This window comes from Pyxicephalus adspersus, chromosome 9, assembly GCF_032062135.1.
Source record: "Pyxicephalus adspersus chromosome 9, UCB_Pads_2.0, whole genome shotgun sequence".
In the NCBI taxonomy this organism is placed as follows: Eukaryota; Metazoa; Chordata; class Amphibia; order Anura; family Pyxicephalidae; genus Pyxicephalus; species Pyxicephalus adspersus.
The window spans coordinates 12,037,885-12,109,973 of record NC_092866.1 but is presented as its reverse complement, the minus strand read 5'-3'; the positions used below and the strand labels follow the sequence as shown (position 1 = coordinate 12,109,973).

The following is a 72,089-nucleotide window of genomic DNA, read 5'->3' as shown; positions in this document are numbered from 1 at the left end:
ATATATAAACACACATATATATATATATAGTCCCTCTGTATATATATCTAAAAGGGGAGACAACGGAGAGGGACAGTTCCTCCAAATTAGGACCAGTTGGGAAGGTTGGAGAACCACTTCATATATAAAAAAATAACACCCCTTAGTGAAAAAATTAAACTTCTAGAAGCAAACTCCTGGGTCCCCCTCTGCCCTCAATGGTTTCTTCTGCAGACCTTTACCTCTATACTAAACATAATAGTGATGTGCAGGTGAGTGGGAGAAACCAACCATTTGGGGGGGGGGGGGATAACCAAGGAAATTCCCCAAGCACAAATAATGATTTATTGATTACTATTCACACTGATTCACGTTGATTACTATTGAAAGCAAAATGATCTATTGAAACATGAAAGTGTCAAGAGTTTTCCAAGCTGCAAATCTGAATGGATTTCACATGACTGACCCTAATCATTGAAGCCTGCGGATCAGTATGACACATAAGTAACTAGAATGATCAGAAGCAGATATTAAGAGCTTTGATAGCTTCACTTTATTATTATATTTTTATTTTAATTATAAATACTCCTGTATCAGTATTGCCTATATGTCAACCTGTGCTATGAAGCTATACATAAACTCTGACAGCCACTGCATGGACTGCTAGAAGTTCTAAGACAGCTGAACACAACAGGATGCAAATACACAAGAAATAAGCTTTACACTATACCAAGCAGCTCCGCCAGGCTCCTCTTCAAACTGCCCGGGGTAGAGCCAGACCCAGCCGACATCGCTGCCTCATACAGAGCAGAAGACCTACAGACTGTCAACCCATTCCCGCCACATTCAGGAAACAGAGAGCGCGCTTCACAGCTATTGGTGGATCCGCAGCGTGGCCTCGCGTCTATTGGTGGAAATCTGCCACCAATCGTCAGACTCTAGAGCTCAGAGACTTCTTTGGGTCTGAGGCAGCGGCCATTTTGTTGTAGTCACACAGCAACTTTGAGCTTTGTGGTGTTCATTCATTATAAAGTCACATTTTAATTTTCTATTATTAGTGTATAATAATAATGCAAAATAATAATTATATATGTGTAATTTGAATTTATTTTAAATTATTTGCACATTGGTGACAATGATTGATAGGTTGTGTTTATCGATCTGCATTCAAAATTATATTTGCAATAATAATAAATAATAGTAATAATAATATTATTATTAAATTGTATTTTTTTTTACAGTACTATTTATGCTTTAATATTCTAGGTATGGAGGTTTTCATGGTTATGTTGGGGCTTGGACACTCCCCTTGCATTATCCAGTGTCAATCCAATCTGAAGACTGAGGACGCCTTATGATGAAAGAGAAGTACTGCGAAAGACAGCTCTAAAGTGAAAGTGAATAATGCAGCCTGTGCTACTATTTCACCTCCAATTAAAAAACAAAACAAAAAAGAATTATTAAAATGTAGGTGCCATCTACTAAAAGATGTCCTATCTCCTTATTATGGTAGGAAGGGGACGGGGGACACAAGAGGGGGCCTTGGCAGAGAGGTGCTAGGATGGCATTAGCTAGCTGAGACCTTCTGTAAATGAGCCCCTAGGAGAAGAGCGCAGCATGGGATGTAGAGGAAGGTGGGGAGGGTGCAAAGGTACGAGGGCAAAGGTATTTGTAAATTTGGGAAGAGTCTGAGGAAGGAAACTGGAGGGGGAACCAGAGAGAGAAGGAAAGGAGGGGAGAGGGAGGCAAAGGTAAAAAAGGAGAACAGGGGGAAAGGGGAGACCTTCGGGGGGAGGGGGTGAAGGACGAGAAAGAAGAAGAAGGCTGACCTCTTGGCAGAACGGTCCTAGGCTGGCATTAGGGAGCTGAAACTCTTTGCATAGGTCTCCCAAAAAAAACAACAGTGGTGCGGGGGCCCTGGCAGAGAGGTGCTAGGCTAGCATTAGCATGCCAAGACGCTTTTTAAAAGGGCTCCTAGGGGAAGACAGCATTGTGGGGCAAAGAGGGATGGGGTAAGAAACTGCACAGTAGGACTTTATTTTCAGACAGGTGTACTGTGCATGCGCAAAATCAGAAGCCCCCACCTGTGCAGTAGAGTAGTAGAGTTTATGTAAAAAAAATCAGGAATCTGCTTAACATCTATGTTGTAGCACCCATTTTTCCCATTTCTAACAGCCCAGGTCCCACTGGGCAGGAGCAAAATTAAAAGCCCTCACCTGCGCAGTAGGAAATGGGCTGTCAGACATCAGTTCCTACTGTGTTCCCCGGTCCTAGGGGAAATCAGGTCCCTGGACCCTGTTGCAACTGCACGTCCTGCATCTCAGCACTCGGAGACTGCAGGCATGCTATAGGAGATGGTCAGAGACTGCGGACATGCTATAGGAGATGGTCAGAGACTGCAGACATGGTATAGGTGATAGTCAGAGACTGCAGACATGTCATAGGTGATAGTCAGAGATTGCGGACATGCTATTGGAGATGTTCAGAGACTGTGAACATGCTATATGAGATGGACAGAGACTGCAGACATGCTATAGGAGATGGTCAGAGACTGCAGGCATGCTATAGGTGATAGTCAGAGACAGCAGACATGCTATAGGAGATTGTCAGTGACTGGGGACATTCTATTGGAGATGGTCAAAGACTGCGAACATTCTATTGGAAATGGTCAGAGACTGCAGACATGTTATAGGAGATGTTCAGAGAATGAGGACAATCTATAGAACAACGGTCGCCAACTTTTCGGACCTCACAGACCACTAAATTCATCATTTTAAATCCACTATCCATTAATATGATTTTTTTAAAAAAGATAAATACATTAGTAAAATAATGATCTTCCTAATGGTGCTGACAGGGACTGTGGAGGCTCTGATTCATTGATCAGCTCACAGTTAGGTGAAGTATTACTATTGTTACTATTATCATTAGTTGTATTATCTTTGGTATTACTAAAGAAATATTTGTTTGCTTTTTCTCACTCATTATGGGTTTATTTCATTCCAATCTAAGACCAAAACAAGAAATGATAGTTATCAAAGTCAAACTATTTGATGCCATTAAATATAACAAGTAAAGAAAATACACAGGTAAGGTCATACTTACCTAAAAGAGCATCTGAGAAATAAATAAAATAAAACAATCGGATGATAATCGGTATTGGTGGAGCGGGGTGACTGTTGTAATGGTGGAAACAATACTGAAGTGTACGGCTCGGCAATGGTCGCCTCATACAACTTAACACTACACTGACGTCACGCTGCGCCTCTTTTGTTTTTCCGTCTTTAATACAGTTTGTGAATTTAGTGCAATATAAAGGCAAAAATTATTAGAAATTATTTTTGTTTAATTATTAATAAAACATAAAAATTGCAAATAATGTCCAAATTTTTCTGTGGACCTATAAATTTTCTCACAGACCACCAGTGGTCCACGGACCACTCGTTGGCGACCGCTGCTATAGAACATGGTCAGAGACTGCAGCCATGCTACAGGGAATGGTTGGAGACTGTGGACATGCTAAAGGAACTTGTTATCTGACTTGTTATCTGTTGCAGTGCCTGTTTAGCAAAAATCAGAAAGCAGAGGAGTAAAACAGCACAAGGAGCCAATCAATTGCATTCTGGAGTATGCTGATAGGATAAGAGAGAGCAGAGTGACATATAGATGAGTTTGTCAGTGTGCTGCTTGTCTTTGAATGTCCAATTTTAGGCTGAAAAGGAATATGAGCTGTAATGAAAGTGTATCAGCAACAGAAAAAAATAATTTACTGCTTTTTCCTGCCACAGCCTTGGGGATCAGTAAGGCCCATGAGGCTGCTATAAATGTTGACAGTCAAATGCCACTGAAAGCATTCAAAGTATTTATTACTGACAGCAGGTCAGGGATGAGGTAGCTGTTATTTTTTTTCTGACGTCTCCTACTAATTGTTTTGTGTATAAATAAATGTATTGGGTGGGGGTGACCCCACCCCTGGAGGCCAGAGCAGAACAACTTGCTGAAGCTCATTCCTTAGGGGTCATGCTGATGCTAAGAATATACAGTGCAAAATCCAGGTATACAAATACAGAGCTGTAGATTTTCTTTTTAAATCATTCCCCCCCCCCCCCTTTTTTTCTTACAGGAGATCAGAAGAATGCAGATGTAGCAAAGTTTGGACAAATACAAAAGTCATATGCTTTTTAAAGTCAACTGCTCAGGTAGACATTGGGTACATTGTAGCTTACCATTCCTTAGATGCTGCATAGGTTTCCATTTACAAGGGTGCTTTCGCTTTATTCTTACCTGGTGATCCTGCCAGTAGCATACTTCCTATCTTAGGGTGACAACACTGTCATTGTTATAGGGGAGCAGTATTGTCCTAAAAGAAGAAAATAAGATAATAATATATATATATATATATATATATATATATATATATATATATAATAAAAATAATTTTTGCTCCAAAAAATGCACCAGGGCTTATTTTCAGGCGATGTCTTATTTTTTCATAAACAACAAACAACATTTTTTCTTGAACAAAAAAATCAACATTTATTCAAATATAGTCATGTCATCACATTCTGGAACATCATCATAACTCTCAAAACCCCGAATTTCATCTTGACTTTCTTGTGACTCCATTTCCTTTAGAACCATAGGCCCCAATTTCTCATGTGTAGCAATAGAGCCTTCCCTAAATGGGGACCTCTAGTCCATGTATTTATATATATTGTGGTCTATTTTTGGGGTAGGGCTTATATTTCAAGCATCCTAAAAAAACAGAAAAATCGGTCTTATTTTCTGGGAAACAGGGTACCTCTGTCCAATTTGGAATGGGGGGGGGGGGGGGGGGGTATCTGTGAGGCGTGGCAGAGCTGTAAATTTAAGAACTAGATGGAGAGGTATAGGATCCATTACTGCCTATACTGTATATACCACCCCTTTGTGTTAGGTCCCTTTAAAGATGGGGGGGGGGCTAGATTTGGAACCTGAAAATTCAAGATTCTGATTCTCTCTGGGAGGAATGGCGCCAGCCCCAGGCAGGGAATGGTTTCAGATGTCTGACCATGGTGATGAGATACTAGGTTTGGATTAATCCTGGGGACACAGATTACTATGGCCTGATTTATTAAAGCTCTCCAAGACTGGAGAGGATACACTTTAAACAGTAAAGCTGGGTGATCTAGCAAACCTCCAATGGATCTGGTCCAGGATTCAAAACTAAGACTTTTAAAAAATCCAATTCATATTCATTTATTTGTGCCACAGAGACCACAGAGAACAGAGACCCTGAGAAAATTACAGCCACTCCTGTGGGGGTGATTATATATATATATATATATATATATTTATATATATATATCATGTTTTATTCCATCATATATAAATGTTTTCTATCAAAAAAGCCATCTATTTCTATGCAAAAGCACACCATAAATCACCGTTCATATCATTATACACTAAGTATTCTTGTGATTTATGAATTGTGAGATGTCCCTTGTGTATTATTTCATAACAGCCTTCGATTTTTACAAATAAAATAAAAAAAAATCAACGAAATATACAAAACAACCAATAAAATCATACAGACCCTGTTACCCCGCTCCGTCTTATGTTTCTTCCACCTATCTATATCTGGAGTGTTTATGAGGATGACTTCATCTAAGTGCTGTTTACGTCCAGGAACCAAGCACACAGGTACAGCGATTGTTCTGTATCCCCGGACTCACCATCACAGGGTTACATCATACATAACAAACATCGCCCTGTTGTTATGATCTCATCTACATGTCAAGATAAAACAATGTGACCCTCAGATTACAACATGATCTGAGCTATTGTACAGTACGTGTGCAGGGATATTGGGGCCACGACACATGTAATATTCTGAGATCATTGATAGGTACTTCCTCATTTACCAGTCAGGATTTCTGCTTCCTCTCATTGTCATATTGCAGATTAATGTGTACCTGTCACTGCAAGATATAAATCGTTGTATATTTACTGTCTCGTAAACGTTTTCAGAGGAATGTCATAGATTTTTGGTGGTGGTGGTGGTGGTGGAGGGCTTACTGCCATATTTGAATAATGTACTTGTTTTTTATGGTACGCACCTACAGGGCTTCCAGTGATGACAGGTTCAGGAGTGGTATAGGAGCAGAGGTTGCAGAGGTCTCAGTTGAGATGATCTTCCACTGATGATCTTCCTCTTAAGCATTGTCCCAACTCTACTCTTGGCATGCCAACAAAGTAATTAGCAGCTGGGGAAAAGTTTTTTGACAAAAGAAACTTTGCAAAAACCTCTTGGAAATCCCACCCAGGTTATATACTTGTCTTTTATCTTTGCCAGGTGATGTTCAAGAGCCCACTTCTTCTACCCCAGAGATGGGGTGGATGGCTCTCAGTGCTGCAGAGAAGAGTATTCCGTTCACATCATCAAGGCCATTCTCTGTAGCAGTGCACCCAAAGCCTGAGTTGACGGAAGTATGTCCATGATGGCTTTGGATTATTCCGGTGTCATTTCATCTTTTTAGGCATCAAATGGCACACTTTTATGTATGTTGACCAGCAATGTTGACCCTTTGCACTCCAATTGCTAAATGACAGATTCCCTGTGCTGTAGTAACAGCAATGCATTAGCCAAGTTTAGGCAAAAGTTTAATCTTAAACTTTAATACATTTTCACCATGTCAGTGCTTGGTCCATGTCGTTTTTCTGACTGTACTTTGTCTAGGCCCTAAAAAAAAAGTCTAAAATGTCTTAAAAAAGTCCTCTTTCCCCTACAATGTGAACTGAACAATAAATATGACAACAGTGAGCAGAATGTATCATACTATGAATTTGTCATATTGCCAGATCGCTCCTATCATTGTTACAAAGACTTCCTGATGCTATTGTAGAGGTCATCTTCACTGCTATCAGACTGCTGCACTCAGCCTGCGGTTAAACTCTATATCTGAGCGCTGAAGCAGAATAATATTTCTAGTGAAGCTGAATGCCATCATGTTAATGTGGACTTTTCAGTAAAATCTGCAGGAATTTAAACAAAAACTGCTCATTTTATCAATAAAAAAGCAATCATTCAATTTCAGTCACTTTACCTAGGCTGCATTGGTAGGACAATCTGCTGCAGGGAGGATGAAACATTTTCTTAGTCTCCTTTCTCCCAGTGATCTGATTGCAATGTTGTAAGGGTCAGTGTTTGACTACTGCCAATTACATCAGTTTGAGAAACAGAGCACAAAGTCATTCACAGGTTTTTTGTACCTGTAGTTGACCCCTTGTAACTTTCTAGACTTGTCTGGGAATGAAAAACTGCTTTGAAGTGAACAATAGCTATTGACATGGGTTCTAACATTGTAGTAAGTCATAGTAAGAGTTTGCAGCAGGGACTGATTGGTGTCATGTATCTGTGAACCCAGCCATGGACTGCATATGCACCAGGATTCACATTATTTTATAATAGAAGTAGTGTATATATAACATTCACTGGTAGAGAATCTTCCAGGTCCAAGTGTTTCAATAGCAATGATTGATTCTCCACCAGAGAATGTTGCTGAATGTCAGATTCATTGCTTTATATAAAGACCATTTAGATCAGTGTTTCTCAACCAATTTTTCCAGGGATTACCTGATCAATACGCAATTAGTGCCTTTCAGGACAGTTACCACTGACACCAATGATCTATTTGGGTATCTCTAAGAGGGACATTCTTTCCACTGGCCATAAATCTAAGAGAATCTTCCCACTGTCCACCACTTATAATGTACTGTGAGCTATGGATATTGTATTATTGTCAAGGGTTCTCGAGAAATTGAAAATTTTTAAGGGTGCCGCCTTGTTAAAAAATTTGAGAAAGGCTGCTTTAATGTTTACTTCTCTAATGCACAGCAGAGGGTGTCCTTGCCGTTGTTTGGGTTTGTGGAGCACCGATCCATCGAAGCAGAGGAAACCCAAGAGAGTAGGAATGGGGTAATTGTATCTCTTATTTCATCATCCCCTAGGCAAAATGAGCACTTAACCCTTGAGGGGGCCCACTAAATGAATGAAAATTTGTTTTTCCTAAAATTCAGCTTTAGTCTTCTATTATTGATAACTGTAAAACTTGGGATTTCCCATAACCTTCTGTCTTAGTAACCCCGAGACAAACAGAGACAGCAATCAAAGCCTTCCAATAGAAAAATGGTCTCCAGTGATACCAATACTTCCCTAACCTCAAAGAAAAACAAACATATATATATATATATATATATATAATATATATAATATATAAAAATATATAAAACAACCTTTATGTATGTGTATGTGTGTGTAAATTATAAACTCACATATACATTAATAACATCTGTGCTTGGAATGTTGTAGGTTTTTGAAGCTTTCATATTTTTTTTTGAAACAAGCACATTGACCATTTTTATGGCACTTTATAAACCTTTGTACTGATACTAATGCCTATGACGTCACATTCTTAACGGCAATGAACCTGAATCCAGGAAAACATGCTTTCCACATAATTATATGTATGGAAGTTAAATTTCATATTTAAGAGAACATGTTCTGATACAAATAAGGGAGGCACCCTCTTATTTAGTTTTAGTAATTACAATGTCTTCCAGTGCCCCACCCAGCAGTTATTCCTAAATACATCAGCATGGCAGCCCATAGTCGGTACCTTTACCAAGTCAGGAATATAGGCAGAAAGATTTAAAACCCAACTTTTGATTACCCACAATGTTTTGTTTAGTTTGCCATAGGGCCAGAACCTTTCATCTATACCCCAGTTCAGGAGATTGCCCTTTTCTCGCTGTAAGGACATAAAGCCAAAAAAATTGGGGAATGTAACCCCAATTTAAAGTTAGGCAATTCTTCTTTTATAATGCCAGCACACTCCCTTTTATAGTGTCCAAATTTCTGAGAAAGGGGGCATCCTTTGACACAATATATATGAGCAGATGACACATTCTTGCCGCGCCTCCAGTTATATAGACCATGAAGAATTTATATTAAATTATTGGTTACAGTAAATTAAACTAGCTGAACAAAATTGGATTGAACACACAATTGCATGTTTTTTTATTGAAGCATAAATCCAAAGGGGTTCTTCAGACAACCATTGGAAACAGCGGTTCCAGGGTGACTCCCAGTTCTAGGCATTTTGCAAGCAACATTTTACAGCAGGCAGTACTAAACAGCTGGCACCCCAATAATTTCCTATGGGTGGCTGCTGATATATCACAAGAGAAGTAACTGTGTGAGTGAATGGTAACTGCACCGCAACCTCACTGTCTCACTGCCTAAAAGGTATTTATTTTGTGAAAGCACTAACTCAGTTGCTGAAATGTAAAGTAAGTTTGCTTACTTTTAAAGGCTTGGGGATCACCTAGTAGCTGAATTTGTTACTTATTTATGACCTTTTGGTTGTACTTTCAATAAAAGAAGGGTAAACTGAGGAGGAAAAATAACTTTGATTCCAAACAAGGGACGGAAACAGTTGGGAGCCATGTTCATTGCTTTACGGAGCAGATTGCACCATTCAAATCCTCCATAAAGATCCTTACAAGATGTGGCCACCCTGATGTAGGTTTACCATTCAGGTCAAATGATAATAAAGATTTTGAAAGCCTGGAAATAATTGTGGGTGTTACTCAATGATTATCAGGAAGGTATTGAATGTGGCACTGCACTGTAAAACCTCCGGTGTTGATTAGTGCATTACAAAGGATTTCATTAGAAGTTTGTAGGCAAAATATAAATTCGTCAGTGCTTTTTTCTCTGCACTTGTAAGCAGATCATAATCCAAGTCATTGGGGCCCAGCTTTGTTCAGCCTTTCAACACACCAGGGCAAGAAGAGAAAGGGCACTGGGGGAGCCTGTTTGCCCACTTTCCTGATCTCCCTTTGTTCAGGGTCCTATGGGACCAGAAACGAGGACTCATTTTACATGAAATTAGATCTGGCTAGAGAACAGGGTCTCAGTCAATGCTTGTTGGCCCGTATGTTACTGTTCTTGGAGGACAGAGTTTCATTGTGCCAGCATGGGAACTTGAGGGTCACGTAGTTTTCTATATCTTTGTTTCCCGGGAGTAAAGGACTCACTGCTGGAAGCATGAAAAGAAAAAGATTTGCATTAATGAGAAAGCTGTTTTTTTAGTATACTTTTTACTGAACCAAAAACATCAAAGGAGAGAGCTATTTTGCACACTAATAAACCTATAACATTTATACACATGGGTGTCTAACTTACAAAAGCAACAACAAAGTGATTTGGAGATCAGGTTATATCATTTTGGTACTGTGCTGCACATGGCTCTCCTTGCTGGATAGAAAGCTGTACTTGAGAATATATTTATTTAGTCTGAACAATTTGTTTGCGTATTTATTTAATCTGAACATTGTGTTTCCTTCACCTGCTGCATTATTACCAGATCTTATACCAGTCATTATATTAGTCATCAGGGGTTAGTTCTGATGTCTGCAAGCATAGTCCTGCTCCTCTACAAAGATAGCTGCTTCCGTACAAAGACTCAGTGCAGAACAAGGCCTGATCATTCAGGAATAAGGAAAGGATCAGCTGCAAGAATACTGGTGACCCGTCTTTTGCTCTGCTTGTCTTTTTGGCACAGTTTCCACAATTTAAATCCCTCAAAATGTTTTCTTTTTAGATCTGTCATGATCCAATTAAAATCCTAATGGCATATCCCTACTATTTAGGCAATGCAGCCTCCCAGACTTTTGGGAATGTCAGATGCCCGAGTTCCCTGGTAAGTGCCATGATCCAGTCCTCTGATCCCTAAAAAGCACAGACCATGGCGGAGTACACAGGGATTTGAAGTGCTAAAGAATGTCAAATGCTAAAGTTTTCAATGGAAACAGAAACATTTGAATGAAATAATGACATCAGACATTGGCAGCCATAGACATAAGTATATCACCTCTTCTTCTACAGGGACCTGCGAAAGATGCCAACCAAGTTGCTTTAAGCCAGAGGGTGGGAAAAGGGATGTGCAAATTATGCAGTTGCATGAGGCTTCCTTCTTCAGCCAACAGGGGCCCTTACAATGGCCCCTAGTCAGTTCTGCACAGGGACCCACTACTGGCTATGTCCACCATTGCTTTAAGCACAATATAGCTTTGAAGCTGCAAAATGACTATAGTTTTCCTTTTACTGATCCTGCATATATTAAATCATTGAACAAGAGCTACTTGGCTATTACAACTGAGAGCACAGGATGGGATTGCTCATGTATATTTAATGACGAATCTCAGAATCACTCAGCCAAGTGTGAGTTAGGAGTTTGTTAGCTTGTATCTGCATACAGCAGAAGGAAATGCAGATGTCTCCATTCATCCTTTATTTTCTGGAGGGCAGTGCCAATGAGCGTCTTTCCTGGAAGATTTCTAAACATGTATACTGCCAGACTGGCACTTTAAAGCCAAAATCCAAACAGTATTTTTTTTCCCCACTCACTTTTTTCAAGGTCAGGAAATTTTGGGAAATCTGTGCAATCAATACACAGACAAAAATCCATTTTTTGTGAAAGGTCAGAACGTTAGAGAACATTTTTGTTGCTGATTGTACCCTGTATGTATCATTGCACCCTGTGATTGTTCCATGAGCAGCACACATCTAAACCTCCCAACTGACACTGTTCCCCTTTCCTTCTCATTTGTCCCTCTTTTTGGGCAGATATGAACATCTCTATATAACCTAGGTGATGTCAGGTAAGGAGTCACTTCACCCAAGTAATCTTTTCATAGTATTACATATATTTCCATATTTGCATAGATTATTCCAGTAAAGAGATCTTCCAACATTATGTTTGGGAGTTTTGGGTTTTCTCTGTCACTTTTGTGTGCCCCATCCCCTCCCGTCACATTCTCCATAATAAAAATAATTATAAAATCTAGCAGGTGGAGTTGGAGTCCCTTTTTAAAAGGATAAGAACAGATATGCAGATCTGGGATCTTAGTGATGTCACCCTTAGAGATATGAGACTGTGAAATCCCCAAAAGTGGAACCAAGCCTTCCAAATACAAAAAATGGGACCTGGCAGGTCTTTTATTTCAGAAGGAACAGATGATGTCCCTTCTGTTATAAAATAAACTTACCTGACTGATTGCAAATTTTTAATTACACTCACCTGTCTTCACCCCTTTGCTGGTGCTGCCATCTTTGTCTGGTCATCTTTCTGGTTCTGGATCTTTGACCATTTTGATTGGCCAGGCCGGACAGGCATAGTTCGTACAGATCCAGTAGCCCTAGGAGATCTTGTAATACCTGGAATATCCCGGGATCCTTTACTAAGCTGCACATTTTAAATACAGAACTATAGTTTCACTGTAACCATCCAGCATTTCCCAAAATCTGAACTATTTGTTTTGAATAGAGTGACCCTTTAAGCCTCAGATATTTACCAAATTGCTGCATTATCAGTCGTATTTCATTTTTTTAATGACTTTTAGTTTTGCATGGCTGTTGGCAGCTTTCTATGTCTACAACCGCAATCTTACTCCCATGAGACATAACGAAAGCAGAAGTGTTCAGGGATGTGAAGATGACATGTGACAAAGATGGTTCTCTGGAGTGTCCCTTATCCTGAGTCCAGATCCCAGGGCGGAATATAATTACTGACAGCTAATCATTCCCTCTAGAAGCACTCATCGGTCGCTCACTTACAGGCAGCCGCAGCAGGGTGGGTGTTGGGTCATATGGCCTGGTTACAGTTTGCGGAGTAAAAGCTTTTGAAAGCGGAAGGTATTGACTGGTTTCCTGCATCTAAAGCTCCATTATGTTCATAGAAGCAGCATTCACCTTGGCTGTCTGAGTCCTAAAATGAGACAGGGAGACTGTTTTCAATGTTTATGATTTGTTTATGATCTGCTTTTACATTTCAAAGCTATTGAGAAGGAACAAGTCACTCCGGTCACTGTTCAAAAAAAAAAAGAGGTTGAACACTAACGTCTCTATAACAACTATGAAGACAATACACACGCCTGAGTTCAAGCTCATTTGAACTTTCAGTTTGAAACAGTAAATAACATTTCAAGGGAATTTAATTAAAATCTATTGATTTTATCTCTAATTGATTTTCTTTAGAAAGCAGTCACAGCTTGAGTGGATAAGCCTGTCCCTTGCCAGCATGCTGCAAGAATCCCCAAGGACCCTTGTCTGTGTGTTAGCAAAAGTCTGATGTGGGGACAGAAGTAAAGCAAGGAGCATGACTATTGCTGATTGCAGAAGTATAGGTCTTGGGGCATTTTGTACCTCTGCAGAGAGACCATTGCTGATTTTTCAGGGGCCAGAAAATGAAACCACCGCATGGAGGGCTGGAAACAGGTTGCCACTCGCGAGAATGTTAACTGTCTAGAAAGCTTAGGCTACGTAACCACTTGCAATAATTGTCGTTGGAAAGGATCTTTCAGGATCTTTCAACGACAAACAACTGCACGATGCATGAAGGAGCGTTTTACATATAGCGCCATTCTGCTCTATGGAGAGGGGGGAAAACAATGAAGCGGCACACTGTTGCGCTCTCTCCCCTTCACGTACATTATGATCGCTCGTCGTTCATCGTCCGCCGTTCGTCTGCCGGGACGCTGTTCGGACGATGGACGACAAGCACTGTACACACGTCGGATTCTCTGATAGAGCCTTACTCTATAACAGAAGGTAGGTAGGACACCCAGACCACCATAAAGGTGAATAGATAAGTAATATCTTCATTGTGCTGTTCAACTCTACAACTTGTAAACATCAGATGCTTATTACTGGAAATATTCTTTTGTAATTGCTTACAGTGACAGATAAATGAATGAGTGCTGTACACACAGCGCTATTCTGTTCAATGGGGAGGAGAGGAGCACCCTGCTGTGCTCTCCTCCATAATAGTGCATAGTGGTGTTTCCAGGTGGGTTGCTATGTTGAAGGATTATTATACACATGGCAGATTTTCTCCCAATATGAGAACAACTGTTTATCTTGGTGACAATCATCTGATTTATGTATGTAACTTAACAGAGGATAGGTTCTCTGTAGTAATTTATAAGAAAACATTTCCTTACATTCCTCAACTTTGGACTTTACCCTCAAATATCCTTTAAATATGAAATTATATCTTGCACAAGAACTGTAGGAAATATTTGCACTGCTTCCTGTTGATAAAAAAACTTGCAGATTCATCTCTAGATGCTGACATTATGACATTATGTGTCATTACTGAACCATGTGTTAACACACTGCAAAGCCTGATAATCTGGTTACATGAAGGGGTATTTATGGGCTGCTCTACATACTTACCTGTTCATTTACCTAGTTTAAAGAATAATAGATAAAAGTACATAAAGTATAAAAGTATTGTATATTGCTGTGTCCCCCGGATTTAACCCTTCAAGTGGCGAGCTATCGGGCAATGTAGTGGGTCTGCTTTTAAGCCACCCCCTATTGTTGGCTATTGAACCTGGAGTTGGATGTAAACCCAACTCCCCACCCAGTACCATGTACCTTTGAGGATCAGAGCCAGAAACACTGCATTTTGGGGTAAGTATATATTCCCGGTGGCATATCTCATGTTGGGAGCACAATTTACTGCAAGTGGGGAATAATGGATATCTTTTTAATTTAAAGATCTGAAACCATCAGTAAACGTCCTAACATGGCAAAAACTTGTGGTCAAATAAATAAAAATACCTGGTGATGCTTTAAGGTTAAGGCACTTTCTGTGGGGGTGACAAACATCTTCCAGTTTTGCTCATGCATTGTCACCCTGTCACATACACTCTGGTGTAGGCTACAGGTGGCCATGGTGACATACAACACACAGGTATGGTACACTGGTCTTGAGCAATGATCATAACCTACTCCACTGACAACCCACAGTCTGAACTTAGCCCAACTTTTGACCATCTACCAATGGCTTCTAACTGGAGGACACTATTGGTGAGTCCCCCAATCTGCTATGACCATTATAGACTCCTCACCATCCCTGAACAAGAACACACAAAACTGGTGGAAACCTCCAAAACCTTACTCATAATAGCGAATAATGGCAAGGGATCTCTTGGGGACACTATTGGTGAGCCCCTCAATCTACACACCTGGTGTCCTCATTATAAAGAGCCCCCATCATCCCTACTGGACTTTCTATTTATATTAAAGACATGGAAACAATAGGAACACACAAAGGCTGGTGGAATAATCCCAAAACCTTCAACCAGAGTGAGGAATAATGGAAAGGGATCTCTTGGGGACACTACTGGTGAGTTTCCTAATCTGCACCTGGCTGTACCCATTATAAAATGTTTCCATCATCCCTATTGTATTTTCTTTTTAAATTTAGATAAGGCAACAAGAAGAACTCACAAAAGCTGGAAACCTCCAAAATAGCGAATAATGTGAAAGGATCTCGTGGGGACACTATTGATGAGTTCACCAATTTGCACACCTGCTGTCCCCATTATAAAGAGCCCCCACCATCCCTACTGGACTTTTATTTATATAGAAGACAAGGAAACAATAGGAACACACAAAGGCTGATAGAATAACCCCAAAACCTTCTCCTAGAGTGGGGAGTAATGTGAAAGGATCTCTTGGGGACACTATTGGTGAGTTCCCCAATTTGCACATCTGCTGTCCCCATTATAAAGAGCCCCCCCCCCCACCCATCCCTTTTGGAGTTTTATATTTATATAGAAGATAGGGAAACAATAGGAAAACACAAAGGCTGATGGAATAACCCCAAAACCTTCTCCCAGAGTGGGGAATAATGGAAAGAGATATCTTGGAGTCACTACTGGTATGTTCCCCAATCTGCACATGGCCGTATCCATTACAAAAGATTCCCTTCTTCTCTATTGTATTTTTGTTTTATATTTTAGACAAGGCAACAAGAAGAACACACAAAGGCTGGTGGAATAACCCCAAAACCTTCACTCAGAGTGGTGAGTAATGGGAAGGGATCTCTAAGGGACACACACCTGCTGTCCCTATTATAAAGAGCCCCCACCATCCCTACTGGACTTTTAATTTATATAAAAGACAAGGAAACAAGAAGAACACACAAAAGCTTGTGGAAACTTCCAAAATGGCGAATAATGTGAAAGGGTCTTTTGGGGACACCATTGGTGAGCCCCCCAATCTACACACCTGCTGTCCCATTTATAAAGAGCCCCCACCATCCCTACCGGAGTTTTATTTATATAGAAGACAAGGCAACAAGAAGAATACACAAAAGTTGGCTGAAACCTCCAAAATAGCGAATAATGTGAAAGGATCTTATGGGGACACTATAGGTGAGTCCCCCAAATCTGCTATACCCATTTTAAAAAGTCCCTTCTGCATTTTTTTATTCATATTTATTAAAATCACACAAGAACTATCCAAAACACCCCAAAACTTCCACCCAGAGCAGGGAATGAATGGCAAAGGATCTCATTATTGAGGTGCCCATAGCACCCTGGAAATCAAGTAATATTGCCAAGCCTGGGTGGGTGATTCTTTACCTGTAGCTGGGCACACCATGTGTAAGTAAGAGGTGAGGTGTCAGGCAGCCAGCCAGATCACATGCTTTATCTGCCATGGCCTGAGCTTTGCTCTGGGTTGGGCTGTGCACACCTGTGTCACCTGTGTTGTCACCTTTCTGTCATTGTTAGCCGTGGATCTCCTGTGTGCAGCCCCTCCTGAGCGCTCGGTCTCCCCTCCCCACTGATGACACGGGCCCCGTAGGAGGGATAGCGGAAGGCGGCGCCTCATCCCCTGCACCGGACTCTCCCTGGCCACCGGCAGAGCGATGGAGGGTTGCCCGTTGCGTGCCCGGTGATGGGGCTGCCCGGATGGCCAAGGCTAGCAGCAGCGGGGGGATCGCAGGGGGATGCGGGGAGCTGTCCCTGGAGGAGGTGCTGAAATCCTACGAGCAGCCCATCAATGAGGAGCAGGCATGGGCCGTGTGCTACCAATGTGCCCGGGGACTGGCACACAGCCCGCTGCCACCCAGGACCAGGATCCGGGACCCGGCATCGCTACTACTCCACCGGGATGGCACCGTCACAGTGGTATCCGAGCTGCACGCCACCACCGGTAAGACCCAAGAGCTTGCAATCTATCTACGTAGCTGAGAATATTTTAAACACATCCACATTGTGCAGACTAAGAGAAATAGAATGACATTTCTGGGCTGCTCTTGTTTTCCAGATTTCCTGGTCTCAATAATTCCAGATCTCTATTACAGCCTGGCAATTGGTATTTTTAAAAGCTCATCAATGCCAGCTGTCCATATTTTCAGGGATCCTGGAATTGTCCCAGGCTCTGTATAGTGATCAGCCTAAAATCTTTATCTGGAATCAAGTGTAGATTTGTTCAGCTTCCAATATTTAGATGATACATTTTGGTAAATGTTTGCTTGTTGGGAATATTATCAGGCTTTGCTAAAGCTGCAGATTCTGCTTTTCCTGGAAATGGTTTGGGAATGTTGGCAACAATGTGTCTCCGAGGAACTCTGAATATGAGATCCCAGCTTCATATCCCTGCCTGCTGATTATGTAGGGATCATTGTATTGTAGTTTATTCATTTACAGAGAATGCAGAAGATCTCTTTGGTGGGGGTTATCTTGGCCCTGGAGACTTCTCTGCTTATTCTGGCTATAAACCTGATGATGATGATGAATATTTCCTGGTGTTACCCCACAGATAATACCAATGGGGGATCACATAGACCATGTGGGTGATGTTATTGGTTCCTTATAGTCATAGTTATGGTGATTTGATAGAACGTTCAGCCACTTTCAAATAACTTAATCACAAAAACATAAGAATAGGACAAGGAACCCATCACCAGTTTTATTGTGTCCCTATTCTGATAGCAATCATTGGTGGAAGGTTAGCTTGTTCAGTTTGGTTATGTTTGTGTAATTGAAATTGGTTGTACATTGACATGCAGCATTTGCTTCTGCAAAAATGTAGGGAAGTGAACTGGAGAGAAGCTAAAGAGTAAACTAAAGAGAAAAAGGAAGCAGGGAAGGCCAGAGAGAGAGGAAGGAAGGAAGGACAGAGAGAGAGGAAGGATGGAAGGACAGAGAGAGAGAAAGGAAGGAAGGACAGAGAGAGAGAGGAAGGAAGGGCAGAGAGAGAGAGAGAGAGAGAAGGAAGGAAGGGCAGAGAGAGAGAGAGAGAGAGAGAAAGGAAGGAAGGACAGAGAGAGAGAGGAAGGAAGGGCAGAGAGAGAGAGAGAGAGAGAGGAAGGCAGGAAGGACAGAGAAAGAAAGAGGAAGGAAGGACAGAGAGAGAAAGAGGAAGGATGGAAGGACACACAGAGAGAGAAAGGATGGAAGGACAGAGAGAGAAAGAGGAAGGATGGAAGGACAGAGAGAGAGAAAGGAAGGAAGGGCAGAGAGAGAGAGAGGAAGGGGGGACAGACCAAAGGGGGGAGAGAGAGAGACAAACAATTGACAACTAATGCTAGAAAGGGAGATAGAGAAGACAAGAGTGAAAATAGAGAAAATAGGAGAGGGGATAGAAAGAGAGACAGAGTAAAAAAGGGGGTAGAGAGCGAGCGAGATAAAGAGAAAGAGAAAGGGGGACAAAAAAGGTAGAGAGGTATAGAGGACTAAAGTGAGAGAGAAGAGAAAAAGAGAACAGGGGTGAAAGAGAAAAGTGAAAAAGAGAGCAAGACAGGGAGAAGAGAGAGAGGGAGAGAGTCTAGAATGAAAGAGAAAGGTAGAAAGAGAGAGGACCAGAGTGAAAAACAGAGTGAGAGAAGGAAAGAGAGAGAAAGAACAAGAGAAAGGGGAACAGAAGAAAGAGAGGGACAGAGGAACTAAAGTGGGAGAGGAAGAGAAAAGGAGTGAGAGAGAAAAATGAAAGAGAGAGAAAGACAGGGAGAAAAGGGTGAGAGAGAAATGAGAAACTGAAGAAAAGAGAGAGCTCTTCTCTGATATATTGGTACAATATTACTGTTTCCAAGAGGTCTCATATATGAATGGTGTCATTCTGCACATGTAGTTGTGTATAGAACAAGGGTATCATCATCAGATTATCAGAAAAGTAGCAAATATATCTTGCTGGAAGTCATGGGTTCAATTCAACAGCAATGGTAGTATAATAAAACATAAGTAAATATGTTGAAGATGGGGATAGGGTCATAGTCACAATAAGCTTCAATGTGTCACATTCAATTCAACACTATCATTTTTTATTTAAATTATTTGGGTGAAAACCATATAAATAGATTGCAAGTTCTTCTGGACAGGGTCCTTTCCTGCTCCTGTGTCACTCTCTGTAACTGTCTGTCATTTACAACCCCTATTTAATGTGGTGCTGCATAATATGTTGGCACTATAAAAATAATGTTTATTATTATTACATATATAATACATACATACATACATAAATGTGCTTTTCATTTGATGAATTGCTTACTCCATGCTATTTTTTTATTTTCTGTATGCTTTTGTTATTGCTCACCCAGCTTTTATTGGTCCCCAAATTAAGAATCACTCTAATTGTACCTGTGCCTGTGTGATGGCATATTATGTTACTGCAGCAGAGGAATGTGTAACCCTGTATGCCTCTGTTCATGGGAATATACAGTTCTATGTACGTGTGCCGAGTGCACAGGTCCCAGCCAATGACCCAGTGTGCCCATGTATGATTTGTAGGCATGTGTGGGCATTGATGGCAGTAACAGGGTCTGCACCTGCCCATTGTTTACACACTGCATCATGCGCCATGCTGCAGCCGGAAGGCTGGGTCCTGATCCACATCCCCCACCTTTTACTGCAAAGAGCAAGCAGCGGCACTGTGCAAGAGACAAATGTGTGTGTTTGTCTATGGACTGTATGTGCATAAAAATCAGGGACCAGGATTCTGTATGTTAGAGTGTTTATAAATGGCTTTATTGTTCATGGATCTGGGAAATTTTCTGGCCTTAAGCACCATTTGATTGTAGCATAATCAAGCAGTCTAAATGACTTTACTGACAATTTGCCGTAATAAATATCCAAATGTATAAACTGTTGGTGGTAGATTACCTTTAGCTTTTTAGTTCCTTTTGCAATGGAAATTCCTAAAATGGAAATGCTTAAAATCTGTGAAATTTGCATTACCAAAATTATATAAAGCAATCTGTTCAGTTTTAATCCAAATAAGCCAGACCTTGTGCTGTGTAATTGCTGGTAGATTGTACAAAAAATGTACAAAAAATGTGCATTTAGAATGTGTAGTTAGAAATCAGGGAAAAAAGTTCAATCAGTTGTAAATTGGCCAAACTTCTGACAAGTCTCATTGAAATCAAAGGGATTCCGGTACAGGACCCAAAAAGAAGAAAAAGTGATGCTAATTTTGGTTTGGGGAATCTCCTGGTAGCCCTGCCAGATGTGATTAAAAAGCTAAAAACTGAAACATAAATGGGTACCTTCTGGTAAAATTAGGTCAACAGTAGTTTATAACAGCCCTGAACACCTTTAAATGTTACCTGGCTGGAAAAAAAGTATTCCCATGGATTTTGAGGGAGGGGGGCAGGTTTGGCATATTCATATAGCAGTAATAGAAATGCAGCTGGAAGCTGTGTAAGCGTATGAAGCACAAGTGTGCTGTGTGGTCATAGGTGTCCCCTTGCACTGGAATAAAGAATTGTTACCGGAGCAGTTGTGGATCAAGTTTGGCCTTTCTCCTCTCATTTTTCTTAATAATGAGTTTTTGCTCAACAGAATTGCTGATTACTGAAACTTTTTTTTTTCGGCTTTACTTTCTTTTCTTTTTATAATTTATAAATACTGGTTCAGAGGCATGAGGGGTTAGAGGGCTGATGCGTTTCTCTAAATTTAATTTTGCATTTTTCTATGAGGATTAATGAAACAAGATGGAACTTTTGGGGAAACATTGTTTGTGAATTTGTCTTTTGTGAGAAAGTGTAGCTATTAGTTTCTAAAATCTTAAAGGGTTAGGCCACCTAAAATCAAAATGTCCGTTTTTGGTTTGTGTGAAGAAGGAAGGTAGTGCTGGAATGTGGTGAGGAATGCACCAGACATATGGAATATTTTAGGTATATGGGGATAAATTATTGGTGAGATATATACAGTACACTGATCATCCTTTCTAGACTATACTCTGTGCCTGCAAATGGGGACACATACTTAGATGACAACTGTCCAAGATGGGATTTCTCATTAGATTTCCTTTAATTTCCTGTTGTACTTTGGGGACAAAAATTTAAAGAGAATCTCCCAATGGGATATAAAGCAAAAACAATACTTACAGGAGTTCTAACCATTTCCTCTAAAAAGTTCTGACCTCAGAAATACTTTATTCAACTTTGGGTATGCATGAAAGCTCGACTTTATGTTCCTGGGTCTGCATACCTCCATTAAAAAGTGGTTATGTTCTACCTTTGGACCTTAGCATCATGGAGAATTCATTAATAGAAATTGGGAATAGTAAAGGGTGATTGGCAACAACCAAAAACCTAAAACTTGGGGCAGGAACTATTAGTGGTAAATCTCCCCCTGAAAAATCCATCATACCCCACCTATGGCTAAAATTTTTGTCTTTAGCTTTGGTGCAGTACCAGCTGAAAAGGCGGCAATGCCAAGTATGTACTTGTGTACCATGGAAAGAAAGTAGCACAGTTCCGAACAAGCGACCAGAAGCTGCAGTCCCATTCACAAAAACTGTAAAAGTCCGTGCTTAATTTGCCTGTAAGGAATCATAGTAACTTTATCTAAAATGAAAAGACAATCTATACATTTTTTGGATACATTTCATGCTGTAACAATGCTTGGAGTTTTTCTTTTTTTCTCACTGTACTGTAAATGCACCGACATCTATAAAATACTTTCTAGGTCACATTTATGCTTTTTATCAGCACTGCTTCCTGTGCAGTGTTTTATCTGTCATAAAAGAGCCATGCCTTGTGGCTGTACAGGCTTTGTTCACTTTCCATACACAATGTATTATCTGTCAAACACAGAAATATCAGAAGGAATTCACTGTATATAGCATCCAGGCCATGTGTTCTGAGGATGGGCTGCAGGAGGTTTTCTATTTTTGTTTTAGCACTGTGTAAAATACGTGCAATGTTCCTTATGTACAATGGGTGCCGAAGGATGACGGTAAATGGCATTTAGCTGGGCATTCCGGAAGTGTCAATATACAATATATATACAATAAAAATTGGCTCCAATTAACAGGTCAACAGGCTCAGATATGGGGATATAAAGAAATGCCAATAAATGCTATACCTTTCATCACCAGGAGCTCATGTGGAAGTTTTTGGCACTATCCCCTCCTATGACCCCTCCATATATTCCCACTATTGGGCCTGGCCCCTCCAAGGCTGGAGAGGATACACTTTCATCAGTGAAGCTAGGTGATACAGCAAACCTGGAATGGATTGCTTCAAAGTAATTTGCTATTTGCTAGCAAATGTTTTGAATGCTGGACCAGATCCATTCCAAGTTTGCTGGATCACCCAGCTTCACTAATTAAAGTGTATCATCTCTAGCTTTGGAGGCCCAATAACTCTCTCTCTTATGCTAAACCTAACATTTACCCTGTGTAAAATACTAACTCTAAGCCTGTAATATTACCATTGTAGACAACCCTAAAACTAACATTGCTTGTGTAAATATAACTCTTTGCTTGTACTACCCACTATTCCCTTTAAGACATTTTTTGTGGTGCAAGATAATGTACAGTCCCAGCATTGGAGTATACTGCTTAGAAAGAATAAGGATACCCATAGAAGTATAGTAACTAATTTTTAGTACACCGATACTTGTCAACAGACCAGACCTTTATAAATTATATATATTCATGCCATTTCCATTCTGCAAATGTTTTTTTATTGTGGGTCTCTATGGCCATCAATATTAACCAAGGACCTCCCCTATATTTGGATTTTACCTCTCATTGTTTGTATTTTTCAAACTCTCCATGTAATAAATGTAAATTGTTTGTTAAAAGTTTTCCCAATTGACCAGGCACTGGATCCAAGTCTAAATTGGGTATTCCAAGACTTCAAAATTGGGTATTGTTTTCTGTTTCGGAAGTTAATACTGATGGATTAATATATATATATATATATATATATATATATATATATATATATATATAGTGTGTAAAGTAACCTTGTCACCTTAATAAAAATACCAACCTGTTACCTGCAAAGAACAAAGTGAATACTTTCCTCTACATTAAATTAATGAAAAATGCTTAGAATGCCTGAAGTCTTTTTAAAAAACGTATGAATAAAGAAAGTGACCCCACCTATGGTATAGTTGATAGAGCTGCCAACCCCATAGTAGATCAAAGTCAACACTTTGGGAGTGTCAGATTCTTGTTACATTTACTGGTTTCTCCTGTTGATCCCTACGTCATTGGAGGAGCCGCTGAGGAATTCACCAGATCGACACTTCCAGAAGTGATTTTTCCAGAAGATTTATAAATAATCAAGCAACGTTTATAAGTAAAGGCAGAAAGAGCGGGACATTATTCTTGTACAGGAAGTTTGTGTGAACAACATCACTTTCATTTCTTTCTAACTCTCCTCATTCACCCATTTTACCACCATCGTCCTACGCCTTTCCATATCTCTGCTTTTGATTTATTTCTCTTTCAGTTTTGGCCTTTTTCCTTCTCTCTTTCTTTCCTTTTGTCCTGTTTGTCTCTACCACCCATTAATTCTGTCTCTTTCTCCCCCATCTCATTGTGTTTCCATATGTCTCTTCCTCCCACTATCTGTCTCTTTCTCCCCCATCTCATTGTGTTTCCATATGTCTCTTCCTCCCACTATCTGTCTCTTTCTCCCCCATCTCCCTCTGTCCCTGTCTATCTCTGCTTCTCGCTATCTATCTCTGTCTTGTCCTCCCTTATCTCTCACTGTCTGGCACTTTCTCCTGGCTGTCTCTTCTTCACTCATAAGTCCCTGTCTGTCTCTTTCTCCTACTCTGTCTGAAAAATCTCACCCTTCTGTCTCTGTCTACCATTATTCCTACTATCTGTCTGCCCCGTCACTCTCTGTATGTCTCTTCCCCCCTATCTCTCTCTGTTTCTTCCTCCTACTGATACTAACCCCCCATCCCATGGATCTCTGTCTCTTCTTCTCCTGCTGTCTTTCTCTCTCTTCTTCCCCTCATCTCTCACTCTCTTTTACTTCTAATATCCATATCTCTCTGTCTTTCCCCCTTCTTCTCTTTTTTTTCCACTATCAGTATGTTGCCCTCCCATCTCTCTTTCTGTTTTTGTCTGTCTCTCTGTCTCTTTCTCCCCCATCTCCCTCTGTCTATCTCTGCTTCTAGTTATCTCTGTCTGTCTGGTCCTCCCTTATCTCTCACTGTCTGGCACTTTCTGCTGGCTGTCTCTTCTTCACTCTTAAGTCCCTGTCTGTCTCTTTCTCCTACTCTATGTATACATCTCACCCCATCCTCTTCTATCTCTGTCTACCTTTTCTCCTAATGTCTGCCCCCGTCACTCTCTGTATGTCTCTCCATCCCCTCTTTCTCTCTGTTTCTTCCTTCTACTGATACTAACACCCCATCCTATGAATGTCTGTCTCTTCTTCTCCCGCTGTCTCTCTCTCTTCTCCTCATCTCTCTCTTTTGCTTCCAATATCCCTTTCTCTCCGTCTTTCCCCCTCCATGTCTTTTTTTCCCCCCACTATCTGTATTTTTCCTTCCCATCTCTGTTTCTGTCTTTTTCTCCCACTATCTCAGTCTCTGTCTGTTTTTTTCTCTCTCCATTTCTCTCTGTCTGTTTCTACCTCCCTTTTCTTATCTTCTACACTCACCAACTCTCTTTCTGTGTATCACTGTCTCTTTTTCTCTGTTTATCTCTTCTTCCTCCTCTCTCTCTAAAGCTGCACACACACTTCCAATAATTATCGTTGGAAACGAACAGCCGATCAGCCGAAAATCGTTCACAAAAAGGTGACCAGCGATGAGGATTGTCATTGGAAATGAACGACCGTCACAACGGATCTGATTGGCCGACGATCGTTCACTATCTATTGCGTGTACCGTGGCCGTTCAGTGATCGTGCATGTTTCTCCAATACACTTTCCCCTTTACATGTCACTCCCTTCATCGTTCAAACAATTGTATCTAGCGTGTGTACACCATTGGTGGACTATTTTTGAACGATCGTATCGTTACAGCATGTACAGAATTGTGCACAATACGCTCGTTCAAATATAATCGTGCATAATCGGTCGTAATCGTTCGTTTTCGAGCGATACTTATTGGAAGTGTGTACCTAGCTTAAAGCTCTCCAAGGCTGGAGAGGATACACTTTCATCAATGAAGCTGGGTGATCCAGCAAACCTGGAATGTATTTCTTCTTGTTAGCAAATGTTTTGAATCCTGGACCTGATCATTCCAGGTTTGCTGGATCACCCAGCTTCACTGGTGAAAGTGAATCTTCTCCAGCCTTGGAGAGCTTTAATAAGTCGGGCCTTCAGTCTCCTTCCTTCCATCCATTAATTTGTCTCTCCCCCTCCCTACATCTTTCGCTCTCTTCTTCCATCCTTCCATCTCCTCCTTATCTTTTTCTCTCTCTGGCTGTTTCCCTCCAGCTCTCCCTATGTCCTCCTCTCTCTCACCATCCATCACCCCCTCCATTGTTTCCTAATTCAGGCTTGCAACATTTAGTACCAAATACAAGGAATAACATTTATTGCATTACAAACAACTATTGAATATTGAACAAGAAATACAATAAAACCCTGCCAGGGATCATTTGCAGATTATTGTCATCATAAACATTGAATAACATTGGCTCATTAAGGTTGGTGATTCAGAAACAATGTCGGGGCCCCAAGAGATTATAAAGCAGACTGTATGGCCTATAGCTAATCCCACCATATAACGCTCCCTGACCATGACGCTGGGTTTCCTGGTCCTCATGCTGAATTGTGTTTAGAACACTAAACCACCGGAAGAAACATTTTCTGCATCATTTCCATTCCAAGTGAACTGTGATAAGGAGATAATAAGCGGATCATTTTTACTCAGCGGAATTGGTGGAATTTCTACTGACTCAAACCCTTCAGTGCTGAGCGAGCACCTGAAGACACATAACTCATGTCTAAGCATTGCACAGAATAGCAATATTATGTTCTGATTTCTGTATACACAGGAAAACGAGAGACTTAACTGATTAGGTGCCTTTTACTTCTCAGCAGAAAGATATTATGAATGTGCATAAATGTATGCATTATTGCAGGTTTAAAGTGCACATGGACATAAAGCGGGACTTCAGACACTTGAATAAATTCTAAAATAGCCATAAAGGATATAACTCCACTGTGTGCAGCAAATGTCCTTGCAAACCCCAAAATTACTTTGTAAATGTACCAACATCATAAGTGTGCTGCACATGCAGAGAAAAGAAATGTGGGAGGGGCCTAATAGATCCCCCCCTACTTCAGGCTGCCTGCAGAAAACTACAGGAGGGGGCGGAGACAAGACCAGTCACCCTACTCAAGGAGGAAGAGCAGCATTGACTGGTCTTTATTGCAGGAAGTTCCTGCAAAATTTCACACTGGAGTACAGGTAGTCCCCAAGTTAAGGACATCCGACATATGGACGACTCCTAGATACCAACAGAGCTTCCCTGCTCCTCATTCCTGTGCAGGCCTGATGCTTTATAGGGGGGAGAGGGGCAGTTGCATGACTTGCAAAAGAAATCTTTTGCTAAACACAGCTGAGACTGAGCTCTTCTATAACATCTTGTAATTCTAATGACCAGGACAAACTCTCCAGTTGTTTTTTTTTTGCATATCAAAGCACAGCCAGAATTTAATGAATGTCTAGGTTTTTTTTTTTTTTTGCTTTGTTTGTGATTAACTCACAGAGAGGATTTTATACAGTAACTGACACCCCACTGCCTAATATTATGTTAAGACAAACATCTGTCCTAATACCTACCTGTCCTACCTGTTCCGACTTACATACAAATTCAACTTAAAAACAAACCTACAGTTCCTAACTTGTATGTAACTTGTAAGGACTACCTGTACAGTACAGATCAGGAAGAAATATACAACTCATGCCAAAACTGCAGTACTAATCGTATAAACAATATTTTAGCTTTAACTAAATTTAACTAAACGAAAATAAAAGAAAAAAAAAGGTTAAAAAGTAAAACAAAAAGAATGTCATATTCAGTAATTATGTGTATTAATGGCTTATGGTTACCACAATACATTATTTACCTTGATGATCATCGCTTGTCCCATGAAAGAATTTAAATGGAGAAGGTAATGATTCTCATTGTCTAATCTTTCATCAAAATAAATGAAGAATAAATGAGTCTTCAGCCTTGATAAATATGGTATTGTGCTGACAATGGCCCAGGTGCCTGGTATAAAAAAGATGAAAAATGTTCTAATTACAAAGGACGCCGAACACAGAACACCAAATGGCTCTGTGTATTGTGTCACCGTCATTGTCTTTTACTGAGATACACCTGCTTTGTCACCGTGTCACCAAACCCTGCGCTCTATGCAATGGACCGCCAGCCCTGTGCCGTCATATTAATTATAAATGTCCCTTCCAGACAAAACAAATCAACCGATCAATGCCATCTCTGATTTTATTTGGAGGACGATTGCTGTTAATAACTGCTACATTGGCACTCAAAATTTGTTGATGGCTTTTATGTTTTATCTTGGCTTTAAATACTTTAAAACGTTGGATTCAATTAGTAGAATTAATTAGTCATCAGTAAAGTTAGATTTACACATTTTCTATTGAATCCAATGTGAAAAATGTGTACTTTCTGGGTAAAAAGTGGGTGAAACTTGGGTGATAATATTTAAAAATGACATCTTTATGTTTTTTTATGTTCATATCTTTCCTTAAAGGGGAACTAAACTGAAAAATAAAAAAATCACACGTACCAATAATTTCGCAGATCGCATTGGAGAAGTCCTGTGCCCCCCTGGAATTCTCCCTTGTTCGGGCCGCGGAGTACGCACTGGGCACTGCCATCTTTAGTCTTCTTCTTTCTTCTGGGTACGTCACCCAATCTCACACTGCACAGGCACGAGATTGGATAACGTATCTCGCTGTAAAGAGGGAAAAAAGAGTCGATCTCACTGCGCATGCATGAGATTAGCATCTCTTTCCCTTAAATGTAGGAAAATTATCTTTTTTCACATGGCCAAGATCAGCATGCTCAGAAGGAGCACCCAAAAGCCTCCCGGGGTATTTGACGTAGATACCCCAGGAGTCTCTGAGCACCTATTCAGTCTTGATCGCCGCGGCAGACAGAAAGGGAATTCACCCTTTTTTTTAAAAAAAAGTGTGTTGCAGTTTAAAAAATAAATAATATTTTTACATTATATAAAAGGGTTGTTTACCCTTTGGAGCATACATACAGGTAGTCCCCGAGTTAAGGACATCCGACATACGGACGCCTCTTGTATATGAACGGGCTTCCCTGCTGGCTCGTGTGGAGGACAGAAGTCTGCATGACTTGCAGAAGAAATCTTTTGCTAAACACAGCTGAGGTTGTGGGTGATCTTAAGCAATGAGCTTTTCTGCAGCCTCTTGTAACTCTTTAATGACCAAGACAAACTCTGCATTTGTTTCTTTTTGCATATCAAAGCAAAGCTTGTTCCAAAAGTTAATCAATGTCTAGGCTCCTTAATGTTGTTTTTTTTTTTTTTTTACTTTGTGATGAAATCACAGTGAGGATTTTTTACAGTAACTGACACCACACTGCCTAATAATATGTTGAGACAAACATCTGTCCTAATTGCATTTATTAAAATAATGTACCTGTAGCGGACTTACATACAAATTCAACTTAAGAACAAACCTACAGTCCTTATCTCGTATGTAACCCGGGGACTAACTGTATAAAGATTTGTTTTATATGTTTATATTTGCTTTATGTTTATATTTACTATACAGTATATATTGATATTGTTATACAAGTGGTACCTTGCTCCATAGGAATAAATAAAATAAATATTGAAGAAGATTGATGTCAGATTTTTGTCCAAAATGCGTATGACAGTTTTTGCCCATGATGTTCATCTTGAGCAACAATCATCTGATATGTGTTCACAGTTCATTAGGATTAGAAAGAACATATATTACAGATTTCTAATATTACTGACTTTGAGTTATTCATTTTTACATTCATAGTAATTTCATTTATTTATTCATGTTCATCTAAAAAGATGATGTGGCATAAGAAATATTTAAATATCTCAGTCCCACAGTTTTGGTATTTGGTATAACTTTTGGGGGAGTTTAATCTTCTGATTGTATTTCTTTAGGAATGTTAGTTAGATCACATCTGATACTGTATACTTTATAATGATTGCAGGTCAGAGGTGTCAGACACATACCGCTGTGTTGTCACAGAAATGAAGGACTAAATTGCTTTCATCTGGATGTGGACTTTGGATACCATAAAAAGAAATAAAAGTTGTTATTGCACAACATAACCTTTCTGTGCCCCCCCCCCCCCATCTATCTTTTTTTAACCCCTTAAATTAACTTAGGAAACCTTACTGTAATGCTAAATCCGCAGCTCACAGTATATTAGATGGTGGTCAGTAGGAAAAATGCCTCTTACATTGCTGGTCATTAGTAAGAATGCCAACCTTACAGATAGCCAAAAAGATATTTAGTGTCACTTAAACTGACCTGAGAGGTACAAATAGCTCGTTGCTCAAGGAACCCCTCTGGAGGGACCCCGGTTGAGGAACACAGCTATAATCGGTGAAATCATTGTCAGTTATGAACACAATAAGAGCCCCGAGCGCTGAGCAGGTGACTCAGAATGCATTTGTGGTATTTCCACCACCTACGTACATACAAGAGATGTGATTGTACTGGAATGTGTTGCATGTTTAGAATGAAAACATGAAGGCACGTTTGATCGGTTTTACATTGTGTACTGATAAATCTGTTTATAAAAAATGATTGTGTCATTGTACATTTATCAACTGGCTGTCATCATAATCATAATACACACGCACATGGCGATTTTCTAAATGCAAGACATGGGGTAAAAGGGTCCCTGTCATTGGGCACTGCTGATGGGAAATACAAAGGTAACCTAATATGCTGGGGTATTCTCTCTTCAATGGAAACATATTTAGAGAGACATTGCCAGATTTCCTATTCAGGGTCCATTGTCTTTAAGGGTCCTTCACCTGATCAAATAGCAATGCAGAACATTACTGGTTGCAGCTGTGCATTTCCATGCATTGTGATGTGCTGCAATGAATACGTCTCCAAGGTGCATTGACACCTGTTCAGGGTGCTGCACAATAATGTGTATGTAATGGACCCTAAGAGTTGTGTTAGAAAGAAAGAGGTGAGAGATAGATATTGGTCATACAGAATAATAAAACGATAGATATACATATTGGGTGGATAGATTACTAGAGTCATTGATGGATGGACAGACATAAAGATTGAAGAAAATAGATAGATAGATAGATAGATAGATAGATAGATAGAAGGATAGATAGATAGATAGATAGATAGATAGATAGATAGATAGATAGATAGATAGAAGGATAGATAGATAGATAGATAGATAGACAGAATTAAGAAAATTGATAGATAAAAAGGAAGAATGAAAAGATAATGGATAGATACAGTAGATAACTATTGGATGAATAGATAGGGGGAATAATGTACATCATGTAGAGTACAATGTAGTAATGTACAGAAAATGAATAGACAAATAGAAAGAGATAAAACAGAATGGATAGATGGATGGACAAATATAGACAGGGGGAAGAAAGAAAGAAAGGAAGGAATTAAGAAAGAAAGAATGAAAAAAAGAAACAAAGAAAGGAAAATGGAAGGAAGGAAGGAAGGAAGGGAAAGGAAAGAAAGAAAGGATGGAAGGAAGGAAAGAAAAAGAAAGAAAGAAAGAAAGGATAGAAAGAAAGAAAGATAAAGAAAGGAAGGAAGGAAGGAAGAAAGAAAGAAAGAAAGAAAAGGAAAGGAAAGGAAAGAAGGAAGGAAAACGAAAGAAAGAATGAATGGAGGGATAGATATTGGTCATACAGAATAATAAATAGACATATAGATATACATATTGGGTGGATAGATTACTAGAGTAATTGATGAACGGATGGATAAACAAACAGAAATAAAAATAATGGACAGATAGATAGATAGATAGATAATGGATAGATAGATAGATAGATAGATAGATAGATAGATAGATAGATAATAGATAGATAGATAATAGATAGATAGATAGATAGATAGATAGATAGATAGATAGATGTATAGATAGATAGATAGATAGATAGATAGATAATAGATAGATAGATAGATAGATAGATAGATAGATAGATAGATAATAGATAGATAGATAGATAATGGATAGATAATAGATAGATAGATAGATAGATAGATAGATAGATAGATAGATAGATAGATAGATAGATATGAATGGATGGATGTATGGATATCATAGTAAACAATTAGATAGAGTTTGGCACAGTTCATCTATTCATATACAGTATATGTTTATATTATATGTTTATAATATTATAAACAGATGAGAAGCCGGTCAGTCCAGTTATGGAGCCAACAGACAAATTTAAGTTGATGCTGAATAACAAAAAAGATTTGCTGCCAACTTGGTTTTTGGCTGTTGGTTACCTGCAGTTTAGGACGAGTCCAGCCTTGTGTTCATTTCTTGGGATAACAGCACACAATAAAGAATTATAACCTGTCTGTCTTTGATTGTGTATATAGTGTAGTCTGTAGACTGCAGAACATTATTAAAATATTATTTATTAATATAATATAATGCTCTCGGGCTCACATTCAGGTACATGTCCAACATTATACTTGTTGCAGGTCATGGATCAGGGTTTGTTAGCATATATGTGGCATATTGAAATGACCAGAAACATTTCCCAGTGTCCTGTGGGGCCATTCATTTCGAATGCAAGGGAAAACATGTTATCTTACTGATTTGCATTGTAATGTGCTGCTTTATCTGGCATGCCTTAACATGTGACATAGAGATCAGCATGACAGCCAGGGAAGTAACATCCGCAGACGGAGCCTCCCTGTTTCTCTTGTTGGTTTTAGCATGTGGCCTCAGGTCCCAGGTACATGGGCCATGTATTCTCACATGATTTGTGCACATGCTAATGGATTGGGGAAATGCCTGGATTTCTCTGTAGAGATGCCATTGCTTTTTGTCATTCCCAGCACTGGAACGTGTTCATACAGCGTCCTCCCCTCCCTCTGCATGTGCTTGTGTTGACACTGCACTTTCCTAATTCTAATAATTACACTTTAATAACCTTGATTGTTTAACCATTTCATTATCCGTCATTACCTGTCTGACAGCTGCTTAGTACATTGCAAACACCACTCTTTATTTTCCTATGAAATATAACATCATTATGCAAGAGGAGGAGCTGCATGAACAATGTGGTATCCTCCAGCAGCCAATCAGTATTCATCTTTCAATATTTTGACTGTGACTCAATATGCTGACTCTGCAGTATGATTCTCTTGGTAATGAGCCACCCACACAGTGTCGTTCAATAGACCAATGCAATGTAAAAGAGAAGCACAACGTGCTGGAGGTGTAGATTACATATTAATACTCATCTTCACTTTGCTTCCTTGCTGCTCCATTTTGCCAATGAGACCTAAGAGTAACATCCGGTACTTTAGGAGACTTTGAGACTTATTCCTCTTCCTCTCATGTGACAGTGCTGGTGTTTGGCAATTGGTTAGATACCCAGTGCTGCACATGGTACGGAGAAGAGAGACTTCATCCCTGTGCAAGCAGTGCTTCCTTTCCTCGTTCCAAGACACTTCATAGATTGATGGGGGTGACAGGGAAAAGGAAGGTTAACATGTGCTTCTGTAATGGCCATATTAAGTAAACCTATTGCTTTGCCAAGCATTGGCACATGTTCACTTTAAAGTAAGTAGGCTTGCTTTACCTTCTAAGGTAGGTCAGGGTCTATAGAACAAGCATCCTCCAAGGGCCTGCACACATGTTCCTTCAGAAAACCTAGTTATCCCCAAAACCTTTTCTCCAAATAATGGCTGCACCTTCCATGGCCACCTTCTTCTGCACTTGCTTCTTCTGGGTTTCCATTAAAACAAACTTTTTGGCAGTGCCATGCAAAGCAGATCGTCAGTCTAAATATGTCAGACATGCATTGTGATCTCCACCAATGGGATTAAAATACACTCACTGGACTAATAGACCTAAGGGGTCTAATTGGAAGCCCTTGTCTTAAACCACAATATGGTTGCCTATAACCCATAATCTGCCACAGGTGGGTGGTGTCCATCATTCCTGGTTATATACCAATCCACCAATCCTGGTGGTGTCCGTCATTCAGCCATCTAATGTCTACAGAAGGAATCCAGAAAGTCCAATAGTACAACATCATCTTTTATTTTGAAACATTAGAAAGTTCAAGCAATAAAAGCACACTATACCTCACAAGAGTCATGGTACCTGATTTCAGGTTTAGGCTCAGGAGTTTTGCCTTTTTGACCAGTAAAGCTAACACTCAGATATCAACCTCAGAAATTGTAGAAAAGATTTGCATAAAAAAAATACTGAAGTTTTAAGGACACATGGGCAATCTAAAGTTAAAGGTGCCAGCTCTATAGACCTGAGGCCACCATACCAGGTAAGTTACCTTAAAAGTTCAACTTAAGTATGAACATCAGCAGGCACTTTCTCACCAAGAACAAGAGAAGGTGAAATATTGTCCGGAGCTCATGATTTACCCGTAGAAAGGGCAGTCCTATATAATAGACAATACAGGATTCATATATACCAATATGGTTGCTCCCATCTAAAAATGTAATAAATTCTGTGGTTCTCCTTTAAGAAACATTCCTGTAAATGGTTTGTGGTTTAATGGGAGACTTGTTTTTATTTTTACTAAGACATGATTATTTTCCTTTAGTAACTGTATGTTTATTTTCTCTAAACTAGTCATGTTTGTGCTGCTGCCGCTGTGGAATGTAAAGGGTATAATTATGTTAGACAGTAGGATGGTTTACTCATTATTTAAAAGGGCCTTTTCTCCTATGAAGCCAATTATTTCCCCAGCCAGGCTGCCTGTTCTCACTGGCCACTTCAGCCTATACAGACCGCGGTCTCCATGCCCGCTTCTCCCAGGACCTTAAGATTTCCTCCTTGGGGTACTAACCATAATTCTTGGGGTTCATCATTCTTTTCTTCACCCCCCATGCCGGGGCTCTGTCTACAATCATTAACTGTCCAGGAAGTTTTTTCCGCTTAGGCGGGTACAATCAGAAAATGACCAGGAAGTCTTTTTTCCGCCCAGGCGGAAAAGGAATGTATACTTCAAAGCTCTGTGCAGATCCTCACTAAACGTAAGATCACCCCTGAAGCCTAAAACTGCCGAAACGTGTCGGGTAATCGACTTACGCTTGCACTACTATGACTTATATTCCTGTCAGAAGTTCACTATCTTGTGCTGTCTAAGGGGCTATTTGGCAATGACCTGGATCTGCACCACCAGCCATTGCAAAACTTAAGATTGTATTGCACATGATTTGCACTGTGATATGTAATATGAGAAATTATCAAGTCTATATTGTTTGCCACAAAAACCCTTCCTGTTATTCTATTATTTCTTTTGATAATTTCTAGAGTTGGCAACCAGGCCAAGTGACGGCCCATACATATATATGCACACCAGATACTACAACCCTTTGGTTACTACTACTATTTCCTCAGTCATAAAACTAATAGGTTTTTGCATCACTCTAGAAGAAGCCACAGAGCCACTGTGAATCCATCAATGGACATAGTGAACCCACGGAAGGCCATGCAGAAGGGTCATTTAATAACTACTCTCCAGTAACACATATTCAGCTTTCCTGCAGTCCATTTCCTGCAGTCCATTTACTAAATTTTTGGAAACAACTGGCTCCTGCACAAGAACTCACAGGAACTTCTTTACTCCCTTCCTTACTCCCTCATCATTTTGCTTGGCTGCTAAAGGGCCACGAAAATACCAAAATCTTTTGTTAGAGGAGCACGTTATCCACCCTCTTTCTTTAGAGCAGCATTTGGCAGTGATTGAGATTGGGATTGAGGGGGAGGGTGGGACAAGAGAAGGGAAGGGGAAGGAGTAGAAGGCTTTTAAAGTGGCACTAGAGAAAGTTATTTTGTAAAAATACAAACTTAATTGTAATATTCTAAAACCTACTAACGCGAGCATTAAAAAAATCAGTTGTGACTGAGCATTTATGCATATACAAAAAAAACTTGAATACAGGTGGTTCAAATTACAATTGTCTGTTACAGTGCAAAGTCTCCTGTCTGACGCGTTTCGCCCACATGAGCTTCCTCAGGGGATATGGAGAAAAAATATAGAACGCTGTAAAGATATATACCAACGAATGCATGTAAATATGTCAGTTAAGCAAAAAAACAGAAAACAACAAATATATAATACTATAGAATTCATAGGTGGATGGAGTGAGATTTTTCTCATCAATAGAATAATGGCTATTCCTGAATATACACATAACATGCACTATAAAGAAAATGGTTTCGAAATCAAATACCAAGATTTAGTGTATTTTATACTGTAAACTTACACTTACATTGTACTTTAAAAACTCAGCCACTGGTAGATAATGCATTCAAGGAATTTTCAGCAGCATGAACCTTCTTAAAACCAAAAAGTATTACTGAGTTCGGAATAACGCCTTAAATAGGGAAAATCTCACTCCATCCACCTATGAATGATATAAGAAAAAAAGGTTAATGTTAACCTTTAGGTTGCAGAACAGCACTGAAGATATCTGATATAAAGTACATCTGAAGAATTTTATTCAAAAGTATTAGAGAGTGTGCCCATTAGTGTGTGGGGGTCGACAAACAAGGTAAAGTTGGGTGTAAATCTAAAGTTTAAAACCTGGCACTAACTATTCCTCACACTTTCTAAAATGAAACATAAAACTGGTTTTGGTTGGAGTTGGGCTTCAGTTACACACATTGTACTTGGCAGACTTGGCATGGACAAATCTCTAGTTTAGCTAGTTTACTTCTCCTCTCTTCCCTAACAGTTTCCTCAGACTGGCATAATGGTCTTTAGTATAAAAACAGTCACGCAGTGTAGAAATAATTGCCTTGTAATTATTTACTAAATAGCCAGGCTCCACACATAACACATGCATTACATTTTGCAATCACATTATTATAATCTCGGTGCCCACAGGGAGTCTGTACGTGCCTTGGCATTACCTGCTGGCCCACACAACATCCCATGAGTCTGATATCTCCAACCAGCTACTTTCAGCTCTTTGTGCTTCTTCTTGTTCTCTCAGGAGCATGCAAGAACATGGGATCAGGTTATTGTGGCCCTTTGCTTATTATCTACTTACCATAATCTGTTTCGGTGTTTACGTTGCATCATTGTGCACTGACAGGTCTTTAAATACTAATGCACAAAATGTGCCATTTTCTTTTTGCACACATAAGCCAAAATTACGTCTCCATCCATTCTTTGCTGTATGAGGCCCATTGGCCTTAGTAACCTTCCAAAACCTTCTTATAAGCCTCCTTGTATTATAGTGCAATGTCTTTATCTCACCTAGGGATCCATTGGCACATCTTTACTTTAATGCTGTCTGTTTACTAAATTTTTGGTAACAACTAGTTCCTGCACAAGAAGTCACAGTATAATCACCTCTCCACCAAGCTAGATCCCCCCTCCATTCCAACACTGCGGCCTCCAGCATTCAACACTTCCCGGAGTGTCAGATGCCTGTATTCCCCACAGCATGCCATGGATCCTTCCCGCAACTGCTATGTCACTGTAGAGTCCTATAGTGATTAAGGGCCAGAGGATGAAACCACAGCACGTAGCGGGGGGCAACTGTGTCTGATGCTGCAAGAATTGTTTAAAGCTGCACCCCAAGGTTTTATTATAGAGATTATTATAGTGTGACCTGTTTTCCCCAGATGTTTGGTGCAACAACAGAAGTACGCATGTTACAAACTAGGACAATGAAAACTAGCATATGCTAAAGCATTGCACTTAGGTTGCCTTCCATTAAAACACGCAAATCCTCATTTTACAAGCTGCAGTTGTGCAATAGATTTCTATGAGTTGTCTCCTGTGAAAGAAGTCTATAGGATTCTACTGCACATATGAAGAAGATCCAGGCTTGCAGGATGTAAAATTTACAATGATCTGTTGCTTTAAAACTTGCTGCTGCAAGGGGGGTTAGGATTTGGGGGGGGGGGGGGGGGGGGCAAAAACCACAAAGTATACTATGTTTAAAAGAATTCAATTCAAGTGTAATTACACTTAGATCTGCCCTCTCTATCCATCTAGAAGACAATGCTCATCCAACAAGCAGCAATAAAAATCTGACCACTCGATCCAAACTAGATGTTTTGGCTGGGGTCCTGCTTTAATAATTGATGGAAAATGTGGATATTGGCAGGGATTGACCATTCTAGTGATGGGTATTAAATCAGGGAAGTGAATCAGCTGGCATGTTTGCAGTTGCTGTAGACGCAGCGGCTGTTTGTCCGGCTGACACCATTGTTTGTGTTGGGTGATTACTTCTTTACAAGCTTTGTTTGGATGGAATCTGGGGAATAGCAGACCCAAGCCTCATGTCAGAGTCTTTCTCTATGGAAATGTTTGCAGCCACAGTGTATAAACAGAGAATAAAACAATGATGCAAACCTGCCACCTGCAATCTGAATACAGAAGGAAACAGCTTGTATATCACAAAGACGTCATGGCCAGGGGAAAGTGCTCAAACTTACTGGGGGAACTGGGGAAGATTTGGAACCCTATATCATGTACAAATTAATGAAAGTTTCCCTTTGTGGTGTCACTGGTAATAGGTAAATAGGTGACAGGTAATAGGAAAAAAATCTTCCCATTGGGGCACAGTCAGTGCTTGTTCCAAGCTTTCCCCACTTTTCTAAAACAAAAAAGTTTGGGCTGGAGACCGGTACAAACTTTTATCATGTAATCCCAGTTGTAAAATGTTTTCTACCATGACCTCTAAGGCTGCTTTTTAATTACATTATTGCTTTGATTTAGTTACATGTAACCAGTTTCCAGTTGAGCAAACCCAGTGTGAAGTTTTTAGGGACACTTGCATTGATGTGAATGGTAACAGGTGCAGATTAGGCAGGTGGCCAGAAACTCTGACACACCCAAAAATGTTGAAAAAGCAGAAGAAAACAGCTATCTTCAGGGTATTATGGTTAAAAATGAAATATTTTTGGCAAAGATACTTAAGTTCTGAATTATAATATGCGTGGGGTAGTGATAGGGTCTCTTTAATGAACTTTTCACAGAGATATTTTGGAAAAAAAAAGCTACTGTTCAATCTGGAATGTTTCACCAAAAATCATATAAATAATGAAGTGGGGACTCCGCATGCAGGCACACCAAAGCAGGAATAGAATTAAACCCAAATCGGAGAATAGATCACATCACAATATTACAATGAATACTACAAGAGGGTATTGAAATAAGACAAAATTGATTGATATTCATGGATAGTGAGGTGAATCACAATATCACCATCAATAAATATAACTAGAGACAACATAAGTTAAACAGTATTAGAAAATTTCAATTATAGTTTCTACACTGCTGCTACTGCCTACTCTCATCTGTATAGACGGGGCTCTATGTGCCATAGGAATCAGATATTTCTGTCTTCTGCTTTTCCTGAAGAAGCGGATTTATTCCGTGAAACGCGTTGAAATCAGCAAGGTTTTCCAATATGTTTGGGTAACCTAGACAGGAATATTTAGTTGTATCCATTGCACATTTTTAATATGGTTTTAATATCTATGCTCCTAATGTTGTTCCAAAAACAAGTTTTTCTTTATTGTGATGAACTATTATATAGTACAAAATCATAATATAATAACATCAGATATAACAGATTAAGACTGTTTTTTTTTTTTTAAACATACCTACATTCCAATTTCAAAGACTAATGTAGCAGAAATAAGCCTTATTCCACAAAACCATCACAATATATTTTCAAACTATTTTTTCCTAGCAATAATGAACATTTGAACAAATTACCATTATACTATAATAAATCTGCTTCTCCAAAAACTGAACTTCCAGCAACACACAAATAAACATAACCATTATTACAAATAGAATGCTGGACAACATGTCAGAAGATACAAAAACAGCAAGATATCACGTCTAAGATTTGTTTTGATATATTTATGTCTAAATTGATTATGGTTGGCCTTTTAAGTCCCATATATTGAGTTTATCTCAGAGTGTACATGTTTCACCAAAATCCGATTGATCCCCTTAGATAAAAGCAACATTTGGGGCCCTCGACACACACACAGCCCTGTATGCCCATTGTATATAATGACATCTGTTAGTTCTTCATCCCCAGCAGTTGGAATCTTCCATTCTCCAATCTGTTGCTAATTATGGCGGAATCAGGTTGTATCTCCTTTCCATTTTTGTTCTTTTTTTCTCCCCAAGAGAAATGTGTCAGAAATAATGTATCTATTGGAAGTGAACGTTATTAGTTATAATGGATCAGCAGCCATGAAAGTGCAGACAGGATGGCGACACTTCCCTTTGTAGAAATGTTCTATGAGCTAATTTAGGAACAACTACAGGTACAGCGCTTTTATTTTTATCTATTGCGGGCGAGTGCTTTTGCTTGCTGTCATTTTCTTACCCGAAAAATGCATCTTATATTTCATAGGCTCAGCAAGAAATCAGTCTAATTTCATGAACATGGTGTTATTATCAGATTACATAATCATTTGTTAATACATTAAAGCCCAATTATGTCCAACAAAATATAAATATTGGAAATTTGCAATCCAATTTCTTTTCCTTCTACTGCTGGTTCTGGTTGTGAAGACCAGTCCACTGGTACCATAGCTCGCCAATCCACCTATCCTGGACGTCATCACACAAGCATGGAATCAGTGACCATGTCATTAGCATAGAGCTAACTAACTGGCATCAGATGATTCTCACCCTGAGATGAACGGTTGTGCTCATCATGGGCAAAAATCTGGCATGTGGACATGTCAGGGCAGATTCAAAAATGACAGATGAGGAACAACCGCTGTTAACTTCCATGGAGGAGAGCATAGTGGGGTAATCCCCTCTATAGAATAGAACAGCTCTGTTTGTACATTTCTTGTTCATTCACCTGTCACTGGAAAAGGTTGCAGCTCAGCATATAATGCCAGGGTATGCGAGGTATCCTGGCTCCCCCGGGGCTGCCAGGACGGAATGAACTCCCATGCATCATCCTAGTCTGGCCAAATAACGGCTGAAAATCAGGAAACCTGAAAGAGAAAACAATGGCAGTGCCTGTGATGGAACAAAGACAGATGAGTGTGTTTAGTAATTTATTTTTATTTTATCGCTGGGGCATCGCATGGAATAAAGACCTGCTGGGTCACATTTTTTTAATTTTTAGCTATAGTTTTGCTTGATTGTAGACCATTAGAAAAGAAGAACTTGCAAGCTCCAAGCCTTTCTAATCACTTTCTCAAATATGCAGTTTGGGGATTTATACATTTCAGACTTCATTGGAACTCAAAAAGTGAAGATTTGCAATGCTGTAGGGAAGGTTACATTTTTTCATATTATGAACATGTATTTGCACCTAATTATATACTTTATTTCTGTTCTTGGCTGTAAATGCATTTTAAAGAGACCCTGTCATTGCCCTGTGCTTAATGCATGATGTTATGTCGATCTACTCTACCAGAATTTTAATTTTATTATAAGAGAGCTCCTCCTAATCTAAAGAGCTGCCCCAACTCTCTGGAATGGTCTTCCTCGTCCTATTTGGCTTGCTTCTACTTTTTGCTCATTTAAAGAGCTCTCAAAACCCATTTTTCCAACTTGCCTTCCCAACTTCTTCTGTCTTTTGAAACCATCACTACTTCCCACCACTACATATCTCCCCTCCTATTCTGTGTAAATTCCCCCACCTACTAGATTGTAAGCTCTTCGGGGCAGGGTCCTCTCCTCCTCCAGTGTCACTGTCTGTATCTGTCTTGTCATTTGCAACCCCTATTTAATGTACAGCGCTGCGTAGTATGTTGGTGCTATATAAATCCTGTTTAATAATATTAATAATATTAATCTAATGGCATTTAATTGGCATGAGAAATGGCTTTTGGCAAGTTTAGACAGAACATGCTTGTCGTGGAGATGGCGTTGTGTGCAATGATCACAAAGGAGAGTTTGGAAAGGTGTTGGAGCGTCATGTTTCCTTATCTATGGTTCATTACCTGAGCCCACACCCAAGCCATAGCCGGCCAACAATGCTTTCATGTAATCTGTACTCGCAGTGCGGTGACTTGATTAATATGACTATTACATCCCGTGTCATAACACATGCTTATGTCAACATTTACTGGATAATGTTTGCTCTACAAATGCTCGTACACGGCACTGTGTGCTGGGACTGCACATCCTGGAGGTTCTGGCTTCTTGACATTTCCCACCACATCCTAGCTCAGGGACTTTTCCCAGGACATGACATTACAGAATGTTGATTCAAGGAGGTATCCAAGTGGCTTTGGGAAGGTGGAAGAATCATTTTTTCTCTCTGTTAGTGCAAACTGGACCACACATAATGATGTGGATTAAGGGATAACTTTATTATAAAGCGTAATACACATGTGAGATTATGGCCCGAGACAAATCTTCTTGGGTGAAAGTCTGGCATGTGTACAATGTTCATCAATCTAACCTTGGATTGATAAATACCAAATCAGGATAAACTGATCTGAATTCCTAAGAAGGGAGCCCGGTGGGGTGCATCTTGCTTGTCCTCCCTCCTCCGCTTTTTATAGAACAGAACATTGCTGTGTGTACAGTATTCATTTGTCACTGGAAATGATCACAAAAGAGGGTGAAAGTAATCTAAGAACTATTTGAGGTCTGGGTGCAAATACCCTGTGTGCCCCCTTCCCTGAGCATACCCTCCACAGATGCACGCATACCAAAAAATACAGCCACAGTGCCATTTCTGTGCAGGATTCACTTCTCTGGTCCCTCCTGGTTATTAATGGACCCATAGACTTCTATAGGACTTCTATAGGACTGAAGACAATTCCATAGAAGTCTATGGGACTGTAATGCACGACCAGTTCTTGTTCTGGAATCAGGCTCCTTGGCCATCTTGATTGGGCCGGAATGATTGAATTCCTGCGCATGGGGGTCTTTTATTCTGGTATAGACATACTGAGAATGTGGAGTGTACATCTGCAGCTCAGCGTACATTATAAAGAAGACAACAACAGATAACTAAGTTTGTCTTACTGCAGAAAAAAATCAGCATGTCACCTATATCTGCCAGCAGCAGCAAAATAGGACCCTAAGTTTATCTGCGATGGTCCCTGTGCAGAGATCCGATGTGTCCCACTAACTTACAATAGTTCTGCATTCAGCAAAGCTCATTATCTCCACTGATTATACAGCTCTGGTTGTGTAGGATCACTGCAGAGAGATCACTGCTTTCCCACAAAGAAGAAAGATACTTCTCTGTTGGCAGGGGACAGGCTTTCCTGCTCAGGTTGTGCCTACTTTCCAAAGCAAGGGAATACTTTAAATATATTTTGCTGATTTAATATAAAAGTAAATGGGTTTTTGGCTAATAATACCTTCAATACATTCCCTACTGTATAATTTCCATTTAAAACCAGGGCATTTGTTAAATTGGGATTCAGGCAAAAGAAGAGGAAACAATAGAGTTCTAATAAACAAATCTTCCTTTGGAGGTCTCCCCTGTGGTTTAAGGTCCAAGCACGCTGTGTAGCCTCAGGCTGTGACTAATGTAAAGTGCTTTTCCTAAAGTGGGTTTTGTGATCACTAATCTCATCTGTATGTTATTGTGTTCTCTCTCCAGGGACCACGGAAAGCGCCCCCATTTCATCACTCACAGAGACTCAGGTAAATGCTGAATGATTGAAATATCTGTATTTCCGGGAGGAAGGGGGTCATAGAGTTTAATTGCCTTTAGTGTGGTTTCCAGCCAAAGTCTTATCAATTTGGACATTGGAGCTTCAATGTGTGGCATGTGATTGAACTGCTTTGGTTAAGGTGTAAGAAGCTCAGATTTCTTTATGTTGAGTACAGAATTGCCTTAATTCTATTATTCTTTTTCCATTCTATTATAATTTCTATATTTGTATTGCAGAAACTTCCCCCTTTTCTGCATATCAATGCATTTTTAGGCCAGCTTGGTTAAAAAACTGAATTATAATTAAATAAATGTTAAATAGGATAATTGCTTTGTGGTTTGGTTTTTCTCTAGTTCATAGGATTGCTGTATTTCCACGTCAGTCCAATCTAGTATTAATATTATTACATAGTATTTATTTAGCCCGACATATTGTACAGCGCTGTACAGAGTCTATAGTCACTAACTGTCCCTCAAAGGGGCTCACAATCTAATGTCCTTACCATAGTCAAATATCTTTTTAATACAGTCCAAGGTGAATTTTGGGGGAAAGACAATTAACCTAACTACGTTTATTTGGAATGTGGGAGGAAACCCACACAAACACGGGAGAACCTGCAAACTCCATGCAGATAGTGTCCTGGCTGAGATTCAAACCTGGAACCTGGAGCTGCAAAGGTATGCTAACCTCTGAGCCACCGTGCTGCCCCACACACTACTATATACAATAGAATACTCACTAATAAAACACTGATACCTAAAACCATATAAGGTATAAAGTGCAGGCAAATACCTGCAGGAACCCCAATGCTTTTTTAGCTATGCCCAAAGCCTGGGGCATTCCAATGGCCAAGATCCAATGTTTCCAGGCAGTGTTATATTTTCCCACTTCCACCCATTTCCCACATCTAAAACGTGGCGCGTTGCTAAAATGGACTGTCTAATTAGACCAGCCATTCTCAACCAAGGTTCTGTGGAACCCTAGGAGTCCTCCAGAGCAGCGCAGTGGTCCGTGGCTCTGGCTGGTGCGCCCCCCCAGTGGGACCAGCAGAAGGACCCTACTGGGGAGGGGGTACACCGGCCAGAGCCACGGACCATGTCTCCCGTACAGATCGCAGCCTCAGGGCGGTGGTCAGGTTCTGGCATCATGATGTCACTATCGGGGGAAGTTCATGAGTTTAGTGGTCCATCGGTCCGAAAAGGTTGGCAACCACTGCTCCAGAGGTTTCCAGGGGTTCTAGGGGTTTGCCTTATTGATCTCCAATGATGTTATTGACTATCTGTAAGGGTGACTTCCCACTGGCCAGCAATGTAAGAGACATTCTTCCCACTGACCATCCTACTAATATACTGTGAGCTGTGGATATAGTAATTTTAGAATGATTTCCCTGAAGACCTTAAGGTCTTTTTAAGGAGTTCCCCATGTTAAAAAGGTTGAGAAACACTGCATTAGACAATGGATTATACTTTTAGAGCGTTCCCTGATCGACAATGGAAAGGGCATTCTTCCTGCCTTTTCATTTTAACAAACTTTCTTCTCATACAGAGCTCGCTGGAGGTTAGTGTAGGGAAGAGTGAGATTATGTCAGGTTGTTACTGCCGTATTATGCTTAGGAGAATTTATTATCTTTTTTTGTTCTGCTGGCTTTTTGTATTGGCAAAGAAAATGATATAAAATCCTTGAACTGAAGGTTCTTCCAAATCTTCTAATGAGAACACTTGTTCTGGTGAGAACATTTTTAAAATAGGATTTATTTTCTTCCATTCTCTTCGTTATTGTTTCTGGAACATGATCCTGATTGGTTGCTTCAGGTTATTCCATTTTGAACTCGAATATAGATTTTTGGGTTGCATAATCAGAAACAGTTTATCTAAACATCTAACATTTTCCTCTGATACAGATGGTGCAGTGCTTGGGCTTTGCTATCTATCGGGCACTGGACTGGGGGTTGGATGAGAGCGAAGAACGAGAACTTAGTCCACAGCTGGAGCAGCTCATTGACCTCATGGCTGCAAGCGATTCAGAAGGCTCCATGACTGATGAGGGCTATGAAGGCACCGAGGATGAGGATGAAGAAGGTCCACCTCGGGTGGTACGCAGCTATTTAGCAGTCCTGCGTTTCTGTGCTTCCCACCTTCCAGAACCCAAGGAGGCACCGATCCACTACCAGGCGGTTTGTAGGGCTCTGTTTGCAGAGACGATGGAGCTTCAAGCTTTCCTGCATAAAATACGGGAGGCCAAAGAGGTAAGAAATTGGAGAGAACACTGGCTCCCAACATGACTGTAGTAGTAAACACAATACTGATTCAAATATTGTTCTACAGATTCTGATAAAGATGCGGGTGGAGGAGGCTGAACCAGATGGACTTGGGAATCTGCAGAACACAGACTGGGTAAGGAAGAGTGAAAGATGTGAATGTCTGGAACATGGCGGGATTTGATGGTGCTGTGGGGCTTTTAGGAAGCTGGAACCCTACATGACCTCATCATATTACCCTCTCAAATAAGGCCACCTAGTCACCTCCCTTCCCGAATAAATATGTAGTTGCAGATTTTCATTTTGCTCCCCATACCTGGGCTGTACCTTCCCATAGAGCTCTGTAGGTCCATGTTTAGAGGGGAGTCACGTGGGAGAAGGTCCCATAGAACCCCAATAATCTGCTGGTGGCATTTAATAAAGCCTGGAAGTCATGAGCATGTTTGCAAAGTACGTATGCATCTTGTGGGGGGAAGGAGGTGAGCTGGGTTAGCCTAATAGTTGAGGGGCATTGGAGTACAATGGAATTAAAGTGTGTGCTGTCTTTAAATATTGCCAAGTTTTTTTGTCAATATCCCAGTCCAGAAACCCCAACTAGAATTAGGATAGATAGTTGCCTTCTGGTTCATTGACAACTTTAAGATTTTGGATTTCCAATTACTTTCTGTTCTGGTAAAAATGTTCATCAGGACATATAAAAAAGTAACACATTTAGCCAGGTAGCTAGCATTTTCGGAGGGTTAGCAATATGCATCCATGTGTTTTTTTAGTACAGGTTCCCTTTAATTGTAAAGTCTTCAGTTGGATACCAAAGTCTGACATCATCCTACAGAGGTTGTAGCAATCAAAAATGAACTTTGATTATCTTCTGCGAATAACACATTGTCCTATTACACAAACCTGTCATAAAATATAATACTACCGATTAGAAAATAAAATGCATCCAAAGCCAAAATTTACTTTTTTTCTTTGAATAGAGATGGGGGAATGGCTAAAACCGTTCTGTTATTTATTGCTGGTCGGTGTTCTGTAGGGCTGACGTGTCAGACCAATGTACAGACATCAACTTTTACTCACCGAGCCGCAATACATCCATGGAACCTTTAGATCTATGGGCAGGGAGAAATAACAGTATTCCAAGGACTGATACTGGGCAGGTGAAGTTTTTAGAACAATGTTAACCACTTGAGATCAGGTGCCCCATTAAATCCAGAAAGTGGCTTTCAAGGTTCCAAGCATGGGAACCCTGTTGGGATTCTCACTATTGGTCACAGCCAACATCGAGCCCACAAACTGAGATTCTAGGCTCATCTTCTGGGCTTTGGATCTGGAGAAAATTAGAAGATAGAAGTAATGTGATGTCATATGTGATGTGACACATCGTCTTAATTAGAAGGATGGGGCAGAGCTGTTGCAGGTCTGTCGAGTGTCTCCCCGCAGCAGTTGATCTCTGCTATAATGTTTAGACGTGATGTGTGGCTACGTACAGATTTTTGGTGCTGGAAGTAATCTTACGAGTGCTATACATACAGCCCCCATTCTGTTCTGAGACTATTTAATGTAAAGCGCTGCATAATTTGTTGGCGCTATAGAAATACTATTTATTAATAATAATATTAATAATAATAATAGAGAGGGAAGGAAGAATGAACGGCACCCCGACGTCCTCTGCTCTATTGCCATGCATTGTGGTCATTCCTGAGTGTTGTTCATTGATCTACCATGACAGATTGGTAAATTATATTAGGTATCCATGATTATCTGACAGCCATTGGCTTGGAGTCAAATTTGACCCAAACATTGGCAATTCAGCCCAAAGTGAATAAAGCTGAACACTAATGTCCAGCAAAAAAAAAAATCAGCATCAGGGGCAATGAGAGATACGTTGTGCGTTGTATCTGTCATCGCCTGGACTTACCAAGCTGTACACTGTACCTGGCTGAGGTTTAGCTGGCTAAATATTTGTACACCAGATTTCCCCCCGTTGATTTCAGTGAGGTTTAAATATGGCTCCAGAATCCACCCAAATATTGGGATCACTGGCAGTGAACCAAACAGGCAAATTCAACCAATAATGAGCAGCAGACACCAATAGGCTTCCATCAATGATCTTTCTTTATAAAAATGCCGGTCCCGTAGATGTCATGCTGACATTGAATTTGAGTCACTGACCCATAACCTGTATAGAAATAGGGGATTATAATGTTTTATTATTTTTACTGCTGCACACTTAGTGCAGGATTCCACCTTTTTTAAAGAGATCGCTATTATGAAAAGTATATTATTGTATAGAACATGTTAGAACATGTGATGGTATTACTGAATTTGGTATAATATTATTATTACACAGTATTTATATAGCGCCAACATATTATGCAGCGCTGTACAAAGTCCATAGTCATGTCTCTAACGGTCCTTCAAAGGGCTCACAATCTAATGTCCCTATCATAGTCATATGTCTGTAATACAATATGTGGACTTCTTTTTTATTTTAACATCCACATTTACAAACAAACCAAGCTGTTGAGCAAAAATATAAAATAAAATACAAACAATGCAATCAGTAAAAATAGTCAGCTGATGGAAATGCACCGTCAGGAGTATGTACGGCGCTTTCCATACTATACTGTTCTCTATACTGAGAAATCCCTGCCTGTAATAGTTATTCCATCTCCTTCCCTGGACAGCTTGGTTTGTATATCAATATGTAGATCAAGCATCAAAAAGATAAAAGGTTAATTTATATACCGGCAATTATCACATTTATTAACTGGATGTAATATTAATGCAATATTTTTATGATAGCAGCCCTTTGATCCCGCCCCATTGCTCGAAGTTCAGTCCACGCTGGCCCTGCACGGGTTTTAAAGCTCCCTGTACACAAGGCAGGTGTATGAGTTAGTGTGCAAGATGTTTGATAGCCTCACCTGTAAGATCCTAATATCGAAGTATGAAGTGAGTGCTGCATAGAGGTCACATATTCCTGAGCACAAACCTTTTCTATCCTTCGCACACCTCTGTGTAATATTGTGGAGCCATGTCCTGCGATCACTGTGTCCCACATTTGACTTCCTTTGGTCTCTGTTTCACATTCTGTTCTGTGCTGTGCGTCATGCAATATTTTCTATGTTGGACATGCATGGCGCATAGCTTGGCACGTTGGACAATGCTTTCTGCGCTGTGCGCATCACACTTGGTGTCGTGTGCTCTGCAGGCTCGCTTGTGGGTGCAGCTGATGAGAGATCTGCGACATGGGGTGCAGCTGAAGAAAGTGCGGGATAAGACGTTTAACTCTTTGCCAACTGAATATCAACTTACTCCATTCGAGATGCTAATGCAAGACATCAGGGCACGGAACTACAAGCTGCGCAAGGTCATGGTGAGTGGGCATCAGTGCCAACTATTTTTGTTATTTGGGACGCGAGGGTTTGTCTTGTGAAATTTCAGATGGCTTGTACCATAAAATTCCTTCCGTCTGCATGTCTTTCTCACATGTACATATACACTCTGCATTTGAGTGAGAGTTTTAAAAAGGAAAAAAACAAAATGATCAGGGGAGATTGGCAATTGTAGTCTGGTACATGTGTTTCCTGCATTGTGGTAAAAAGCCCATTATTTGACATGGGTTGCACTCACAACACTGGGCCTGATTTAATAAAGCTCTCCAAGGCTGGGGAGAATACACTTTCATCAGTGAAGCTGGGTGATCCAACAAACCTGTAATGAATCTGGTCCAGGATTCAAAACATTTGCTAGCAAATAACTTTGAAGAAATCTATTCCAGGTTTGCTGGATCACCCAGCTTTACTAATGAAAGTGTTTTCTCTCCAGCTTTGAAGAGCTTTTATAAATCAGCCCCTTTTATTATCACAACGCTCACATAATCTATATCTGTGCTTTAATGGTGTGTAACAGTGCTTGTGTTCTGAATTACACTGATATACTATTCATAAAGAATGGTAGCCCAATGCACCACGCTGTGTATACACTTTGCTGTAATACATTGCTTTAAAACTCATTTAACTGCATTAATGCAACCAAGTGTGTTAGAGACAACCATAACTGGGAGGTATAAAGAGGAAAAAACAACATGATCATGGGAGATTGGCAACTGTGCTCCTGTATTGCTCAGGTTCCCTTTAAAATTAATCACATGCAAAGCAAGGTCAGGATGTTTTAGCCTGGAATGGATACAAAGATGTGTCTTATTGCCAATATAGTGGTGGTTATCAGGATGCAGTTTTTGGTGTCCCTACACGTCCTGATTCCTAACCTCAAATTACAATTTTTGGAATAAATCTCTTAACACTCTTAAATGAACCCTAAAACTGGCAAAAAATAATCTGGAAAAAATACTAAATAATAAATTGTAATGTAATAAAGAACAATCATGAAATGAAGATTTTGCAGAATCCAGCACTTCTAGGTGTATCAGATTCTTAGTCCTGTGGTTCATTTAAGTGGTTCTTCCTGCCAAGCACTACAAGGCACATTAGTGGCACAGAGACTGGCAGAATGAACTATTGTGCATAGTAATAGACCTAGAAATTGAGACACATAGAAGTGTCAGATTCTTCTTTTATTTGGGTGATGGTTTCTACTTTTGTGTTTGGTGGCCCTGGCAGGAGGAAAGGAGAGTATTCTATATCTGTATTCCAGGGGACATTGGCTTTCCAGTTCTATTTACTGACCAGTTTGCTTTAACATATCATTAACCGCTCACCTTTCAACAACACTGGATCTTGAACCATAGCAATCAATCTGGTCCTTAAGCCATTGTCAGTAGTCATCAGTCTTGAAAATCCAACAAAATTCCAATCATTTGCAATTGATGACTGCAAGAAGCTTCTGCCATTCAATAAATCTTTACATTTTTATTAAAACACATTCAGGTTCATAGAAAAACAACCATAATAAACATCTTCTATTCAATAAATCCTAATAATATGTGTTGGCTTTTAAGATATGCAGATATTAAGTGGCTATCTCTATAAGATAATGGACACAGGAGTTTCATTTGTATTGTATCTCATCCTATCACCCCTTTAAGGAGTAATGATGTATTATAAATTACAAATAATGTATATAAAATACAGAAGGAAAGGAAAGCAATCCATCTGGTCTTTTAGGCTTTTACAGTAGTGATCAATCTTGCAGAATTCTAATAATTCGCAGTTGATGCTACTGTTGTTCCCTTCAATAAATCTTATTTTTGTAGGTGTAGTTTTAGAAGTGTCTAGGCTTGGACACATTAGCAAGTTGGTGACACTTTCTCTATAAAATGAACAAAGAATTTTTAAATAAAGTCTATTTTAAAGTGTAATGATGATGTATTATACTGTTTGACAGGTAGGGGGAGACATTCCTCCAAAGGTCAAGAAAGATGCACATGAGCTGATCCTGGACTTCATAAGGTCTCGTCCTCCATTGAAGCCAGTAAGAAATCTTTTCATATTCCACCTCCAAATGCATTCTGTGTTAACACGATTATAATAAAATAAGATAATAACACCTTCTGTTGTCCCTAGGTGTCCAGTAGGAATTTGCCACCATTGCCCCTTAGACAGAGGAGCCTCCATGAAAAGATTTTGGAGGAGATTAAACAAGAACCCAAACTACGTCCTGTGGAGACTCGGCAAAGAGGAAAAAAAGGTAGAAGTTGGGGGTCAGTGAGGTCGCTTCTGTGCAGTTATAAATATCTGCTCACTTCACAACTTGTGCCATGCAGAATACGTCTTTGAGTGTTTCTATAAATAAAATGTTTTCAGTTCTTGTTCAATGCAATTTTGCGAAATGCATGCATATTGTCCCTTGCAATGACACAGAAAATGTGTGCATGCTGCACTATTGAAAGCACACAATGCATGGCAATGCGTTTTCTTACGTTGTGCTGCAGTGAGCTGGTAAGGTGCATTGGGTTTTTGGAGACGTTTTTGCGCACTTACTACTGTTGTGTTTGTGAAGCAGGGGCAAAGTAAGGGTGCCTGCAATGCAACTCAGAATTTTACCATTACCAACTTTATCCAAAGCTAAACGAAAACATTTTGTCTGCAGTTGTTTCTTTTTGCATATCAAAGCACAGCTTGCTCCAGAAGTTAATGAATGTCTAGGCTCCATAAAGTTTGTTTTTTTGCTTTGTTTGTGATTAGCTCACAGTGAGGATTTTATACAGTAACTGACACCACACTACCTAATATTATGTTGAGACAAACATCTGTCCTAATTGCATTTATTAAAATAATGTACCTGTTCCGACTTACATACAAATTCAACTTAAGAACAAACCTATAGTCCCTATCTCTTATGTAATCCGGGGACCACCTGTAATTGTACATGGGACAGCTGCTCCTGGGCCCATAACCCTATCACCCATTATATCAGCCACATGGTCACATTCCATTCTGCAAGTAATAAAGCAATTTTCCATTCACAACTTTTCTTTTCCTTAAAAGAAAAGATCAACTTATTTTATACTCTAGGAAATTAATAAAAAAAGTGTGGAAGCTTTCCAACATGGGCAGGAAGAGAAGTGGAAATTTGTGGGGTGGAGGGGGTTTTGTTTCTAGAATCCCCTGAGTGGGGAGGGTTCATTTTAGAACTTTGGACTTGTGACTTATAGTTATTATTATTACACAGTATTTATATAGCGCCATCATATTACGCAGCGCTGTACAAAGTCCATACTCATGTCACTAACTGTCCCTCAAAGGAGCTCACAATCTATTGTCCCTACCATAGTCATATGTCATTTATACAGTCTAAGGTCAGTTTTGGGGGGAGCCAAAAACCTAACTCTTTTGCATTCACTTGGCTTATACGGGAAAAGAAAAACAGCTCAGATCCAACAACATGTCATGTACAAAAGTCTCTTCTTTTTTGAATCTACCAGCATGCTGTCACCTTTTTTATTGATTCTGAATAATCCCATTTTCATGTTGCAGGATGTTCAGATTACATTGATGTCTGATACTGATTTAATTCCCAGTTTGCTTTCATTCTAATGCTCTATCATAATGTACATCCTAATAGGCTTCGGGTCTCTCCCATGTATCGTGGATGCTTGTTCCAGTGACAAGAAGTCAACATCCTGCATTAACCTCTCCGTTCCAGATCCGGTAGCTCCCCGACAACGTCCTCGTATTCTGCTAAAAGCTCCGACGCTGGCTGAGATGGAAGAAATGAATCTGTCTGAGGTACAATATTACAATTCTTACAGGTCGAGGAATTGGAGGAAAGGAAAGCAGCCAGTGAGGTGATTGCTGTTCCTCAAGGGTTGGTCATTCTGACTGTCAGTGGGGTGCAAAGGACGGAGCATGGATTGTAAGCTTTTGGGTCAGGGTCCTCTACTCCTCCTGTGCCACTGTCTGGTTCTGTCTGTCATTTGCAACCCCTAATTAATGTACAGCACTGTGTAATCTGTTGGTGCTATATAAGTCCAGTATATTATTATTATTATTAATATTATTAAATATATTAATAATAATGATTAAGGGAAGATATCACGAAAAACAATGGGTTGTAATAACATACCCCTGTCATGGGAGAATTATATTGCCATTGCATTAGTACTTTCTGAGTTTTGGGCCTGGAACAAGCTTAGGGATAAGGGATTTGGACTCTGATTTACACGATTCTGCTTTAGGCTTGTAACTCTTTGTAACATAGGCAGGCAACTAGTATTTTCTGCAGGAAGCCAGCAGTTACATCGCAATACAATATGATTTGTGTACTAAAAATATTGTTAGTTCCATTTATTTACTGAGACACAAAGATCCTAATTATTTTTGGTGTTTGAAGTCGGGTTGTTCTTATATTCGACCAGAATATGGCTGTTCAGATTTACTATTGTTTTTCAAATTCGGATAGACCTGACACGAAAAACAGGGATTCAACTTTGCAAATTCGTGTGTAAAAAAAATGTGTAAAAAAAAAAGAAAAAGGCTTTAATGTTAAAGTAATTTATTGGATGTGTGTGATTTGTGTAACTAACTTTTATTTTTTTACAGGTTATCCCACAATGACAGGATGATTCCCATGGCTGCACAGCTATGGGAATCCTTCTGTCAGTGTGGGATTCCCCAGGCACTAGAGGTTAAATAAGAAGTCTCCCCATTCATCACCTCTAGTGCTCTGTGATTGGCTGAGTAAAGGTAAACCTTGATGACCGCTCAAGCGTTATCAGGATTTTCCTTTCCCCAGCCAATCACAGAGCACTAGAAGTGAATGGGGAGACTTGTCCCCATTTAGCCTCTAGTGCCCGGGGATCCCGTGGGACTCCTGTGTTCTTGGATAGAGAATCTCTATACAAGAACACATACTATCGTTACGCTAGGGCTGTAAGTGAAATAAGGGGAGTGGGGCTGTCAGCTCGGCTCCCCTGATTGCTCTTGCAGTTCTACACAGTCCCGAAAAATAACCTTAATTTTCTACCCATTGACTTTAATGGTGTATTTGAATTCGACATTCGATTACTTGAACAATATCCCCCTATTCGATCGAATAGCTGTTGAATCGAATAGTGAGATATTCGACCAACACTAGTCCTAACACTAGTAATATTCTTATTTTGTTTTTGTTTTTTTAATGAATGCCATGCATTATTTATGCCTAATCTGTGCCTACATCATGGTGACCAACGTTGGCACATTTTGATGACAAAACTGTCCTGTGGTATCCCATGAGCTCCAGTCTACCAAAAAAATTGCACATTTTCCAAATATCCTCATACTGCTTATCCTGTTGATAGCTTAGTTATTATTTCTGGTTGTGTCCTTAATTAGGAGGTTTCCTCTCAAATCTTGCCAGGACAAGAAATGGGAAATCTTTGTACTGGGGGACTAAGACAAACTAACATTTTTAGAATGAAAGATTTTGCCAAATGCAAGTATATCCTATACAAATATCTACAGAATTAATATGTTTTAATTTTGCTTAAATCTTGACCCAATTTGCTCTCTCCCCATCCCAGCACTAAAAATTATTAATAATAATTTGCATATACCGGTAGTAGTTGCGATAATTCAGGAAGTCCCGACCAAAAACTGACTTATGTTTTGACTTTTCTTTTAGGAAGATGATTCCCCCAACTCGGAGCTGCGGAGGGTAATTAGCGCCCCATTGCCTCTTAAACGTGACCGCTCATTCTCGGAGCAGGACCTGGCACAGCTGCAGTGTGAGATGGGACACAAACATCCGCGGGAAGCTCTTCCGGATCCAGAAGAAACAGACGCACGAGCTCGATCTGGCAGCATGAACATCCCACGAGGAGTGAATCGGAGTTTCCGTAAGTTATATTATCTTTGCTCTCTGTTGATTCTTGTAACTTTTTAGTACTTTAATCCTAAAGAGGCAGCAATATTTTTAATAACATGCACAGGATTTGCTTCCTGATACAAAATGGGTTTTATTCTGGTACTCCTTCTCACTTTGTTAGTCAATGCATGTACTAATATTCCGCTCGTCATGGTTAGTGTTGGTGTTCGAATTCAGGTTGTCCCTATATTCGACCTGAAAATTATGGTTCGAATTCAGGCAGACCTGACCCGAAAAACACAAAATTCGACTTTGCGAATTTGTTTTTAAAAATATGTTTTTAAAAAAAAGGTGAACTCCAGATGAACTCTCAATGGAGTTTCTCCATTGAGAAGTTCAGTTCCCACAATCACTAGGTTGTACTTATCATTGATAAGTACAGCCTGGGGAGCTTGGGAACTTGCGGTCGCAGCTGATTGGAGGCACGCAAGTGCCTTCAAATCCCCCCCCATAGACTTTAAAGGTGTTCGCGTTCGGCGTTCGATCACCCGAAAAATATCGTGCTATTCGATCGAAAAGCTGCCGAATCGAACACTCAGGTATTCGACCGACACTAGTCATGGATCACTCAGTGCTGCTTAGCCAAACTTCTAGTTGGTTACTAAGAATTGAGCATCTCACCCAAAGGTCACTGATATGACATCATGGTATGACTACATATCCCATCATCCCCAGGACCCATAAACAAAGCACAGGGGAATAGCTTGGTGACATGAGCACCCGTTCTTAGCAGGGAAGTATCCTAATCTCATAGCCATTGGGCTATCATATCAGCACCTGCAGATGTGGAATGTCTGGATGTAGTTCCTGTTGTGAGGAATCACACATAGGTGTCTACAATAGCATTCCATAGGACCCTGCAAGGTGATGTAGCCACCTTTTAAAATAATAAATTATAAAGTCTGAAACTTTGGTTGAAACCCTAGGAAGTCATCAAAAAGTGCTAACTTGGATAATTTATTAACATTTCCAGATTGAGCTGGAGATAGGAGACTGTCCATAGTATCAACATGAGGCCACTTAGAGCAGTAGTTGTCCAGAACGATAGAGCGCAATGTTCAATGATTGATGGAGATTCAATGTCATGCAATGCAGCTTGTCACACTTTAACCATAATACTCTTACCTACAGTGAGTTACTCAACGTGCGGCAGTTGTGGAAGTCCATCGCCCAGCCGTAGCACACTCAGCTCTGTGCAAGAGAAAGCCGAACCCGAGTCCAGTGGAGACAACAGCTCCAAACACCGCTGGCTGGTAAGTGGTCAGAGAACAGAAAACTCTATTCACAAAAATAAGGAAACCCAACGGAGAACAGTAACGGAATCTTTTGGCAGAGCCCAGTCAGGTGTCCTCTGTAGGCTGGAAATCTACACTGTGAGAATGGAGCTTTGCATCCCACAGAAGACACCTGACTGGGCTGTGCAAAAAGATCTCGTTACTGTTCTCCTATGGGTTTCCTTATTTTTGAAATTCTTTTGAAAATGCAACTTAAAGAAAATGTGAGGGCTCCTTCGTGCTATAGCAATGCGGCAATAGGCTGACCAACACAACGCATTGCATACAAATGTAGTACATGCTTCATTTTCTAAGTGCATTGCACAGCAAAATACTTCCATCCAATGTGGGCATCAATGTATTACTAAGGTGCAATAAAGTGCTACTAACCAGCTATGTGCTGTGCTATGCTGCAACCCAACATATTAGTGTGAATGAGCTGTAAAGGTTATTCAGTTACATTATGGTTAGGGTTTGATGTGAACTGATTGCAGGGGAGGGTTATGAGTTTTTTTGGTTTAGTTTATTGATTGATAATTTGGAATTACTGGTTAAGCATTAGAGGAGGAAGACTATGCAAAGCAAATGGCTTAATTTAGGGATTAAATTAAGTGTTAGGTAAGGCTTCAGCATTAGTAACCATTCATCAATGGGTGGGAATCTTGCTGATTTGATTTTACTAACCCAAGAGCCACTTGTTCAAAGAACAGGCTTGTCATCCATGCACATTGCACCATTTATAAAACATAGCCATCTGCTGAAAGTGGTTTTTAAATCTACACAAGCAATCTTGTAATATAGCAAAAAATGTAGACTGCAGCAACCAATTAGAAATCATCTTTCACTGATAACTATTGGTATGGGTTACTGCACCTTCTTCATTGTCTTATGTTATGGAATAAGCCAAGAAGACTTTATTATTCTCTCTTTTAGGAGTTCAGCCACCCAGTGGACACCCTGGCTTTAACCGTGGAGGAAGTTATAAATGTGCGAAAGGTGCTTGTGAAGGCCGAGATGGAAAAGTTTCTGCAGAGCAAAGAGTTGTACAACAATATGAAAAAGGGCAAGGTATGTGGCACACCCAGTATCGTAGGATAAGCCATAGGAACTTCGTAATGTGCATGCAAGAGTGTGTGTATATGTATGTATGTATATGAATGTGTGTATACCGTATTTTTCGCCGTATATGACGCTCCGGAATATAGGACGCACCCAATTTTAAAGGAGGAAAATCTAGAAAAAAAAGATTCTGAAAGATTATTCCCCTTCTGATCACTCATGTGCCATTCATACCGGTATTCCCCTTCTGATCACTCATGTGCCATTCAAATTCCCTTTCTGATCACTCTGTGCCATTCAAATTCCCCTTCTGATCACTCTGCCATTCAAATTTCCCTTCTGATCACTCTGTGCCGTTCTTACCTTTTTTTCCACTGTACGGCAGTTAGGGCAGGGATCAGCAGGGGGTGCTGTGCCGGCTTCTTTCGCTCTGCACTGCAGCCAGGAGGAGACACACGCTGCAGCCAGAGAGGAGAGGAGACACACGCAGGATCGGGTATCGGGTGAGTATCTTATTTTAATTATTTTATAACACATTTGTCGTATAAGATGCACCATCTTTTCCCCCCCGGTTTTGGGGAAGAAAAAGTGCGTCTTATAAGGCAAAAAATACTGTGTGTGTGTATATTTATATATATATATATATATATATATATATATATATATGTGCAAGTTTTTATATTCCTCTTGGAACAGATTTTTTTTTCATTTTGTGCAAAGTATTTCTTGTTCTAAAATCAAAACTACTCCATGTGCTACATTTTTGAAAGCTTTCATTTAAAGATAGACTAATTATTTATGTTTTTTATACTAAACGTTTAAAAACTTACAAACATTTATTACATAACAATGGATCCCCAGAGACCAATGGGATAGCAGGGTACAGCAGAATCTGCTTGCTGTTAGATTCCATTTGTCTGAAACTTCAGCCTCTGATAGGGGATAAAAAAACTTGATGCTCTGAAACTTTTTATTTCTTGTTTGTTGTTTTTAGTTCTGTCTTGGATTTTTTTTTAACAAAGTTTAGAAGGATAAATCGCTATGGAGGCTTTAGCTTTTTCTGTTCAACATGAAAACACAAAATCTTCATGTTTAATGGGTAGTTTATACCTCTGTTATTCTCATTTGCAGGTTTGCTGCTGTTGCAAATCAAAGTTTCCTCTCTTCTCTTGGCCTGCCAACTGTTTGTTCTGTAAAAGGTAAATATTCTGATTCATAAAATCACATAGACATAGATACACATATAACTAGAGAGAAGAAGCAGATCATGTACATACATGTGCACAAATTAAATGTTTATTAACTTGATAACTAATTATAGTTTCATCATTTGTTGATAGAAATCAATAAAAACTTATACCAGCCGGTATATTTTACATGTTCATGAAATGACCATTTGAAATTATACATTCCTTGATCTTTAGATTTGGATCTGTTTTTGGTGTTGTCTCACTTAGTAGCAGTTAGCAGTAATAAAATTCCCTAATGTTATACAGTTTGGCTTACTGCCAGGACTTTGGATTGGTTGCTATTACTTTTTAAATTGCGCTATGTGACTTGCACGTGTTGATGGTTTTTTTGCTTCCCTCTAGGTCAGCTTGTGGCTCCTGCAGCATGAAGGTGAGTTTTCATATTGTATTATAAAAATGAAAGCAATGGCTTCGCTTGTTACTATGGAACTAATGTTCCCAGCATGTTTCCATAAACCCTAGATAAGTCGGTCTTAACGTCCTACTGACATCAGCTAGAGAGCTAATAATTGCTTACAACATAATATTATATATAGAAGAACAGCAAGACTGTGCACCTAGCAGATCATGTAACTGCGACTGGGCCCATCAGCACATGGGGGCCCAGCACAGCCTAGCTGTATACTTTACACCAATGGTCGTCAACCTTTTGGACCACTAAATTTACGGACTCCGGACCGGGGGAGCCATGTGTCACTCAAAGGAGAGGAAGCGTCCCCTTTAGTGACATCATGATGCGAGAACCCGGCCACTCTCCTATTGCAGATATGAGCCTGCCCACCACCCTGAGCCTGCAATCCATACAGGAGACGTGGTCTGCGGCTCTTGCCGGTGCGACCCCACTGGGCATTTATGGGTAATTTAGTTATGTTTAATCAATCACAATGAAAATGTTGGTATGTTGAAGCCCTTTTCAATCACCGCAAACTTTTGTAAGTTTGCATAAATTTCAGTGGCTTTATGGCCAAGCTCAGGGACATATTTAGAAATCGTGAATCCTTGGTTGGGCCTCCAGACTTGCTTCCACAGCATCATGGTGCTTGGAAGAACATATGTGATTGCCTTGGAGGCCGCCAGTGTCTCCCACCTGCCATGTGTTCTCTGTGCAACCACAACATCATAGAAGATACAAGGATGATATCCTGCAGTTGACAATGCTGGAAGTTATGGAGTGGGATGGGAATGGTGAGCGTGACATTGGCAGCCTCCCCTCCTAACTCAGACCTTGCATATCAGGCACCCCATATCTGGGCACCCATAGTTTCCTCTGGCTGTTCCAAATGCCACTCTGCTGTTCAATGGACAGTAAGGGCATTCTTTTTGGGCATTGAAATGGCAGTTGACAAGGTTTAATTATGGCAGATCAATCTCAAGTAATAGGGGCAAATAAGAGCATTTCATGACTAATAAAGGTAGCAGTCCCCGAATGTTGTCTGCTCTTTGACAAGGCTTATAGTCTGTAAACTCCACCGGGCAGGGTCCTCTCCTCCTCCTGTATCTGTCTGTCATCTGCTACCCCAATTTAATGTACAGCGCTGTGTAATATGTTGGTGCTATATAAATCCTGTTTATTATTAATAATAATAGTAATAAAGGGGCTTAAAGTACAGGTTCACTTTATTGATCATCTCAAAACCCAAAACAAATATTCTTGCTATCCATAGATGATCTCTTGGTGTGAATAGTTTAATTTAGATGCTGTTTGTAAAATATAACATATTTTTAATGGTTGTCATTGATTCTTTTTTCAGATGAAGCTCCCTGCCAAGAAGTTGGGGCACATCCCAGTCTACAGTGTGGGGTTTGAAAGCCAATCTGGCACAAGTGGACACGCACACAAAAAAAAGGACAGCTTCCAGTGAGTATACAAATATGCACCATATGAAGGGCTATAATATACTGATGGAAAGTCCAATGCCTTGTATGTAGAATCCAAAGGGTTTATGGGGTGAATAGAATTCTTGAACACTCATGCTCACCTACCTGTTTCTGAAAGCTTTTCTCTGTTCAAGATCTATAGCCACCAAAGATTTGACACTTCCTGGTGTGTCAGATGCCTACTCACCCAACTTGCACGGTGGTTCCATCCACCAAGTCTTATGTCTACGGAACACAATAGTAACATGGAGATCGGTGGAGGAACAACAGCAGGATAAAGGGGGTGTAGGCATCTGACTCGAAGGATCAGATGGGAAGATTTGGTGTAGGTGACTAGAATCACTTTTGATTGCAGGAGAACATTGAATCATCTTTATATTCCTGTGAATCAAACAAAGCTAAATAGAACATTCTTCATAATTTTGGGTTGACTTGAGAAGTCAGTTTTTGGTGGACTGACCATTGTGTCTATATCTTTTGTCTTTGTTTAGCTCCTGTGGTGGATTGTCCTGGAAGAATGTAGAGGGCCAGTTCCCCCACATCTATGCTCAGGGTTCTACTCTGAAGGACGTGTGTTTGGACTGTTCCAGTTTCATTCGTGATGTAGTGTGCTCAAGCCGTAAGAGTGTGGACATCCTGAACACCAGGCCCCACGTAGGGACCTCTCATCCTCCCTATCGGACAGTTAAGAAACTGTGATCAATGCTGCACTTTCCCTGCCAAAAATCCACCCAGCACCTTACACCCTCCACCCATTTTCATGCTATAGGGTCATATTCGGGGGCAGAACAAGTCATTACCCCATCTAAGCCAGGCAGTGCAGCTATGTTACTGAACAGAAAGGCACTCTGGGACTAGCGAAGCAGAACATCACCAAACCTTTGGGGTACCATACTGGTGCCTGAACACTTACCCTGGCCACTTACCTAGGCCATCTCTGCATAAAACACTAACTTGTTGCTTTACCAGTCATGTCTACCCAACACTGATATTCATTCCATCCATTGTTCTCAACCCACTGGTTTACCAAGATCTTTTAGAAGTGGGGGGATTTCCCCTTCAGCAGCCACTTTAAATTCAGCAAGTGAGTCTCGCTCCTGCTGCTCCATTTCCCCCATTGTAATGTAAAATAATGAGAGGGGGCACTAGTACCAGCAACCCCTTTCCATAAGGGTGACAGTCAGTGGGGAGATTTGGATTTGGATGCTGAGGTCTCATTGCTGAAATTATTGCAAAAGAGGTAAAACTAACTGGTGGGTGACTTGACTCGTCATTCATTCAGAATAGATTCATACAGAATTAATATAAAGCTGTTTAGTAAGTATACCCCTTGAAGAGGACACGTCCTAATTTTTAGGTATATGTACCTTTTAAAGAGGACCTGCCATGCCTTTAGGTGTATGTACCCTTTAAAGTGTACCTATCATGCTTTTTAAGTGTGGGGACCTTTAAAAGAGAACCATCCATGCCTTGAATAAAGTGTGCATTACGTAGTTTCCTTTACAGTGGCCCTGCACTATAAACTTCTTTGTGATAGATGCCAATACCGAAACAGGTTCCTCGTGGGAGAATCCCAAGTCCTAAGAATGAGGAATAAAGTCCATGACAAGTAAACCGTATCAATGCTACCTCTGGAATTTAGATTTGGCCTGTACCTTCTTCATTAGCGGTCCATTCATTGGCTTTGTTTTTTGTATCAGCCATGGTGCAGCACTTTTTATTTATGACAGATCCTCTTTAAAATTTTGGGTTTATTGTTGAATTAAAGAACTCCCGTATGTAGTTACAAACCTAATGCTGTGAAGGAGAATGGCAAAGGTAGATGCTGCGTTCGGTTTCATCGATATGATGAAGGTCTTATTGTATTTTGGCAAGTTGAAGGTCTACATCAACCTACTGTTACAGCGACAGCTCCAGTGTATCGGTTACAAAGAGTTAGTTGTCACTGACTTGACTGTAGTCGACATTAAATTCTTCCACAACCCTATTTCCTTTATCAAAAGAGGTGAAGCTTAAAGGGAACCTTTCTTGATAGAAACATTGAAGTGACCATTGCCAAGTTCTTATGGTGCAACTGCTGGTTGCCTGTCCATACTAAACCACAGACAAGTAGATCAACTCTTCTAAAATTTCTCTGACCTTCCTTTTCTGTATGATTGCTCCATGTTAGTACTCCATGAAAGTAGCAGCCAATGGATGGGTATGAGAGCCAAGCAACCCCCATAAAACGGGATCAAGGCTTGGATAGCTTGGAATGTTGGGTTAACGGTTTGGCAGCCATTGTGTAACCTCATCTTTTTACAAAAATGCCCAACAATCTATATTGAAAAAGAAAAAAACTAAAATGCCTGCGTTCCTTACCTACTTCCTTTCCAGCATATTCTTTTCTCCTTGACTAGAATACAGGTACACTTAACAGTATTAGAGAAATGTACTACACTGGACGTCCACTTGACATGATTGTGTATCATATTCTATTATATCTAATGTATAATGTTAATCTTGGAAGTGTGTGTGGAATCCATGGGGATCTAGCTGGATCACTGGATCCTTTATACATATCATATATCTCAAAGACTTAATAAGAACTTCCATAGCTGCTTCTGTATGTTCCTGCCTTGGCTTCCTTCCACCATCAACTCACAAGACAACATCAAGCACGTAAGACCTTTGACTGTACGCTTTGGTGAATGATAGATACTGAATTAATCTTATGGAGTCCTCCAGATTCACAATGTCCTGGTGCTGTTCTGGTTTTTTGGTGGACTTGAAATGGTGAACATTGAAATATCTGCAACCAACCAACCTGATGTCCTGAAGATGTGTTTTAAGGTTGAGTACACCTGAGTACTTTTTGTTCTTGCTTTGTAAATGATTGAAGCTCGTTGCATATACTACGTATTTAGCAAGCAGCTCAGCCTAGTAGAAGCCAAGAACTTCTGAAGTCTCCTTGGTTGCTCCTCAAAGATCTAACTGGCACAAGGTCCATATAGGACATTCTGATTGAAGCTGAAGGTTTCCAGACGAGTTTCTTGGATACTAGGTACCATCATTTGTGTGATTTGGCAAAAGTTGGATTTGATTTCTCAGAGGAAGAAATGGGGAAGCACCACAACACGTTTCATGGTATATCTAGTCACTTCTTCACGAACCCAGAGAAGCCAGTACCAGCGCACCTGAAGCTTTAGGTCCCAGCAGCTACTGGGGCAACTCTAAAACTAAGAAGTAGAAAAAATAATAAACTCACTCTTCCAGATTCAAGTCCTTTCTCTCTTCTCCTGAGAAATGAAACCTGGGGCACATGATAGATGCTGGGCATTTTTATATGCTAAGTGAAAACAACTTTTTCAGCCTAGTACTTTCAAATTCTTGGGCATACTCGACCTTAAACACTCTGCAGCTTGAACTATTCCTGTAATTATCTGCATCATGGATTCTAGTGATGGGGGATGTAAGGCACTTTTAGTGTGTTCGTGCACAAGGGAGTTCACCTACGCTCACATTCTGCTTCCAAGCTTGGAATTTATCCCTTTGCATGTGAGAACCAACAATCTCCTCTCCCAGAATTTGCTTTTGGCTGTAGAATCCCATGTTGAGCTTAAACGGGCACCCAGTAACCTCAGAGCCCTCTTGTATTGACCTACGACCTTCACTTCCTTCAATGCATCACTATGAAACTGTACTGACATATTGCATTACAGGCACAGGACCTTAATATGGAGAAGTGCGGGCAAGCCGAATGAGATTTAACCCCTTAGGACTGGGGCAGCTGACTGGCTGTTGCAGGGCAACATTTCCCAGTCACCTCCAGACCTGAGGAGGTTCAACTCTTCCTATTTTTGTATGAAAACAAAGAAAATACCAAAAAATGTAGACTGGATGATTGTGTAAATATATAAATATGCTGTATATGTATGTTGGATAATTGCTTCTCCTGAACTGCACTCATCCTGAAACATCCCACTGCAGTAAAGATTGTTTTTCTAGAAATGCTGTGTGTATTGGTTATTGCTTGTGTCATGTATGGCTTGCATGTGATTCATTTAAATCTGAAACTTCTATATTTTTTATAATGCAGAATGATGTCCAAGGGGCCAATTCTGCATGGTTGGGTGGCTGTCCGGCTTTTTAATCTGGAATCTGGTGCAATTCTTAGTTACTGAGTTGCCTTTTGCTTGAGAAAATATTGATGCGGTAGTTGCAAGAATCGCTCCTATTACTATTAATTACCAGTATTTATATAGCACCAACATATTATGCAGTGCTGTACAATAAATAGGGGTTGCAAATGACAGACAGATACAAAGGGAGGAGAGGACCCTGCACCGAAGAGCCTAAAATCTAGGAGAGGTTGCATAGTACAGAGCCATCTTGGAATCTGGTCCTTACACCCACCAACATAAGCATGCATGGACAATTGTTTGTAGTGTTATCAAGCTACTTAAATTGCCTGTGGTTGCTGCGATTCATTGTTAGTGATCCTTGATCATGCAGAAGCAATGATTGCAAGCCTTTAGAGCATTGTGCTACCATGAGCAATTATTTGCTAATTCATGCATGTGTACCATTCACAGAACAGTCTTGGTAATTGATCGCACTAGTATAATTCACTTATGTGCACCCAGCTCAGGGCTAACAGCTGATTCCTAGCTGATCATATTTTTAACTGTTACCATTGGCCATCAGCTCATTAGGATAGAGCTACACTGGCGACATTTAGTAGCTCATATATACTTCAAGCAATTCAAAGCTAAACAAATAGCTTACTACAAAATTCTGCTTGTGTAGCTTACTGCATAGGGATCTGAGAATTGTGCAGTCATGCAAGATTGCTTCCTACCATGTTTATCTTACTCCATTGCAAGCCATTGTTTCTTTGGCTCTGATTTAATAAAGCTCCCCAAGACTGGAGAGGATACACTTTTATCAGTGAAGCTGGGTGATCCAGCAAACTTGGAATGGATCGGGTCCAGGTTTTAAAACGTTTGCTAACAAATAGCAAATGGTTTTGAAAAAATCCATTCCAGGTTTGCTGGATCACCCAGCTTCACAGTTGAAAGTGTATCCTCTCCAGCCTTGGAGAGCTTTAATAAATCAGCCCCTATCTATGTAACCATAAGTTGCTATATCTAAATATTAACAACTAGCCAATTTCAGATTTATGATTAAACTTCCAAAATAATCTTCTGTAACGATAGGCTAATAAGGTTTTCAGAGTAGCAAGTTAATTATTATCATCGGCGTATTTCAGCGATAAAGGGTACAGAATATGTATGAATTTATTTGGCCCTTGAAGAAAATAAGAACAAGGACTTATTTCTCAGCAATTGGTATTTTATGTATTTATGAGCACTGGTGCAATGTTACATCTGACCACTAGATGGAGGTATTAAATACAGACAGCACAGTACTCCAATGATTCAACTGACACTTTCCCTGATAGTTCTCACCCCAACAAGAAGATTTGGGTTTAATTTATATCTGTGGGCTTTCAACTACAACAGAGCCTCATCGATGCTTGAAATAAAAAAAAAAAAAAAAGAAACAGCACGGATGCATTGGGGTTTTTCAGATGCTCCCTGCAGTGCCTGAGGACGGTCAGCTGCAGAAGGGCTTCCATAGACTTGCAGCTGTGTTTTAAGCAATGTCAATGTGGTTAATAGTATTCTAAAGGAAGCTGATGACCTTTGATCCCTGTGACATGGCGAAAGGCCCAACAGTTTGCTAGTGCATTTGGGGGAAACACTCATGAATGCACATTGGTGCCTCCTCCTCACTGCTGCTGGGTGAATATTGGCAACAAATACGCCGTAAGGAATGGTAAATCATGCGCTTTTCAATCACACGTCTGAACTTCTCATTTTACCAAAGCTGCTTTGTAGCATGCATTTTGCTGCACTGCAATTGTGTGTTTTGCTTGATTTTTAACTTGGAACAATGTGAAACAATTGCAGCATAATATGATGGATCCAGACACATAAATGCACCCCCCGCCCAACATTTTAGTTGCAGCTCTCAATCAGTTTAGGCATATGAACAGTTCAAGGTCCCAAATGTTCTCCCATAGATAAATGCTGTATTTCCTTGTGTGTAACGATTCCGGAAATATTTCAGGTCCCTTCCTCTGAGATAAAATGTTCTATCTGTAGTTGTTAAAAGTAAAGTGCGTTTTTCAGTGTGGGGGGTATACTAAGACCCCTAAAGGGTAATCCACTTATTTCAGGCCACATTGCACTGTTTAGTGTGCCTGGTCTGAGACGACGTTTACTCCTTTGCAATCTGGTGCAATTCTTAGTTACTGAGTTGCCTTTTGCTTGAGAAGATATTGATGCGGTAATTGCAAGAATCGCTCCTAATATCAATATTATTAATAATAATAATAATATTAATAGTAAATAGTATTTTTTTATTTTGCCAACATATTATGCAGCGCTGTACATTAAATAGGGGTTTCAAATGACAGACAGATACAGACAGTGACACAAGAGGAGGAGAGGACCCTGCCCCAAAGAGCTTACAATCTAGAAGAAGTTGCATAGTACAGAGCCATCTTGGAATCTGGTCCTTACATTCACCAACATAAGCACGCATGGACAATCAGACAAGAATTGCCACATTGCACTTTTTAGTGTGCCCGGTCTGAGGCTCCTTTGCGTTGCAGTAAAGCATTTCCACTTTTTTAAAATGATCAGATCTGAAAAGAATTGCCATCAGTTAAATATTGATTGAAAGTACACAAATTGTGCTGTGCATGAACATTGAAAAACTCGGAATTCTGGTCTATTTCTAAATGAGAAAATCTATAATAAGAGCAGAATATAGTACATGCATATATATTTGATGCTTGCTATATTTCGTGCATGCTATATTTTGATGCTTCTGACTTATCAATAACCAAATGGGAAATTGATCAGATCGGTCGGTTGTGTACAAAATTGTCCAAGGATCTGATGATGTGTATTAGGCCTTGCTGTGCTAATCTATAATGCCCTGAAAGTTTAGGTAACATTGAAGTGATTTTTTAGATCATGGCCCCCTAAAAGTTCTGTACTGTTAGAATAACACTCTAATGCACAAATAATGTGCACAGGGCAAGCATGAGCGGAGCTGGACTGAAATACTCATTGCATGCTGAAATAACATTACAAAAACAAGAAAATCCCCTTACAGAATGGGGAAGGTTTCCACTGAAGAAGCAGCAGCCAACCAAAAGCGTTCCAGGAAAACCTCAAATTATCTGCAGTGCACAGGAAGGATGAAATAGCAAGATCTGCAAAGTGGTGTTAAAGGGCCCCAGACTAAGAAAAAGTCAGACTTTGCTTTTTAAAGAAGTAGCTATTAAAATGAACTGATGACGGCAGAAACGCTGATGGGCAGGGTGTTGCTTGCTACCCTCTTGTGTTTGTCCCCCCCCCCGGTATGGCAATGATGGAAGGCACAGCTTTAAGGAATATTATTATTATTATTATAATAGTATCCTCAAAAACAAAATTGTGATATATTGCAGAATAACAGCCCATGGATGATGGATCGGTTACACAGTATTTATATAGCGCCATCATATTACACAGCGCTGTACAAAGTCCAAAGTACAAAGTCACTAACTGTCTCTAAAAGGAGCTCACAATCTAATGTCCCTACCATAGTCATATGTCATTAATACAGTCTAAGGTCATGTTTTTTGGAGGAAAGCCAATTAACCTTACTGCATGTTTTTGGGATGTGGGAGGAAACCGGAGTACCCAGAGGAAAACCAAGCTGACACGGGGAGAACCGGCAAACTCCATGCAGATAGTGTCCTGGCTGAGAATCAAACCTGGGACCTAGCACTGCAAAGGCCGGAGTGCTAACCACTGAGCCACCATGCTGCCCAATGGGATAACACTACTTTCACATAGTATATAGAATTGTATCCTCAAAAACAAACATTGTGATATATTGCAGAATAACAGCCCATGGATGATGGATCGGTAAAAGTTTACTTTTCTAGGTTTTATTCCCTTTACTTTCCTGCAAAAATTTCACCTTCTGCCCTTTGGAAGGTTATTCTTACTTCGACTATGGGGGCCATTCAGGCTGGGATACAACTATGTCTGCCTTTGCCCATCTTTAGTATATGGGGGATGGGGGAATTAGTAATTTTCAGAAGGAAGATTGTGCTTTCAGTTTAGCTCACAGCATGTGACAATGCGAATCAAATCTGGAAGACCCAATGTTTTCTATACTTAAAAAAATACAAATTGATGCAATCACCACATTCAAAGAATTGTACGCTGTAACATTTTACATTTTTTGTTCCTAGGTTTAATTATCTTTTTGTTGCCTTCCTTCCCTTCTAGCAGCCCATAGCCTCATATTTACCTGTCCATTATAATAGCGGTCGCCAACCGGTGATGGAGAAAATTTTGATGGTCCACAGAAAAATTTTAGTTTATTATTAATAAAACAAAAATGATATTCTAATAAATTCTTATATTTTGAATGACAATTTTCGCCTTTATATTGCATTAAACTGTATTAGAGACGGAAAAACAAGGGAGGCGCAGCGTGACGTCAGTGTAGTGTTAAGTTGTATGAGGCGACCATTGCCGAGCCGTACGCTTCATACACCATTACAACAGTCACCCCGCTCCGCCAATACTGATTATCATCCGATTGTTTTATTTTATTTGTTTATTTCTCAGATGATCTTTTAGGTAAGTATGACCTTAGCTGTGTATTTTCTTTACTTGTTATATTTAATGACATCAAATAGTTTGACTTTGATAACTATTATATACATTACATACTATACATTTCTTGTTTGGTCTTAGAATGAAATAAACCCATAATGAGTGAGAAAAAGCAAACAAATATTTTGCATTTCTTTAGTAATACCAAAGATAATACAACTAATGATAATAGTAACAATAGTAATACTTCACTTAACCGTGAGCCGATCAATGAATCAGAGCCGCCAAAGTCCTTGTCAGCACCATTAGGAAGATCATTATTGTACAAATGTATTTATCTTTAAAAAAAATCATATTAATGGTCCGCGGGATTTAAAATGATCAATTTATTGGTCTGTGACGTCCTAAAGGTTGGCAACCAATGCATTATACGGTCCATATAGTGCAGCCTGCGGGGGGCGCACACACCTACTGCTGCAGGTAGCTCGCTTCTTTTTTATTTTCTGTTCGTTGCTTCGTAGAGTCCATTTATCATTAGAACCCATATAGCCTTTCCATAGGAATGAACGGATTGTCTCTATGCACAGAAGTGATATTACTAGATTGTAAGCTCTTCGGGGCAGGGTCCTCTCCTCCTGTATCACTGTCTGTATTATTCTGTCACTTACAGCCCCTATTTAATGTACAGCGCTGCGTAATATGTTGGCGCTATATAAATCCTGTTTATTAATAATAATAATAATAATAATAATAATAATAATAGTGTGAGAGTTAGCAACTTTGGCTCCCCCAGGTTTCATAGAGTGGAGTTAAAAGAAGCAAAGACAGGTGTGTGTACGACTTTGGTGGTGTGTGTTTGTGAAGGGCACGGGGTGTAAGTTGAAAGTAAAGTGTAGGTATACTTTAAAAGGAAATGGTCACCAGTCACCCCTAGGGACATTGCCAGATCCATAAAGACAAAGCTTGAAGGAATTGGTGTGCAAATCCTTGACTTCAACCCTACTGAACACCAAGCCAGGTCTTCTCATCCAACATATCCAACCTCATCAATGCTCCCTTGTATTCCATTGCCCATATCCATGCCATAATTATAAAGACATTTCAGAGGGGCGGATTGGCAAGAATGACGACTCCATGGTTTTATAACATTCCAAGCTCATACACATGTGATGGTCAGAGCTTGACAAATATTTGACCACATAATGTAGATAGTAAAACAGAAGACAAATAATCAGGTAAATACAGTAAAAGGTCAGACCAAATAAAACCAAATCCAATTATAGTGTTTGCAGCTTTTATATTTGTTTGTTTTGACAATAAATACAATTATTGTACAAAGAACAAAGGAAATGATCATTTACACAGACTTATTGGGCTTAAAGATGTACATAGGTCTCATCTAGAATCAGACAGATCATTGCTGCCAATAAATAGACTGCTAAACAAAGCTATATTACAATATGAAAGGCTTAGAACTGGCAGAATTGTATATAAGTCCACAACCTGCAGAATTGGGTTTATTATAACAAATCGATGTCCTGGTTTATGGTTATGGTGGAACCTCCTGCTGTGCATACTAGTTTTACATCATGTTAGCTGATCTGGAATAGTTACATGGGGTGTATGGGGGGCAATATAATGAGTATTGATCATTAGGAGAATAAATACCTGATGTTAGGTGCACTTTAATATACCCGGGTCTTTATGTTTGCAAAAACACTGAGAACCATTTCACCCGCAGGAGGCTGGCACAGTGTTTCCTTCCTCTGGCGCAATGCATTTCTATAAGAGTACAAAGAAGGGCAGGGAAGTGGCTCTGTAAATTTAAAATATTAAAATTGCCATTATAAATCAAAGGAAGACTTGTGACATTTGGCATGGGAGATCAACTCAACAAACTGGCCTGTTCATGGTTTGGACGAATTTCAGCGGTCACTGTGATTGGTGCAAATGTTTTTTGTGCCAAGTCTTCCAGCACCGTTCAGTCACATGACATCCCACAAAGGAAGATGGTGCAGGGAGAAGTGTCACAATTAACCACTTTCTTTAGAAACTTCCCCTTTTGTAGCTGTAATTGCAGTTCCTATCTTATTACCCTAATGGAGGTCCTAATGGTAACAGATCACCAACGTATATTATTCGTAATGGCCCAGGAGGCAAATGCCCCTCAGCTCAGCCCTCTGGCATTAAAAGCCAGACCAATACAGAGTAAGCAGCTGCCCCCAATATGAGAACACAGGTCCTTAGAGGAGGTAAACGTGTGCCAATTCTATGCCAGTCTGCTTAAGATCCCATCAGCCCTTCAGCAAACTTATTTGCAGTATTTGTGCAACTATTCCTGATTAGGAAAAACTAAGTAAACAGAATTGGGGAGGGGGGGGGGGGGGGGGGGGGGGGGGGGGGGGTTACCTTCAGCCGATTTTACAGAAGGCATATGTACTTTATATCTGGAGTCATTATGATATAAACATCTACTATGTATGAATTTTATGGTTTTAGTTTTTCATCTGGAGATTGTTTTTAAGAATTTTACACTGCAATAGGAAGTTTGAAGAAGATGTGATTCTGGGTGTAAGGTAATATTGCAGGATGGAGAGAGGCGGACAAAATATTTATCGGGCCGACTGGATGAGACCGATGCAAAACAATAGCAGCCCATGACAAGAGCTTGATTTGGAAAATAATTACAATTTTTAAACCTTTATAAATATTCTTTTATTTTCTACACAATATATTTCATAACTTAATTCTGTTTTAGGTACTTGGTGTTTTTAAGATATGTGAACTGGCTACTCTATACATAAATCCACCCAACATAGAGCAATGATAATGAAAGGACTTTTGTGTGCATTTTACCATGATTTAAAAAAAAAACAAAAAAAACAGCCACGCTTCCAAAAAATATTAATAAGCAATTGCACACGTTTTCCATTAAAGTGCAGGGAGGAAAAACAGCTCATCCAGAATCTATGAGACCTACCTGCCACTGAGGTGGGTGCAGTGCCTAGGATCAGTTCCCTCCATGCCGCCAGATCATAGACCCCACACTGACCTCTCCCCCCTCTGATACACCAGACCCACGATAGACTCTTCCACCCACATAGAAAGCTGAATAATAATAATAACAATAATAATAATAATAAACGAATATAAAAGGGGACTGGGATTTGCCACTTTTACCAGAACTGCATTTTTAATACCAGAACTCCTTTAATATACCTTGCTGGAGCAAGCAAAACCAACACAAGTTGTCATTACAACCTGAGAACGTTTTATTCTTTCCCCTGCTGTCCCTGAGAGCATTACTTGTTATCTCAACACTCTGCCACCTTAGATTTGGCTACAAGAAAAATTAGAGGTCGCTCAGTGTTCTTCTGTTTTTGGGTGGTTACTGAGGAATGAGCTGCCACCCACCTAGAGCTTTTTATTCTACCTAGCTTGAAAAAAATTCTGGGGGGAATT

The 72,089-nt window shown here is 39.9% G+C and overlaps 3 protein-coding genes across 7 annotated transcripts in view; 1 reads left to right on the top strand and 2 right to left on the bottom strand.

The window, feature by feature from the left end:
* Nucleotides 1-815, bottom strand: part of FANCA (FA complementation group A) — a 37,155-nt gene extending 36,340 nt beyond the window's left edge. For both annotated transcript variants that reach the window (XM_072422607.1, XM_072422608.1), the window contains exon 1: nt 710-815. In XM_072422607.1, coding sequence (XP_072278708.1) covers nt 710-770 — 61 coding nt within the window. In that variant the 5' untranslated portion in view covers nt 771-815. The remainder of the gene's footprint in view (nt 1-709) is intronic.
* A 15,893-nt stretch (nt 816-16,708) lies between these two features.
* SPIRE2 (spire type actin nucleation factor 2) lies at nt 16,709-63,945 on the top strand. Its single transcript, XM_072422606.1, has 15 exons — nt 16,709-17,035; nt 42,871-42,914; nt 44,826-45,170; nt 45,250-45,318; nt 48,397-48,561; nt 50,532-50,618; nt 50,711-50,834; nt 52,212-52,375; nt 54,252-54,465; nt 55,626-55,747; nt 56,702-56,836; nt 57,959-58,026; nt 58,420-58,447; nt 59,829-59,935; nt 60,447-63,945. The coding sequence occupies exons 1-15, from the start codon at nt 16,792-16,794 to the stop codon at nt 60,652-60,654; spliced, it is 2,124 nt and encodes a 707-aa protein (XP_072278707.1). The 5' UTR covers nt 16,709-16,791; the 3' UTR covers nt 60,655-63,945.
* Nucleotides 63,946-71,317: 7,372 nt separating this feature from the next.
* DEF8 (differentially expressed in FDCP 8 homolog) overlaps nt 71,318-72,089 on the bottom strand; it is an 18,530-nt gene continuing 17,758 nt past the window's right edge. For all 4 annotated transcript variants that reach the window (XM_072422603.1, XM_072422602.1, XM_072422605.1 and 1 more), the window contains one exon: nt 71,318-72,089. This exon is cut by the window's right edge and continues 1,271 nt beyond it. The gene's annotated coding sequence lies outside the window, so the exon portion shown is untranslated.

Excerpts from the sequence above, each read along its gene's own strand:
- SPIRE2 (XM_072422606.1), top strand. The coding sequence starts at position 16,792 with ATGGCCAAGGCTAGCAGCAGCGGGGGGATCGCAGGGGGATGCGGGGAG. Across the intron at positions 45,319-48,396 it reads ATCTGCAGAACACAGACTGG|GCTCGCTTGTGGGTGCAGCT; the intron begins GTAAGGAAGAGT and ends TGTGCTCTGCAG. Across the intron at positions 50,619-50,710 it reads CTCGTCCTCCATTGAAGCCA|GTGTCCAGTAGGAATTTGCC; the intron begins GTAAGAAATCTT and ends TGTTGTCCCTAG.